At 38.8% G+C, this 72,089-nt stretch overlaps 5 protein-coding genes across 5 annotated transcripts; all 5 read left to right on the top strand.

The window, feature by feature from the left end:
• The first annotated feature begins 4,788 nt into the window (after positions 1 to 4,788).
• On the top strand, positions 4,789 to 6,034 carry LOC135700870 (pupal cuticle protein 20-like). Its single transcript, XM_065221528.1, has 3 exons — positions 4,789 to 4,806; positions 5,334 to 5,484; positions 5,545 to 6,034. Exons 1-3 carry the CDS (start codon positions 4,789 to 4,791, stop codon positions 6,015 to 6,017), a joined length of 642 nt encoding a protein of 213 aa, XP_065077600.1. The 3' UTR covers positions 6,018 to 6,034.
• Positions 6,035 to 26,713: 20,679 nt separating this feature from the next.
• LOC135700869 (pupal cuticle protein 36-like) lies at positions 26,714 to 28,159 on the top strand. The gene is made up of 4 exons (XM_065221527.1): positions 26,714 to 26,831; positions 27,008 to 27,186; positions 27,254 to 27,450; positions 27,604 to 28,159. The coding sequence occupies exons 1-4, from the start codon at positions 26,814 to 26,816 to the stop codon at positions 28,050 to 28,052; spliced, it is 843 nt and encodes a 280-aa protein (XP_065077599.1). The 5' UTR covers positions 26,714 to 26,813; the 3' UTR covers positions 28,053 to 28,159.
• An 11,968-nt stretch (positions 28,160 to 40,127) lies between these two features.
• Positions 40,128 to 41,111, top strand: LOC135700914 (pupal cuticle protein 36-like). The gene is made up of 3 exons (XM_065221586.1): positions 40,128 to 40,160; positions 40,318 to 40,495; positions 40,556 to 41,111. The coding sequence occupies exons 1-3, from the start codon at positions 40,143 to 40,145 to the stop codon at positions 41,053 to 41,055; spliced, it is 696 nt and encodes a 231-aa protein (XP_065077658.1). The 5' UTR covers positions 40,128 to 40,142; the 3' UTR covers positions 41,056 to 41,111.
• A 19,554-nt stretch (positions 41,112 to 60,665) lies between these two features.
• Positions 60,666 to 61,692, top strand: LOC135700916 (pupal cuticle protein 36-like). Its single transcript, XM_065221587.1, has 3 exons — positions 60,666 to 60,748; positions 60,816 to 60,960; positions 61,081 to 61,692. Exons 1-3 carry the CDS (start codon positions 60,731 to 60,733, stop codon positions 61,569 to 61,571), a joined length of 654 nt encoding a protein of 217 aa, XP_065077659.1. The 5' UTR covers positions 60,666 to 60,730; the 3' UTR covers positions 61,572 to 61,692.
• A 7,105-nt stretch (positions 61,693 to 68,797) lies between these two features.
• Positions 68,798 to 69,698, top strand: LOC135700926 (pupal cuticle protein 36a-like). Its single transcript, XM_065221596.1, has 3 exons — positions 68,798 to 68,815; positions 68,883 to 69,057; positions 69,121 to 69,698. The coding sequence occupies exons 1-3, from the start codon at positions 68,798 to 68,800 to the stop codon at positions 69,609 to 69,611; spliced, it is 684 nt and encodes a 227-aa protein (XP_065077668.1). The 3' UTR covers positions 69,612 to 69,698.
• The last annotated feature ends 2,391 nt before the right edge of the window (positions 69,699 to 72,089 follow it).

Here is a 72,089-nt window from a genome sequence, read left to right as displayed (position 1 = left end):
TCGCCAGTAAAATTCAGAATTTTTTGGTGTGCATCTCTCTGTAAGAATTCTAAATGATCTATGACCTTTTGTCGCAACCTCAATGGTACCCCATAGGCTTTTCGGAAAATTGGTGTTTCCTCTTTCAATACTAGATCTCCTACAAACCCAACTATTGGAGTTGAAAAATCCCCATCAAACACTGTTGAAAACTTACGCTTCATCTTTTCAATAACATTTTCTTCTCCAAGCTTGTGAATGATCATTGGTGCTCAGCACTGAAAACAAGATCGACGGAAATCAAATCAAAGAAAGAAAAAAAAAAAGAGAGAGAAACTTCCATAAACGGCCATTTAGCAGCAGTAGCTTGTAACCATTCAAACAAATCTAGAATGGGTTTGACAGCTTCAATGTGGTAGCTTTAATGATCAGTTTGGAGCATTTTTCGAAGTATGTATATTTAGTACCGGGGTAGTTGCCCCGTAACGTGGGTAGATCACCTTTTCGTGGTACGTTACGGGATGTAAGATCTACCACCGATTCCTAGTCCTGACTACTTCAAACTAAGGGAACAAGATTTTTCAGTAATCCAAGGAACACATCTGATTCCTTGTTACTTTTTATGCCTTGTTGATAGTGACAAGACTCGGCTTTGTCTACCGAGGATGATCTTGAAACAAGGAAAAAAATGAGTTAGTTGTCTTCATCTATATGATTCCTAATCTTCTAATCGTTGTTCCCTAGTTTGAAGTGGTTAAGACTACGGTTCTGATGCATGGTCATTATCGGTGTCATTCCTTAATTTTGTTGCTAAGGAATCCAATTTTGACTGACAAAGGGGCGCGCCTTTGGAGGGTGTTTCAACACTCCGAAGGGTATAAATAGCGGGACCTTTCAATTAGAGTCGGATCCTTGCGATAAATGCAAGAGTGGCAACTGTAAAAAAATCGAATACTTCATCATTTCCCAATAGTGATGGAGTAATTCGACATGCACTTAACTTAATGAGTGATATATTAATAGGTCATTGGTGTTCCAATGATGGCTAATGGGACATCCATTGGCCTTAATTAGAATACACCATAATAGCAACGTATTGCCAAAAATGGTACATCTACCCTATTTAGTTTCGTTCGATGCGCATTACTAATAAAAACTGAACCATTCAGGAGGTCAAGTTGGCAAGGCATTCTTATAGCGGACGAGCTACACTAATCGTTAGAGCGAAATTTGCATTTTCAAATCGATATTTCGTCGATCGGGTAGTGAAATAGGATATCTTTCTTTCAACCGAACCGAATGTATAGATAATAAAAGCTCTATGAATGCGCGATAGATTAAGAATGTAAATTAATGTCGTGCATCATATAAGCAAAACGGAAAGGATTTTTATTTCTGATACAATCGATACATTCTTTGCAAAACCGTAATTAGGACTGTCCCGATGGCTGTTGAATGCTCTCTTATGTCACGATCCGGAAGCAAAAAGCCATAATTTTTAGCAATAAATATTTAACATTTTTTGCAGATATTTGAAGTTTTATTCGCGAATGTTCGATGGTCCCTACACCCCACCGAAAAATGTAAGATTCTATTACAGATTTATAGATTACAGTAATTTTTAAGTTAGCTTTATTTTTCGTACAAGGTTTGTTTCTTGAACGTTTTATTCAAAAATATTCATTCTTGAAAAATTTACTAGTATGCTTCAGTCCATTGCAATAGCTGTCAAAACATTTATTTTATGAAACGGATGCAGAGGATGTCATAAATCCAATTAGATGTAAGAGAAGTTAATTTTGCGTGTATCAAACACCAATGTATGTCCCTCCCATATGAAGCACTATGTTAAAATATTCATCATTTGTATATTGCTTTGTATTGCCAATCGATAAAAATGGCAGCAGCTATTAAATTAGCAATCGTAGTCCTTGGGACATTGTCATTCCGACTGACAGCAGTAGAATGATAATCCAACGAAAGAAGCTTTTAACTGACAGTGGAACAGTTATGAATCATAATCAGGCCACACCTCAATCAATACAATTCCAACATGACAGCAGGCACGATCCAGCATCATAAGCCGAGACGATCGAGTTGTTTTGCTTGAGAAATTATAAACCTTTCAGAATACCATGCCAATCTTAACCGTTTTCCATCAGTGATGGTTCAGGTAGCATCGAACAAATAGGAAATTAATGCAAATCCACAAATTATCTACCAATTTGGACTGGGCTGCCGTGTGCCGAAAAAATGACGTATTCGCCACTATGTCCCATTTTCACTTTTTTGCCGTTTCATATTCAGCCTCTGTTGACGCCAAACAACTTGAATTTGGACCATTATTCATCATAGGAAATTTTGTTCAACAATCGTCACTTTTGTAAACAATGTCGATTTTAAATCTCGTTTATCCAGCAAAGTAACGTTCGTAGAACAACATTTCTAAATATTAAATTAGATTTTTCCTGAGAATGTCGAATAGGATAATAGGAAATCAAACATAGATGGAAATGAATATTTCTTTTTATAATGCTTGACCAGAAAATAGCTTCTCCCGAACAATTTTGATTTTGGCACTTACGTCACATTGCTGTCACCCGGCAGTGCGGACCAAATTGCAAGCAGCGCTTGCTGACTGATCACCATCACTAAATGACAGCACTCATCAACCGAATCCTCTTGGCGACACTTGATCGATTGGTCACTTTGCATAAAACGTCCACGCCTACTAGATGACACTTGGACGAAACGATTATCGCGGTCGTGTATTATTGATTTTTCACTCGCTCGAAGATTAGACCGAAATTGACAGCTTTTAATGCGTGTTTGTTTTATTGATTTTCGCGATCGCTGATGGCTATGAGCTATGCAGGTGCATGGCTGGAGTCGGACTCGAAACATGGGTTCTGGCTGGGGCCATATTGGTGTCTGATGAATTGTTTCTGATTATTATCTAGGCGATTTTGGGCAAAATTATAGCGTAGATAGAATTGAAAAAAAAAACTTTATTGATTTAGCTTGGGATTGACCGACAAGGCAACGAGTGTTGAAAATCGAATCAATAACATTAGAATAACATCAGAGATTGTCGTTCGATGGTCGTTATCGCTATAACCTGGGGCTAGGACAGACTTCATCCTTTAATTTTCTGTATTCTTTTTTTGCAAATCTATAATAGAATCTCACCTTTCCCAGTTGGGTGTAGCTGATTGGTATCTGATGACATCAACGATGAACCTCAGCATTTGAGATATAGTTGTGAGGCCACCAAGAAATCGGTTAATGAAGCCCTGCAGCTTTTTAGTGATCTCTCGAAACGAACCACATTTCACTGATATTAAAAGTATACGCCGCCAACACACGTTTTGTCGATGCACCGATAAACAAAACAATTTTATCTTCAAAATGTATCCACGACTCGCGTTTTTAGCAATAAAACTCATTAACACTCCGAAAACGATGCCTCCGGTAAAATGTGTAACGGCAAATAGACAAATTCATTTCTCAGCAGTTTATTGATAAATTTCTAATCTTTAAAGTCTTAACTTTCAAATTGCGCCAATAGATTTAAAATTCGTTAATCAATGTCTGAACTATTATTTTTCAAACATTGCAAGTTCGCCGTTACACATTTTACCGGAGGCATCGTGTTCGGAGTCCTAATCAATAATTTACATTGAAACTTGATTGGTTTGAAAGTGTATCTAGAAGCATGTGACGTGATTGTTTTGAGTGTGGTTCCGAATAGTGAAAGCTAGTGAAAACAGATATTGGAAATTCATGCCTTGAGCAGCACAACATCAACTGATCGAACTTTTTTTTTTTTTTAATTTTTAACGATCGTGGAATGAATTGGCAAAAATTTGAAGGAAAAGTGTTACAATATGTATCCAGTTCTTATTCATACAATTCTGACCTTTATTTTATGGTATGCAATCAGAAATTTACTATTTTTGTCGAGGATGTCTTTCGTACACCTACCACATCACATTTAGTTAATGATTGTGAGGACAGCCATTGTTGCAAGACGTACCGTTTCACCTTAACCATCTTTTGTTCTTGAATCTGATAAAAATTGTACATCAATGTGTAATGTAAGCATGATTCTAAACCATTGTCTACACACCAAAAAATTCTGAATTTTACTGGCGATGTAAACATCCATGCATGCAAACATTCATACATGTAAACTTCATTTTCACGTAAACTAGCAGCTTGCAAGAAATGTTGCAAACAAAAGTGGACAGTTGCATACAATATATGGAATATTGCATGACATGTCTTATAAATTTACATGCTCTACAATCTAAACTTGTATGATATATGACGCTCCATTTATGTGCATCATAGTAACGGAAATTTACACTACTTTTTTTTAGCTGTGTACCAAATAAGCAGCTTTAAAGTGTGAAGCTCTAAGTTGATGCTAGCACCATTAGCTTGCAATAAATTCTGGAATTAAACCGATCATCTCAACAGCAACTCTGCACTGTGGGATCACAACTCAAAACTGTGACCAATCCACCTACACAGAATGAAAACATTTCGTTTGCTTAGCACATCAATATTCCACCTCTCACCTCTGCGAGTGAAGATTCCAGATTATTATTTTGGAAATGTCTCCCGTCCCGTCTGCGATCGGTCATCGGCCATTCGGTAATCACTCCAAATAAAGTAGATTAAACGATTTAACGTTTGAAATCATCTTCAACATTTTGCACCTATATAAACTGGACCACTGTCGGATTGCAGCACATCATTTCATCGATGTCGATCAGAGAAGATAGTGCTCAAGTGATTTTAAAAATGAAGTGTTTGATTGTGGTAAGGATCGATTTTATGTGGTACAAATTCAGTGCGCAAGACAGTCAGGTTCGATGAGTCATGAACAGCCATCCACCTCATCATTCACTGCCTTGTGAGAGTCTGAATGATTGGAAAGTAAACGAGTCACTGACAGCAGAGCACTCAGTCAGTAGTTCGGTCAGCACGTTTAGTCTTCCGTGAATCCGTTTTCAATGACTAAGCGTTCATTTTCTAGGGAAAAATGGCTCAATTACATGTTGTGTGAACAAAGGCAAGTGGTGTGATTCGCCTGTTCGTGAGTGACTGAATGTTTTTGTTGGCTCTTTCATTGCCTCGTCCTTAACCGTTTGAATAGAGCAATAAATCGAATAGTGCAGTGCTTTCACACTCAGCCTAAGCAGTCAATAATTTTACGCTCTGAGTACAATATGTGAGAAAAATCGTGAATAATAGTGATTATTTTCATGGACTGATAATCGACTGGTGTTGAAAATAGCTTTGAACTTAAACAATGTGATAATGAGTGCGTGATTGCTTACTTACAGTTCTCGCTGTTAACGGTGGGTTGTGTTCTGGCCCAGAACTACAACGATGGACGTTACTACCCAGAGCTGTACGCTTCCAAGTTCGACGATGGAAAGTGGCATCCGGACAAAACTGGATCCTATAGCCGTGGTGACCGTACTAAAGGAACTGGTATAAAACATCGCAAGGGCTGCTGAAGAATTCAATTAAACAATTTGTGATACATTCTAGGCAATCCATCAATCCGCTTCGGAAGTGCTTCCGGTATTGGAAGCGGAGCTTCTGTGGTTGGTCCTTTCGGTGATTCATTCGGCAGTTCAACGGGTGGTTTCAATGCTGCAACAGCTACTGGTTCCTTCACTGGTGCCAAAATGACTAATACTAATTTTGGAGATTCTTCGGCAAAAATCAAGGAAGATACCCGCCAGCTGAACGAAGATGGTTCGTACTTCTACCGGGTACTGAACGACAACAATATTGAAATTTCCGAAACTGGACGAGTGGACAATGCTGGCACGGATGACCAAGTTATGCGTGCTAAGGGTTACTATGAGTACATTGGTGATGATGGTGTCCTGTATCGAGTGGACTACGTAGCCGATGAGAATGGGTTCCAAGCTTCAGGTGCTCATCTGCCAACTCCACCACCGATTCCGGAAGCGATTTTGAGATCGTTGAAACTGCGAGGATTGGCCCGGAAATAAATATACGAGTAGGAATGTATTAAAAAAATGGTATGTACGTAATCAGACAAAAAAGCAACTTATCTTAATTAAAAACATTTCCATGGTATAGTAAGAAATGTAAATAAAACGAATTCGCTTGTTCGAAAAATACAAGACAATCAATTCCTGAGAAATGCCATAAAATGCACTTATGCGAGCAGAAAGCTTTTTGGTAACATAAGTTCCTATCGCTGGAAGAGCATGCTGTTCGCAGACTTCGCTTCTTGAACATGAACATAATTCACAGGATAAAGCAGTAGTATAAGTTAAGCCTTCGCTCTTCTGTCCTTCTTCGCATCTATCTCCGGCAACGCTCCATCGTCTTCACGACGTCTCATGGCTCTTTCAGCTTCAATAACGACTGTACTGCGAATTTCCAGGTGCGTCCTACAAACACTGTATCGCAGGCAGACTTGATATGCTGTAGCTAGGAGGACTCGCCCAAGCTCCGTTTTCTGAACATCCACTGCTACCAGAACTTTCGGGGCTGCTATTTTTTTAGTTGCTTCAATTCTTCTTCTTAGCTCCTATAATTCTCCATTCTGGGCCCATCACCTATTGGAAATTACCTAAGTAAACGTAAAGACGTGTGAACTGATCAGTGTTCGGAAGATCATTCTCAAATCTCATTCATTGAACCTTCATGAGAGAGTAAACTCACGTGCGAATGTTGCAAACACATATTACGCCTGAGACTATCTTTCATTTTCACTCACAACGCCAAAAAATTGTTCCAGCTTAAAACTCATAAAAACCGCTCAAATGTCAATTGCGTTAGTTTTCAATTCACAAATGACAAAAACAGTAACAACAATGAATAACGCCAAAATATAATGAAATGAATTTTTGAAACTGAAAACTCACCGGTGATTTTTGCGCAGTTGAATTTTGCATGGCAAAACTCATAGACGAATAAACTCATGCCTGAGATTTGAGTTTATCCACACACTGGTTTACTACTGAAACATGATAAATGAAATCTTATTTGGCAGTTCCAGTTCATAGCCTCCTGGATTACCTACCAGTAGATCGGTCTACTCCAACAGAATTTGCTCCATATAGTTCTTTGCAAGTCTGTAAATTGAGTTCGCTGTATAACCTAAGAATTTCACCAAGAAGTCTCCTGAAATAAACTCTCCCCACTCAAGTAACATTGCAAGTTTTATATAGGTTTAAAAGCATTCTATAAGTCTCAATCATGATCTACAGAACCCCCATAAAACCCCAATTTTTTCTTGGGCAGTATTCACGAAGTATTCTCCTGAAATTCTCATGAAATTATCACTGGAGCTCCCTCTAAATTCCTCCCAGAATTCTCTTGAAGTAGTGCCGTAAATTCCTTGAAATGCTCCTCATAATTTCCTAGCAGCTAAGCATTGAGTTCTCTAAAATTAAAACAGGAATAACCTTCAAACTCTCTTAAGGATTCCTAAGAAATTTACCTTGAACCTTTCGAATATTTCATAGAATTGTTTTGGAAGCATCTTCCAAACTTTCATTGAATTCTTTTGGATTCTTCATCTTCTCTTAGAATTCTACTCACAAGTACCTCTGAGAACTCATTACAAATCCCTTGGAATTCTCCTCAAAATTACCTTACAATTTTAGTCAAAACTCTCTTGGGATTGTTTTTGGAATAACCATGGAATTGTCCTCTGAATCCTGAACATTTTCTATGGATCCTTCTCAGGATTCCCTTGGGATTCTACTCAGAACTATTTTGGAATTATCCTTACTTTTCACTTGGAAATTGCAGTTCAACAGAGCTAACTTGAAAGGAATCCACAGATTTCACTACAAGATTTCTAACGATGCTTTTCACTGATCTTTAAACCTCCTAAATTGGAAGAACAATCAGAGCTTATTCAGGGAAAATATGCTTCTTCAGCTAAAAAATGGCTTATTCAGCCTTTAATAAACACAAATTGTTTATTGGGATACGCTGACATCCATATTAAACAGGAATCTCACGAACAGCACGATGGATTCAACTTCCAAACGATGGCTTCCGCTGTTCCTGAGGACCTGGATGAACCAGCCAGGCATGGAAAATCATTTGCATTCATTTCATACATTAATTTACATTCATTTGCCTCTAACTTTTTTCATCAACAGCATCCGCAAAATGATGTATAGAACTTTTGAAGGTTTTGTTATTAACTACAAGTTTTGTTCATAACTCAAATATGTATCTCTTATGCATCACGAACTAGAGCGGGCAGAACTTGTTACTGTTTTTCAGTGAATGTAAAATACATTCACTGAAAAACAGCAGTGGCTTCTGTTTGCTCTGTTTCGTCACGCATAAGAGATACGGATTCGACTTGTTTACAAAAGTAGTAGCTAATAACAAAACCTACAAAAGCTCTATATATCATTTTGCGGAATGCTGTTGAAGAATAAAGTTAGAGGCAAATGAATGTAAATGAATGCAAATGATTTTCCATGCCTGGAACCAGCTGTCACTGTTACTGAAGATGCTCTTCATTAACAGGCTGTCTCCCCTGGCGAAAACTTGGCAGGTGTTTTTTCATCAGGAGCGTGTTGATTCGTGGTTGATAGGAAAGGGGGACATGAGATGCTGGGAAGTAACCATATTTCTTCCCTCGACGAGTTTTTGTCTGGTCATTTAACTGCGGATGGTCGGGAGCAATCGTCAGGAGGCAGATTCCATTTTCTTAAAATGTGCAGCTGACAAATAGTTTGTGGTTTGTGGATTTCCATACCTTGCAAATGTTTCTTGCAGAATATCCAGTGTTGCTGTTGTTGTTATATAGCAGGTGCGGAAAACATCGGGCCATTTGGAGTAAGCATTGACGATAGTAGTAACCATCTATACTCCCTATAATTGCATATCAGTCCCATATATGGGAAAAGTAAGCATTGAGAAAATGGCTGTCGAAGTTACAAAGTGCAGTTCCCATGCAAATATTTGAAAACTCATTGAAAATTTATTGATAATTTTATCAAGTTAAAATCAGTTGCAATGAAGCTTGAACATGTTATATCAGTGAAAAATATGACAATTCGAAAAGCAGGAACTGCACTATCGAAAACAGCTATCTACGTCGTTGTCTATGTTTGGCCAGTAAACGAAGCTTCTAGCTTCATACGATCCACACCAGAATGTTCTCGATGCAGTTGACGGATGACGACCCTGTCGCTAAACATTATGCAACCTTGGACGATCTGGAGGCTGTCTCGCTCGGCATAGAAAAATTGGTGAACGGCTGGATCCTGCAGTTTATTCGCAGTATGATCAATTACCTCTTGCAGGACTGGATCATGAATTGTCTCCTTGACTATCATTTCAGATGTGACGGACAAAACAGAGATGGAGTCATCAAAGATCGCTTTCACATCCGATTCGATTTACACAGCAGCGATACAATATTTTTCGTCCGGTCTACTGTTGGAACTAATCAAGCGTGACAACAGATTAGCATGACCGAAACTTGCATTCGGCATGAACTGGATGTCGAAAGCGTAATGCCCAGTGTTGGTTTGCGGTGTAAATTGGAATACCCTTCTTGCCTCTAAATATCTTCAGCAATGGCTTGTCCCATAATTTTGTTGAACTGCCATCACCGACCTTTAAGCATGTGCGATGGCCTTCACTGTACCGTTCGGAAACCGATGCATGGTTACTACTCCCTGGCCGTTTTTTGAAGCGTCGCCAGCAACGATAATTTCATTCAGTAAAAAATATTAAAAGAATATTTTTGAATTGTGTGAAGAACGTCTGGCATTAAGCGGTTCAATCTCAGTGGGCATCCTCAGCTGTTCTTGTAAATGAAGCTAATCCAATTGAAAATTTCTAGGATGCATAATTAGCTAGTAGCCGAATCCAATCTACTGATCAACCTGAACGTCCATTCCGGAATTGTAGGCTTCCATATTGGCTGATACTCTACGATCTCTTGAAAGGGGGGGGGGGATGTAACAGATAATAAAGACCGCTTTGACTAGTTCTCTTTTAAAATGAACTACTGAACTAAAACCAAAATTACTTACTGTCAAAAATGATGCCATCACCAGGACTTCTTCCCCAAAATGTCAACTTGGTAAATCAAATTCTACGATATAAGTTAGCCTGAAAATTCTTTACAAGCATACAGTGACATAGGTTGTTGAATAACGATTAGCAAATTGCCTCGCTTCTACCCAAACTATCCAGGATTTTTTTAGGTGGCAAACTCTAATAGCGGTAAGCTCCAACTCGTACTAAAATTTAATTCCTTCTCTGTTTTGATGATCTGCAAAATATTTGCTTAGAGTCTATTAATTGTTTAGATTAGTTAAATCTGATGTCGACATCATAGAAGCCGGACATTCATGATCAGGCCAGGAAGTCTGGATCGGGGGGAAATCGAAAACCGGAAGCCGCTGAGACGACAAAGAGAGTTGCCGGTAGTTTCAAGCGAAACCCTAACCTCTCTCTCCGAGATGCCGCAAATAAGCTGGGTTTATCGTCTACAACCGTGCATCGAGCCAAAAAACGAGCCGGACTATCGACTTACAAGAAGGTAGTGACTCCAAATCGCGATGATAAACAAAATACGACGGCCAAAGCGCGATCCCGGAGGCTGTACACGACGATGCTGACGAAGTTTGACTGCGTGGTAATGGACGACGAAACCTACGTCAAAGCCGACTCCAAGCAGCTTCCGGGACAGGAGTTTTGTACGGCAAAAGGAAGGGGAAAGGTAGCAGATGTTTTCAAGCACATGAAACTGTCAAAGTTCGCAAAGAAATATCTGGTTTGGCAAGCCATCTGTGCCTGTGGCTTGAAAAGCAGCATTTTCATAGCTTCCGGGACTGTCAACCAAGAAATTTACGTGAAAGAGTGTTTGAATAAACGTCTGCTGCCTTTCCTGAAGAAACACGGTTGTTCCGTACTGTTTTGGCCGGATTTGGCATCTTGCCATTACGGTAAAAAGGCCATGGAGTGGTACGCCGCCAACAACGTGCAGGTGGTTCCCAAGGACAAGAACCCTCCCAACACGCCAGAGCTCCGCCCAATTGAGAAATACTGGGCTATTGTCAAGCGGAACCTAAAGAAGACCAAAAAACTGCTAAGGGCGAGCAGCAGTTCAAGGCAAACTGGCTTTCTGCGGCAAAGAAGGTGGACAAGGTGGCTGTACAAAATCTGATGGCAGGGGTCAAGCGTAAGGCCCGGCAATTCGGATTTGGAAAAGCGGAAGCCTAACTGAATATTTTTCCTGAATTTAATACTAATTGAACTTGAAAAAGAAATTTAATTTGATTTTTCAAATAAACGATTTCACCGATTTACACGCGTTTTCCCTTGACCAAATTTTGACCGTATCACCCTTTATACAAGTTTACTCTGACATAAAGCGGGAGCTATTCTATGCAGGGATGCTAGGTGCATTTAGATAAAATCTGCAACGATATCGATGAGATGTCTTCACATGTCACCGCCGCTACTTTTGAAATGTTCAGGGTGGAGAGGTCTTCATGTTCAATATATCAGATTTATAAAACAAAGACTCCCAAAAATTCAGGGACCTGCTAGGAAGGCAAAATCAATTCGTAAAAGTTAAATGAATATGATTTTATTTCTGAGAATTTCTTGAAAGTAAAAGGAACGATGTGTAAGTTCAAGGAACTTGATAGATATACATGAAACTTCGTAGACATTCATTGAACTATGTAGAAGGTCAGAAAACTTTTTAGAAGCGAAACAAATGTTAATCAAATTCAGTTAAATTTATAAAAGCTCAGTGAATTTTATAGAACTACAGAGAATTGTCAAAAGTAAGCAAATTTAAGAGGTATTGAGTCAATTTCGCAGAAATTCGGAAATTTCATTGACGTAAAGGGCTATTCTGTAGATTTTTTAAGTTTAAGGGACTTTTTACATATTCAGAGGACGTCAAAAAAATCAGAAATTTCAATATAAATTAACAAGCGGCGCCAGTTGTGTAGAGGAAAACGTGATTATCTTTCTCTCCAGCAGGCCTGGGTTCAATCCCAGTCAGCGCCGCCGGGATGTTCTGAGGCATAACATCTGATCTGAGGGAAGTGAAGCCGTTGGTCCCAGGTTCATGAGTTGATGGGTCGATAGGTAGGGTCCATGTGTTGGTAGCATTGGTGCTCAGCACGGAAAACAAGATAGACGGAAAACAAGTCAAAGAAAACAAGATCCTCTGGAGTGTCCTGATGCGAAAAGGAGAACTTTTAGGAAGTAGCGTAAAATAAGCACAAGTTGTAAAGTAATGAAATTGGGTTGATAGATTTAAATAAAGCAGTAAAGAAAGGTTATCTTCCATTAAATTCCATTTAATTATTTTGGTTTTTCATGACAGATTCATATTTTGACTACAATGTGCAGTATTCATCAGTGTCACTCCCAGTTTACTTAAATCTTTGGTCTTTTTAGTTAGGTAGGTTCCGATTCTACTTATTGTAGTTTCATTTTAGTACCGCTGATCTTGAAATTTGTATCTAGGTAGTACTAAGGGGGTTAGATTTTGATAAGTTCTTTAGTGGGAATGACTGCAGTTAATGCTGGGTAATGCGCAATACAGATCCCATTGAGATCACTAGCCTCTTCCCAGCAACTCCTATCCCTACCTCTCCGTGGTACCGGCCGCAACCTTAGGGAAGATCGGGTAACCTACCCCGATGGGAACTTTGGTCATAGGCTGACAGGGAAGTGGGGGGTTTGCTTCGGCAAGCCTGAGCGTCTGTTCTCCAGGAGGAGCGGCTCAGAGATGATCAGAGATGACATTCCTCAGAACATCCCGACGGCGGGATTGAACCCAGGCCTGCTGGAGTGAGAGGTAATCACGCTTACCACTACACCCGCGGTGCCGCTAGAGTATCCAGTTGATGGCTAAAAAAGAAGCTTTAGGGCACATCTTAAGGGGAGGTTTACTAAAGGATTTTACGATCTGAAACATATTTAGCAAGTTATGGCGCTTTGAGTGAACTTTTGTCATGCGCGCTGAGGGACGCTACAAAAACTTTAAACGCGTTTTTCTCGAAACCATATTTTTTATAACAACTTAGAGCATAGGGCTTGAACAAATGATCCGATTTACAATCGGAAAATTGCGCTTTGAAGGATACTATTTTTTGTATGGCTTATACCTAAAATGAAAAAAAATTGTTAGTTACTATTTTTTACGCAAGGTCAAAGTGAGAAAAAATGGGTAAAAAAAGCACTAAATTTTCAAATGTCCATAATTTGGTCATTTTTTGTCGGATTTCGTTCTTGTTAGGTATAAGCCATAGGGAATATTATCAACTTTAACCACAATAAAAAAAAATCATTTCAGTTCACCACCAGAGGGTGTGCACTCGAAGTTCTGCAGAAAAACCTGACTGACACTCCTCCACGCGAGCCGCCATTTTGAGCCGCCATTTTGTTTTTTTACCTTCAAAAAATTTCCAAGTATTCAGGAATAGTGGAAAAATATAATTATCGAAACCGGAAGTTCGTATGTCTTTTCATTGTCCTGAAAAAAAAATTCCAAAGTTCAACTGTTTTTCAGCCAAATCCAAGTAAACCTCCCCTTAAGGCATCTTAGTTTCTTAAGACTTACAATAAATATGTTGATTCCGTTGAAATTCTCGAAACTTTGTTTACCTGCAGAGAACTTCGCAGAAAATGTACGAAATTCTAAGAAGTTTGAAGACCTTGTAAGAGTGCAGAAAACTTCGTAGCATATATTCACACAAAACAGCAATTCCAAGAACTTCGTAAAACTTCATAGAAGTGATGGGATTTTTATTTAAATTCAATGAACTTTGTAGAAGTTTAGCCAAAAACTGAACTTCCTAGAAGTTCAGGAAATTTTGCACAAGCTCGGGAGTATTGTAGCAATAATGTATATTTTTTAGAACTTCAGCCTACGGCTGAAAGACTCTTTAATAAAGAAATCTAATCTAATATATCCTGATGTATGCAGAAAGTCATGGATGTTCTGAGATCTTGGTCGCATTGAAATCACTTGGAAAAAATATTATGGAACTTGGAAGAAGTAGATGAACTTCGTAGAAGATGAGAAAATTTTTCAAATAGTAACAATAAGGAAATTTAGTAGATGTTCAAGAAACAATAGAAGAATTTTTTAACCCTTCAGTATTTTTTGGTGGCAAATGCCTCCTTCGCCACATGATGACTACGGTGCTGCTTCTACCTAAATAACATTCTAATTATACTGATTGGTGATATCATTGACTAACTGGATTTAATTTTGACCATAATTTAGAAATAAAAAAATAACCGACCTTGACTAAAAGTCAATCAAAAGTATGTAGTTTATCCACAACTAGTTACATAGATAAACCAAATCCATGAACCGCAGAACTTCATAAACATCCATGAAAAGCTACCTTTCACAAGAAGCTGGAAGGCTCAGGTTCAGCTCATGAAGGTTGTAATGTCAAACAAAGCAAATTGATTTACATATTACTGCAGTCAACGCCAAGCATCTGAAGGGTGCAGTTAATTCTTTAGCCAACCTGTGCGACGACCTCTAAACGGGCCAAACCCATCCATACATGCATTATGATAATACTATCCAAAGCCACCGCATAGTGAGAGGTTGCACTGCGGATCATCCATCCAATTTGCCAAACAACGACACTTTTAGCGCCAAGTGTCGACGATTTTACGATCAGCTTCCTAAACATAACAAAAGAGTTAGTTTGCTGATTCAGTCAGCTATAAACTAAACATTCATGGACTGGAAATTCAGCATCCCGAACTATGGGAGAACCTTCACTGAAACCAGTTTTTTTTTTCATAATCTTCCGGGATTCGTTCGAACCCACAATGAAAGTGAATCTCAAGCGAATTCAAAGTTTAACAGTCCAAAAATATTGCTAATTCGTTGATGATACTCTGATTTAAATATTTTCGCGTCTAGAGCATTGAACGATCATCTCTCCCGAGACAACGTCGTCATCATCGGTTCGATGGCGTCGGCATATTCATAACTTACTTAAAAGCGAGTCAAGAATCACGTTCTATAAATCCAACCGACTCGTGCCGGTCTGTAGAGGTGTGGAAGCTTTTCTCCATTTATTTTATTTATTTATTTTTGGCTAGCATTCTGCAGGTTTTCGAAATGAAAATGCTAAAACTAGTTTTGCGCTTTTTGATAATATTTTTAATTTGAATGATAAATTATTCATTCCGAGCAGCCTACATGCCTCTGTGTTTTGGACAGACGAGATCAGAACAACATCCTAGTGAAAAATATAGAAGAGACTGCTTTTACTGCTGTTTGGTATTGGAACTATGTATTCGGTATGCTCCCCGCAGGAATTCGCATTAAATCACTTGAGCGGAGAATTTTACATAACTTTGCTTTCAGGTTTGGTGACAATCCAGGAGCTTGACTGAACCATAGCATCTTCTTTTATGACGAAAACAAAAAAAAAAACGAGATCAAGTTTAAGTTTATCATACGAACTGGTTCTGTGGCATCGCATACGACCTTCCGTGGGTTGCACGCATTGGTGGACCCTGACAACACTTTACGACTTTTCCATGATGGGTGAAACAAAGAACAACCTATGTATGCAAAGCTTTTCGAAGCAGGTTGCCGTTCATTAAATTAACGGATTGATTGAGAGTTGCACCCTGATGTAGAAGAGAGGGCTGTGTTTTGGAAATGTCCGGTTTGGCAATGATACAAATGTGGGGAATTACCACCAACACTAAAAAAAACTACCTTTCGCAATTGTAGGAGAAACATGAGTAGATTTCAGAAGGTAAATTATTAAGGAACCTACCTATCCCAAGGGATTTACCCGTATATGTATGTAAATGTAAAATAGGATGTAAATAAAATAGATTTAAGGTGATCATCATATAGCACACCCCATAGAAGCCAGAGCAATGAGAACATTTCTCCTGAATTACAAAACGGTTTCGTTACTGGTCACAGTGGTTTTATGTCCTGAACAGAGGAAAAAAATACACAAAACTGCTTCATACTGCAATTAAAGAGCCATTGAACACTAGAAATGATACAGTTGGGTTTCTATTTATTATGCACGGGAAAAACATAAGCTTATCCTGAGACATAACTCTATACAGGATTTAACAAGTTTTTAGGCTGTTTGTCAACTCAATCAAAATCATCATAACCTTCACGACATATTCGATAAGTTTGCCATAATCTTGGTGACGTTCTTAACTGATGCTCTTAGCCTATGGTCAATGTATGTATGCATGTATTTACAATCCAACCATCACTGTCTGGAAGTGGCATTATGGATAAGCATATCTTATGAGAAGCTTAAATCCGGGAGTTTGAAGGTGACAGCTCTACCGTAGATCCAATATCCCATTTAAAGAACGCAAGCATTACGAAGCTATTGTCAAACACGACAAGCCCCACCCCAACACATTATCGATGCTAAAAAACCACTGATAATGTATTGAAACTTTCAATCAAGCAAATGGAACATTCTTGATTCACGCGTATGTTAGGAGCAGCAGATTGTTATTTTTTTTTCTTTAATATAACTTAGCTGTGCGTCAGTGCCGGCTGGAACTAACTGCTCTCTTCCGAAATTCTCTAATATTCGCCAGCAACTGAGAGCAATGGAACTCCATTTGGTCACCGTCACACAATTCACTTAAAATTCCACTAAACAAAGTTAACAATTCTGCTTCACATTATTAATTATTTCAAATTTGAATTTAATTTTTCTTAAAAAAAAATCACGCAGGAAAACAAAAATACGTCAATTTAGCAGTGCTGCCTACTTCGATCTCTCCTGCTCTTAGTCTGTGGTCAATGGTGTCAAATGGGACTATAGGTCTGTTCCTGTACTTACTTGCTTATGCTGTAAGTTGCTGCAGCTTTCTGTAAGTTGCTGTAAGTAAATCATATGTACATACAGGAACATACTTTTGCTTTATGCTGTACAGAATCTTATAGAAAAGCAAGTACCTCATAACTTCCCGTGCCGATACGTTTTCAATTGTTATCAACTGTAATAAAAATTTCAAACATACCACACATTCATTTTTCTCAGGAATGTCATGAGTAACTTCCTCGAAAACAATTATCATTGCTTTGATGTTACTTTACAAAATTAATAAATTATGCTATATTTTCCCATTCATTATCGCAAATAATGTTTGATAAGTAGCTTCAAAAATCTCTGTAGGCCGGAAATTTGATCTATCATCAGAAACAACTTCAGTCACGACGCTAGTTCAATCAATTTTGAAAAGTCTCGCTTCATTACAATAAAACCATTTGACGTACTCACAATTAAGAATGATTTCAGACATGTTTTGACAAATGAGTAACAATTCAGAATCAGTGATCGGATAAACTCAAAAATTCAAATATATGAGCTGCGCATACATCAAGTGTCTTTCGATTAAAAAATGTATTCTTTTATATTTAGACGTTATTCATTGTTCTTAGTGTTATTTTCGCATTATATGTTGGAAAAATAACAAAACACTCATATGCATGCCACCAATTGACGTATGAACGGATTTTATGATTTTTGAAATGGAATGATTTTTTGGCGATGCGAGAGATTGTTTGAGTTAAAAAAAATTAAATGATGTAATTGAATCATTGATTGGAAATTTATAAAATAGAATATAAATATATACCGTGAATTCTTTTTTACGAGATTAACATGTTTTTGATTGAATCCTAATTTGGAATAAGTACTGGAATATCAACACTACCGTATTTTCCTTTGATTTTTTGGAACCAGTTGCACTAAACGGGTTTGTAATTTGAGATCACACGATCAAAAATACGATGATCTCGTAAAAACCGAATGGAGTGTATAATGAGAAATTCTTCATCCCAGATGATTTTTTGTTCGTACAGTCAAGATTCAAATAGCGTGGATTCGATAATGCTGAATTCCTATAACACAAGTACCATAAGATTTCTTTAGCATGGTTGAACCCGGTCCAACCATACTTACCTTACCAATCAGGCTAAGGCCTTGTTGTCCTCTGCTGTCCGAAGAAGTCGTCTCCTATCTACTCGATCCATATCCACACGTCACCAGCCTCGTAGTCTGCGAAGAGTCCGCAGGTCGCCTACTACTCATAGATTAACCTATCGCAACCCGGGGAGCCGAACGATTTGCAGTTCCATGTTCCGAGTTTCTAATCGTAATCCCAATTTTGTCGCGTAGGTCTGTGCCGATTGTTCCGCTCCGTATTTCTTTCTTCGGTATTTGCAACTTTATATTTTTTCCAGGGCGGCTTGTTGGGCACTAGGTGATCAACCGCTCCTAACAGGGGGAACAGACTCCGTTTTGAGCCACACCTCCATGGTGAACAGACGCTCGGGTTTGGAGAAGCATTTTCTCTATCATCGTACTATGGTTACAGCGCCAGTGTTCGCGTCATACCACTCCATTTTGCTATTGCCGGACTGGCAACATTACCCAGGCTACGCCATCCAGCTGTATCCATGTTTCAGCTAGTAGTCTTTTGTTATCATAAGACTCGGGGTGGCGTGTGGTAGGTGTGGGTATTATAAGTATGACCGATTAAATATTCAAAATATAAGTTAGATTAAATAATTATCAATGATGTATGCAAAACAATAATAATAATAATTTTAGATGTCCACTTTGTGCCAGTGTATGAACTCAATAAACTTGGAACGGTTTTTATGAAAATGATGATGCTTGTAAATCGGGTGTGAGAGAGATTTTGATAGATTTTGAAATACATTCTCTTGATCTCTCGTGTCTTCAGAGGTACGAGATATTAGGAGAAACCAAACGTTTAAAAAAAGAAGAAGAACAGAAGCTGGAGAGTTGCAACTGGATAAGAATTGAGTTTTTAGATAGACGTTGTGAAGAACAGTTCATTCGTTACACACTTAGAAATTATCGCCGACTTCGGTAATTTTTACCGAAATCTGAACAGCTGAACTTTTCGGTAAAATTTATGCAATTCAATTCAATTGTTTTTCAGCTAACACTTTGAAACTAAATCTCCACTAAAATGACAAGATTTGATCATTTAAACAAGATTGAACATGTTTTGATATTATTTTCAAATTCAATAGCCTTTAAAATGAAAGTCAAAGTTTTACCGAACGTTCAGCTGTTCTGGTTTCGGTAAAATTTATCGAACACCGAAACAAAATCTTAGTGTGTAGTGCAGTAGGGGTTGGCAAGATGGAACCATCCGACTGTAGGAACTTGTGAGGACCAGAGCTAGGTATTGCGCTCCTTACAGGCTGTCAACAAATACACGTAGCATATGGGATTTGGGCTGATTGGGGCCCTTCTCTGAATTTGGAGTACAATCAATTCTGATTTACGCAATTTTTGGCAACTTGTTCTTACATTTTTAACTCATGAATTGAGTTGCATTTTGAAATTGCAGCAAATAATAATACATCTTAAAGTTGTAACTCAGTTTCCAGTTGAGTTAAAAAAGTAAGCTTTTCTGCGTTACTTTTTTATGCCGCTGATGTATTGCCTTCGGAAATACTTGGAGGCTTTATTCAAGGTCCTATTTGCATGGAGCGATTTAACCTCACTTTGTTGAAAGTTCAGAGAGCTTGTTTACAAGGTGATAGAATTAGAGTTTCCAACTATCTTTGTAATTGGGAGATGAATAACTTTTATCATGAGAAAGTATTATTTTTATTTTAGTTTTATTTTTGAAAAATTATGTAAAAATTACAAAAAATGCGATACTTACTTTTTTTTTTATTAAAGAGACTTTTAGCCTTGGGTTGGTTCGTCTCTCGATGCGTTGCTTACATTTTGTTATCAATCCGTTAGAAAAACGATTTTAATCAACAAATAAAACTATGGCTGTTGGGGGCAATGTGCGATCGGCTTTGTTGCAACAACGTGCGGATAGGGAGAAGACTCTTCCTGCATTACTTTGCTTATGTCGCTGAAGTATTGGCTTTGAAGAATTCTCGGATAGTAGATTCAGGTTGCAGTAGTACGTTCAATATTATAACTGGTACTAGGTGATATGGTGACCAGCACGGTACTCAGCAGTTGGCGAGGATGGCATTTCTCACCCAAAAAATCCTGTTTGGCGGAGAATTGCTCAATTGTTTCACAAACATCTACAAAGTTCCCTAATCTTTACTTCTTGAAAATTTTCTCAACTTTTTCGAATACTCATTTAGTTCCGTTATATTGTTTCCAAGTTCAGTCAATTCAACCAAGATCTCAGAAAATTCATGCACTTCTCCATGCATCAGGATGGACCTTGAAACTTTTGTATGAATTTTCCGAAGCATCTGGGAGAAACTTATTTTCCAAATTTAAAAATTAATTTCTGAAGGTCTAAGAAGTATGCTGAATTTTTAAAATACTTACCGGAACTGATACGAAGTTCACTGAGCTTCTTAAACTTCGGCTGAACTTCTACAAAACTTTGTTTGAATTGAAATAAAAATACCAGCATTTCTATGAAATTTTTGAATATTCCTCGAATTGCTACGTAGTTCATTTGACTTCTACTCAGTTCTCAGATTTCCTATGAAGTTTACTGTCAATTTTCAGCGCAGATCCCTGACGTTAAACAAAGTTTTTTGAATTTCTACGGAATTAAGTGATTACCCAAGTAACATTGCAAGCTTTATAGAGGTTTTATAGCGTTCTACAAGTCTAAATCATGGTCTACAGAACCCTCATAAAACCAAAATTGTTACTTGGGTAATGTTTCTCTAAAGTTCGCTTATTTTTAGCAATGTTTTAAGAAATTATACAAAGTTCTCTAAACTTATACAAAAATGCTGATGTTCAACAAAGTTATCAGACGTTCTATGAAGTTAACTGGGTTTCTATAAAGTATGCCAAGCTTTTACAAAGTAAGCTGAATTTCTGTAGAATTTGTTAAGCTTCTAGAAAGTCTTCTGACCATGTGATCAGTTCAATAAATGTCTACGAAATTTTCGAAAGATCCACGATGTTTCTTGAAGATCTATGAAGTTCTTTGTAACGGGTGATAACTGAAAAATGAGAATAATTTCAACTGTCTTATACCAAACTACAAATGTCCGCAAAAAAAGAGACAACTCATGGAAATCAGAGCATTGATCTCCAGAAAACTATAAAAAAAAATTATTTTGATTTTACATGCTCATTTGAGTTCAAAACTGCATCAAAACAAAAAACACATCGTGAGTACATTGTACAGTTCTTCAACTCACACGAAATCGTGGGAAAAAGTTCACAGTGGACCATTTCAAATCAGAGCATGTACCAAATTCGACTGTTTATCGTATTCTGGCATCTTTGACAACAGTGCGGAAGAGGAGTAGTGGGAAATCAGCCAAAATAATGAACAAGAAAGGACTTTGATCGCTACACAATACGTTCAACAACAAAGATTCGATAAGTCAAGTGCACGCAACCCCACATCTGTAAAACGTTGAAAAGGATAGGAATAGTTTGTCGAAAGAAATCAAGAGCTCCAGAATTCACCGATCAACAAATTTCGAACGTGAAAACCCAATGTCGTTTGATGACAAGAAATTACTCAGAAAATGTTTCGTTTTGGATGATGAAAGCTACTTTCCTCTCTCAAAATCTCACATTTCTGGAAATGATCGATATTATTCAGATAATTGTTGTACAACTTCCCAAATATACGATTCCAGTTCAAACACAAGTTTGAACAGAAAGTGATGCTGTAACTATATATATGATGCTGTAACTATATGCCATCTCGGAAAGGGGAATTTCTAAGCCATGGTTCAAGCTTAGCGTTTAGGCTATCAACCACGAAGTGTACCAAAATCAATTTCTTCAAAAATATCACGCAGACGGAAACTACGTATTTTGACCGGATAGAGCATCATCGCATTATGTTATGAAAACACTAACCTTCTCGGTAAATCAAAATATCATCGTATGTACCAAAACACCGCAATCCAACAAACTTACCCTATCTCAGTATCGCCCAATTGAAGATTTTTTTTTTTTTAGAAATATGAGTTCGTTGGTATACAAAAAAAAATGGAGGGCCGACAACTGTAATCAGCTGATATGCGAATCAAAAATTGCATTTGTAAAATCGATTTAAATGCTGTACAACGCTCATGTTCTCACATAATGACAAAACCACGTCAAACAGCTGATAATGGACTTTATTCTAATGTTCATTTTTTTTTTTGGTAGAAACGTGTCGTAGCTTCATTTGAAATAAATCACTTTTCTTCTCAATCACGTGTTTGTTCATGGACCCAAATGAAAATTCTCTTTTTTAGTTATCACCCTTTAATTCAACAACGTTCCATTTACTTTCAAGAAGTTCTCCGAGCTTCTCCGAAATTCCAAGTAATAAAATAATGTTATTCTAAGTTTTACGAATTGCTTTTGACTTTTATGAAGGCTCCTGAACTTCTGGTAAGACTCTGTTTTGTAAATCTGAAATATTGAACATGAACACCATCCTCCGCCCGAAAATTTAAAATGTAGCGGTCTAAATGTCTAAATACACCTGGCATCCCTATGTTGAATAACTCCCGCTTTATGTTGAAGCAAACATGAATAATAGCGAGAATTAGTTGTGCTATCTCTTTCTCTTTAAGACTATCCTCATGGAATGTGATGAGGACCGAAAGAACCAGGAGGAGAGACACACAACTGAGAGTTTACCACCTAAACAAACATCCTGAGTTCGGATCTGCAACGGCCCTGTACAGAGCATTATCAAATGTTCAACTGACATCATGAGCACTTGAACAGTTGCACGTCAGATATAGAAAAAAATATTATATAGATTTTTTCCTTTACATCACTTCGATCTTTGGTTATTAGTTAGGTAGGTTCTACACATTGTAGTTTCATTTTTATACCTGTGATATTGACATTTTTACCAAGGGCATGAGTACTTAAAGCGGTTAGATTTTAATAAGTCTTTAGTGGGTATGACCCAATTTTGATAACCCCTCCTTAAATCCAAATCATTCTCATGCATCTTCAAGATCGGTGTTTAAGGTATAACTTGGCCCAATAAGACCACTGAAAAATCGCATGGGTTTCTTAGAAAATTAAAAAGATTTTCAAAAAAAGGGGCTGGCAAAATCGGGTCATTACTGCATATGTCTCCAGTAGGACGCCTTGGTCCCCTTATCATTATCAAGAGCTGACATACACTAAATTGACCAGAAAAAGAACTGGCATCACTGATTAGTTTGAAATAAATTGGCTTAACTGTAAATTTGGTGAGATTCTGTTGTGTAGATTTCAAAATGGAACCAAAACAGCTAAGCAACCGTGCAACGTCTTTGCTCGCACACCGTGAAAATCCAATATTATCCTGGGCAGAAATCTTTTTTTTTTTTTTTCCTTTGGTTTGTTTTTTCCGTCGATCTTGTTTTCCGTGCTGAGCACCAATGCTACCGACGTGCCAGGAAGGCAGCTCCCACACCTGGACCCTACCTATCGACCCATCAACTCATGAACCGGGGACCAACGGCTTTACTTCCCATCCGAAGGAAGGCGTGATCAGAGATGTTATGCCTCAGAACATCCCGGCGGCGCCGACTGGGATTGAACCCAGGCCTGCTGGGGAGAGAGGTAATCACGCTTACCACTACACCACCGGCGCCGTTGTGGGCAGAAATCTGTATTTGCTGAAACGAAGTGAGATTTTCGTCACAACCGGAACTGTGAATCAAGAAATGAATCTAAATGACTGTCTTCAAAAACGTCTACTTCCAGTTTCGAAGCAACACGATGGTTTTAGCCAGATTAAGCCTCGTGACACTATGCAAAATCGGTATTGAAATGGTATCCGATGAACAACGTCAATTTTGTGTGGTAAATAAATGAGACCCCGCAATCTGATGCTATCATAATTTTCGGCAATGTCAGGAGTGCTCACGAACCCCCAACATTTGCCAGAAAACTTACTACTAACTGAAGGTATCTTCCAAATATGCTTCAAAATTGTATTTTTTTTTATCAAATATTTAATTCAGTCCTCTATATCCGTAATATGCGCGGGAGGCTCAAACCTTTGTAGACTACTTTTTTTGTTAAATAAATATATTATTAAATCAAATATTAAAATTCCATCATCACCATCGTGGCGAACAGAAATAGTTTTTGCAGTGCTACAATAATTATTAAAAAGTCGTTATGAGAGCTATCCATATAAAATAATCCGTTAGAGAAAACTTCGTCAAGATACATAAATTGTCAATTCATAAAAAAAAAATCACTGGATAACTGTTCAAAAGACAGTTTAAACGAGTGAAATACAGTGTCGTTTAAATTCTGTAAGTGTTGCTAAGCGATTGATATGTCTAGGCATCGAATTGAAAACATTTATTCCTTTGTAATATAATGAATTTTGTGAAGCACAAGTCAAGAAATGTGGTGTTCTTATTTCAGCCGCGTTTCTAGTATTATATCTATGAAAGTCACCTCCTCTTTCAATTCGATCACACACAAATATTGAGGCAGCAAACCGTTAACTACTTTAAAAATGAACACCATAGTCAAATATACAATCAAAGTTGAGGAAGTGAATTTATTGCATCTCAAAATCAAACGCATTATTTTATTCTGCAAGCGCTGTAATATTCGATATTTGTGTTGCATTGGCCAAAAATAAAATTTAAGGGCAAAAGTCAAGATGAAGAGAGACGATTGATTTGTATAGCTGTATTTTACTGGCAATAGTTAAATCGTTTTTCAGTAGGCATAGAATTCCATACTTCTTGGCAATTTTCTTGACGACATTGTCAATGTTTGAGTTGAACTTAAGTGTGTCATCAATAATCACGCCAAGATATTTAATCTCCCGAACGCGATCAATAGTCTCATCATCAATTACAACAGAGACGTTCTCATTTACTCGATTCCGCAAAATTACCATAAATTTAGTTTTACTTGTATTCAATTTCAACTGCTTATACTTCAACCATCCACTTAGAGAATGCAAATGTTCATTCAAGTGTAAAACGGCATCATCTAAGTCCTTAGCTGCAATGAATAACACAGTATCATCTGCAAAAAGATTAATGTTGAAAAATCGTAAAACACGCCGAAAGTCATATACATAATAAATAACAGGGGCCCTAATACACTTCCCTGGGGCACTCCAAGGTTATTCCCCACGAGACTGGAAACAGAATCATTAAAAAAAAAGTTCGTTGAGTTCTGTCAGACAAATAGCTTTCAAACCATTTATATGCAGTACTCGTAATTCCAAAGCGCTTGATTGATCTTAACAATAAGGGTCTAGAAATTGTTTCAAAAGCGCGTTTTAGATCCAAAAACAGCAACAATCGTATCTTTACACTCCAAGTTATTTTTCCACTTCGCTAATACCAAATTCAACGCGGTTTCACAAGAATGACCTTCCCGATACCTCGATTGTTCTGGTATCAACAAACTATTACTATTTAAATACTCCAACAGCTGGCCTGTAACAACCAGTTCTAAAATTTTCTCTAATGTGTGCAACAATGTTAATGGGACGAAACTCTTCGGCTTTAATCGTTCCAGCAACTTTTTAAATAGGGACCACTAAGGATTCCTTCCAAATTTGTGGCACTTGTCCAGTTTGTAATGATTCATTAATAAGGTCCAGCAAAATGTGGTCAATGACATGAAAGCAATCTTGAATAACTCTAGGATTAACATTATGTACTCCAGCCGATTTTCCTAATGAAAAACAAATAACTCTAAGTTCATCTAATGTAACTATCTGCTCAAGAACTTTAAATTAACTCAGTCGCCAATCAGTGTAGACCGGTTAACATTTAAATATCCCCAAAATGAGAGTTGAGTCCCAAATAGCTCAATTACCATATACCGTTCTGATTTCTATAGCACGGTCCCAATTAATCGAGTTATCGGAATCTTGACTGTATTTTTATCCGGATTCCTGGACGCCGTAGGATCGCTTATAAGTGTACCATATGCGGTCAGCATTCCTACTGTCGATGTTCAAGAATTTAGGAAAACCAGATAAAGGAAAACGAACAGAAAAAACCATCCGGGAATAAGGATTCCCCACTGTAATCATAAAGTATCGAGTTACTAATTTGGCCTTCCGCAATATAAGGTTTCAAATATATACCCCCGCTCCAAACCAGTACCCATAGTGTAAATCTGGTTGGATGCAGTTATGTTTGGTGTCCCCACATCCATGGTTCCTAACTAATACCATTTCACCCTTAAAAAAAAACTTTTTGATCCCGGAACTTGGTTTCATCTGCCATCGATGAACTGGATTCAAAACTGTATAAGTTAGAAAAAAAAGAAGCTCTTGCTTCACCACAGCCATAATCGCTTCTTGTAAACATCCAGACTGGTATACGGGGAGGGGATCAATATCCAGTTTAGGATGCCCCACAGGAGCCAAGCCCCATTCTGGATCAGAACGATGACGATGGCGACCCCACCGCCACCGGCTGCCCCTTAATATATTGAAATGGATAATATATGTAGATCGAAGTATTCCGCGTCGCCGACCGAAACCTGCAGCTCTTTTCTCCGATTTTTTGAAAACCATTCGATTGACTATACTGACCCGAAACTTGTACCTACATATACTACATAGTGCAACGTGATCGCAGGTCGTGAATGATGAGCGCGCGGAAAACAGTCGCTCAGGATCGGAACATAATCGGAGGTTAGTTCATATTTATATCGTACTATATAAGCTGCTTCGGGTCGAGGATGTTATTGCATTAGTTCCTCTGCTTTGGTAGAGTTTAGATCTTAGCTTTTTTATTCGGCTCGTCGCTCGCAGGCGAGTGCATTTAGGCAACCTAAGTTCATAAGGTCAAAATGAAGTGTTTGATTTTGGTAAGTTCTAATCGGATTGGACGGCTGATTTAGACTGATTCTACAAATGTGACAGATGTGTGTCAAAAGTTGAGCCGCAGAAATTCGGCAATGAAACGAGTTTTCGGTGGAATGCTGCGATACTTAGCACCTCTAAGTGTGAAAAGTTCAATAATAGCACGATTCATTATTTGCAGCTGGCAATCGTGGGCTATGCCGTTGCTCAACAGGTCAGGGATGCCCGTTATAATGACGGACGTTATTATCCGGAGCTTTACCAAGGAAAGTACAACGATGGAAAGTACCGCCCGGATCAAAGTGGAGCGTACAGATCAGATGATGGGGGTCGGTACACTGGTAAATACGTTCCGTACAAGTGAGTTTTGCATTTGCTCTCTATAATGTAAGCAACATGTTATATATAAGTTGCTTTTGTTATTCAGGGATGGTAAATATGGTGTAGGTGGACAGGGAGGATCAGGCGGTGCCGGTGGCGCTGGATCTGGATTCGGAGGAAAGGGTGGAGCAGGTGGCGCTGGATCCGGGGGTGGATTCGGATCTGGATCAGAATTTGGATCTGGTTCAGGAGCTGGTTTCAACGCTGGAGTTGGTTCCAAGGCAGGAGCTGGTTCGAAGGCTGGTGTTGGTTCCGCGGCAGGAGCTGTTTCGAAGGCTGGTGCTGGTTCGAAGGCTGGTGCTGGTTCGAAGACTGGATCTGGTTCTGCAGCTGGTAAAACTTACAAATTTCAACTGAAAAGTGGATAGTAACAATTTGGTATTTAATCCTATAAAGGTTCAAAAACGGGATCCGCCGTAGGAAGCCGCTTTAATGGAGCCGGTTCAGTCCAAGTGACCGCTCCAGCTTTACCACCAAGGGTCTCGGCTCAGAAGCCAAAGACCCCATCGTTCTCGTCGACCTCGTCAGGAAGTGGTACCGGATTCGATCGCATCAAGGAACAGGTTAAGCAGTACAACAACGACGGATACTACTACCGCTACCTGACCGAACAGGATGCCCAGGTTGCCGAAACGGGACGGCTTGAGGACCGTGACACCGATAGCGAAACTCTTCGTGCCAAGGGCTTCTATGAATACGTAGGAGATGATGGTGTTCGGTACCGTGTCGATTATAATGCCGATGAGAATGGATTTGTGCCCCGTGGTGATCATCTGCCAACTCCACCCCCGATCCCGGAGGCCATTCTGCGGGCTCTCGAATACGTACGCAACCTACAGCAGTAAATCCGGTGTGTTTACCGTGTCAGGTACAATGTGACCCAACATCCAACCCAGTCAGACTCATATGAGTTCAAATTACTTGTGTTCTTTGAAATTAAGTTTAATTCGTTTAGAATAAAAAAGAAAATAAATATTATAAAAAAATATATTTTATATTCATTCTATATGCGTTTGTCCACGCCTTCTCTTATTTAGATTAATCGTTCTGGAGCCTTAGAGATTTTTCTCCAGGGTTGTTGATACCACGTTTATTTTTAGAAAACATATAGATTGATAGAGACAAATCAAATCCGGGAAAGGCGTTAGAAAACCGGTTTTGAAAAAATTAATAGATACTGAACAAACAACATGATACATTTGAAAATGGAATAAAAAAATCGATTATTACAGCTATTAAGGGAATAGCCTACTTTTGGCATCATCGTGTTTGCAATAATACTACTTTTGTTACGCAAATCTTTCGTGTTCCAGTTATTTTATAAGAGAATAACATGATGCTAATATGGTCTGTTTTTAAGCTTACGAAAGATCTGGAATACCATACACTGAAGTCTTTTTTTACACGGTTTTTTTTACACGGTTTTCCACGATTTACACGGTACGTTTTTAACGATTTCTCGACAACTATACAACCTATTGACTTGATTCCAATCACATTATCCGTTTCAAGCTATTTGTAATCGAATGGCATACTTAAAAAAAATCACAGTTTTTGGTGTAAATACAGAAATTTTTAAAATATGTCAATATGGACCATATCATCCTTTAATTACAAATGGCATCAAAATCCGATTTTTTAAAAACATTTAAGCATGCGAAAAATCAAAATCTCGTAGGTTTTTTTTTACACGGTACGTATCCCCCGTGTAAAAAAAGACCTGAGTGTACTGAAAAATGTACTCAGAAACAATAAAGATGGCAGAAAATTTCAAATCAAACATTAGACTGGAACTGCCTACCGTCAACTGCGGTGAAGTGTCATGAGAACCATTTGGGCCAACCCAACCGCCTTGAACCACGATTTGGCTAACACGTTCGGTGCCATCCGTAGCATCGTGTGGCGGATTAGTAAGAGCTTCCAATCGTATCCAGCCCAGCGGATCCAAACACATAAAGCAACCAACGATAAAGACAAAACGTTTGCTACTACTTTTGCGTTCCGCTGCGTTTGTAACGGAGTAATTTGTAGGTTGCATACTGGCAACTGTCATGTATCTCCTTTAACTTTCTTCTACGATCTTCTACTCAGTAAGCAAAAGCGGTAGCGGTCAAGCTAACCGAGCTCTTCAATTTTAATTCCAATCCTTTTTAAAATAAAATATAAACAAACAAAAACGAAGGGTCTCACTCGAATGATCGAATTTACTCCTATATATGGCTGAATTATCTATTATTTACTATAATTACAGGAAATATAAAATAAAATATTGACTGCAGACAAAACGTGACTAAACCCAAGTAACATTTCAAGTTTTATGGAGGGTTTAAAGTATTCTACACGCCTTAATCATGGTCTCAATAAGATTTTATCACAAATGTATTTTACGCAGCTGATTCACAGCAGATTCGCAAATCGTTTCAAATCGATGTTTTAAGAAATACTTGTTATTTTACACAGTTGTTTGTTATTGTAGAACATGCCATTTGACATAATTGGTGCCCTAGTTTTGTACACGATTAACACTTGAAAAGGGCTTGTGTAAAAATGATACACATTAATAGAAAAACATAAACATCAACATAAAAAAACGAACGATTTGTTTGATCGAGATGGTGTCTTCGGCGGAGTTGCGGACAAGTTTTGTGACTTCCAACAAATCTCCATCCCATCTCGATCAAACAAATCGTACGTGAGATATATGTTTTTCTATTGATGTGTATCATTTTTGCATATGCCCTTTTCAAGTGTTAATCGTGTACAAAGTTAGGGAACCAAATATGTAAAATGGCATGATGGACAACAACAAACAGCTGTGCAAAGTTTCAACATAATCGTAGAAGGTCGATCGAGATATTCTTCAGTATACCCTTTTTTCTGCCTATCTATCCATTAGACCTATGAACATGCGTTAGCTTCGAAACTTCTAACCAAGCTGGGAAGTTTAACAAATCACACAAAAAACAAATCAAAAAATTTAAAACGTTTAAAAATCAACTAAAAGCTAATAAATGAAAGAATATAAAATATTATATTACGCCAAAACTGCTTTGTAGCAATATACACGGTCGAGTTCGAATCGAGCCAACTGCTACCTGGTATTCGGAAAACAGTGGTTTGGAATTCCCAGGAATCGGAAAATATGTACCAAAATACTAGATAAGATTAATTTTTGATAATGTTTCATCAGAAAATTCGTCTTTCATTTTTTTTATCGATTAAAGACCATTTGAAAGATTCCATGTACTAAATATTAATGTTTATACATTAATTGGTGAAATTTGTTCATTAACAAGATAATCCTTGTTTACTAATAAACTGGCTGGAATAATTTTTTTTTTAAATTATACATTTAGAATTGTTATTGGAGCATTTCATATTTTTTAGGAAACATTTCATCATTTTTAGGTATCATTTCATATTTTTCTTGATGCATAGATTAACCACTGACAAACAGACATAAAACATCGAATATTTCGCTATTAAACATCGACGCTTAAACACTACCGCCATCTGTATACTGTGATGGGCCGCACTCTGAACAGATGGTGGTAGTGTGCAAAAGTCGAACGCAAGGGAATAGACTATGTGCGCTACAGGTGGCGGTATTGGCAACTAAAAATAAACATAAAATTGACTGTCAAATGTGTATTCGATGGATAACTTGTGAGTAATATATCTGTTTGTTTGTGGATTTACAGTCGCGTTTTTTTTTTTTAAGAGAAGCGGGCGACGGCCAAACGCTCAAAAACAGGTTCTTAAAGATTAAATACTCCCTAAAAATTTTAAATGGGCCAATGAAAAAGTTCAATGTGCCTGTCAAAAAGAAAAAAAATGTTCCATAAAAATCATTCTAATTTTAGCAGATTTTTTTTTTTTTTTTTGCACATGCAATATTTTATAATCAATATATTTTCGATTTTCGATTGGAGCATTGCATATTTTTCAGGAAATATATCATATTTTGTTTTGGGATATTTCTTCTTTGTTAGGGAATATTTAAGTTTTTTTTTCTGGTGCATAGGTTTACTGTTTTGCCCGTGGTTCTCCCCAAAAGAAGCTTTTAAAACTGAAATGTCCCATAAAGCGAATAAATGTTCCCTAAAAAAAGTGAAATGTTAAAAACAAAATGTAAAATGAGCCAATATATGATATAATGTTCCATAGAAATCACCGAAGTTTATGGATAATTTCATATTTATATTGGAACGTTTTTAAATTTTCATGATAACATTGTTTTATTAATATTATTATTTATTATTAAATATCTCGAAATGATAAAATGACAAGCGATCAACGAGCCGAATGATAACGCTATGTCAGAAATGGAACACAATAATGATATAATCTGTTTCCCTTTTTTCATGACAAACTGCCTTTGCAACAAAGCTCGCTCGGGCCGGTAGAAGGAAACGACCATATTGTAGGCAAGCTGCTTCACGAAGTTGCGCCAAAGATGATACACGTGTGTTAATGAGAATTGTTTTGTATTTTTTTTCTCGATTCCGATATAAGCAAGAGGAATTTACGTATTCTCGTCAATGTTAGCAGCATCTGCACTTCTATTAGGCATATCTCAACGTCACGCACACATATGATGTGTTTGTTTGTTTACATTTTTCTATTGTTGAAGTTGAAGTTCGCCAGATTGTTATTTTAACTGTTTAGAAACAATACATTTATTTTTTTGTTCATTAATTAATTTGATAAGGCTCAACCGAATTAGGTTTATAGAGCCGAGGATTCTATACAATACATCTTAAAACTATAGTCAACAGGTACAACACACTAAACCCTTTATCTTCCGCTATCCAAAAAGACTCCTCCATCAGAACTGGAGCCGCTTCCAGTGGTTTCATTGTATGGAAGTTACGCCATCGTGGGGCAAAGCGTTTATATTGCAGCAATGGACGCAAAACGTGGTCAGCACTCACACACTAATCAAGAAAAGGTTGCTTTCCAAATTCGACGACGCATTTACTGTAGTCAGTCCCAGCGGCGCCGGTGGTAAAGTGGTAAGCGTGATTACCTCACACCCCAGCAGGCTTGGCTTCAATCCAAGTCGGCGCCGTCGGGATCTTCTGAGGCATAACATCTCTGATCACACCTTCCTTTGGGTGGGAAGTAAAGCTGTTGGTCCCCGGTTCATGAGTTGATGGATCGATAGGTATGGTTCAGGTGTGGGAGCTGTCTCCCTATCGTCGATAGCTTTGGTGCTCAGCACGGAAAACAAGATCGACGGAAAACAAATCAAGGAAAAAATTGGAAGTCAGTGAATAATAACGTTGAAAAATCAGCAGAAATGGTAAAATCACAATTTTGCTTTGAATTTCATGCTTTCCCTTCATAATCGCCCAGAATTTTTTTATCGGGTGAAGTTCTGGTGAGATTTGCCTCCTTCGGCAGAAAAACAACATCGTTGGCTTCGTACCAATCCATCACCGATTTCGCGTAATGACACGATGCCAGATCTGACCAAAACAGAGTGTCACCTTCGTGGGACCGGAGGAAGGACAGCAGGTACATCTGGAGACATTTGGCCGTTGATGGTGCCGGTCGTTATGTACGGCTTGCTGCATTTGCCGCACGAACAGATCGCCTGCCACACTAAGTACTTCTTGGAAAATTCGACCTTCTTCTTCCGAAACTTTTCCGTAACATCCAGGTAGGACTTCCCAACAAAAAAAAACTCCAGGCCATGGTTCTGCTTGGCGTCTGCTTTAATGTACGTCTCGTTGTTCATTACGATGCATTTCGGCTACACCAACAACTCGTGGTACAGCATCCTGACGCGGAATTTGGCCACGGTATTCTGTTTATCAGTTCAGTTAGGCGCCTTCCTTGCCTTATTCATGCCTTTAAGGCAAGGAAGGCAGCCTGCTTCATTGACTGCTGGACGAACCAGACGGAAGAATTGACCTTCTTGGTCACGTCCCGAATCGAAAGGTTCGGATTGCGCTTGAAGTAATCCCTCACCTTCCTTGCGTTCACAAGGTCTGGATTGTCTGGGTCTCGTTGAACGATTTTACCACACGGGACACGGTCGAATTGTCGATCCCAAACTATTTCCCAAACACGGAGCGGTCGTGGAAAATCCTGACCAGTCCCACTGCTGGATCACCTGTGAGACTGGTTATGATTTTCCACGACCGCTCCCATATTTTTTGCCGAAGTACTTCTGGCTTGGAAGCCATCTCGATAACCTCTTGACAGATTGTGACGAGATTTTTCCCATGTTAACATTACACTCTAAAATATTTTTACTCAATTTTTTTAATAAATTTTTACCCATGCAATAAAAAGTTATACACAAAAGAAATTTTGCGTTTTTTTTTTTTCGATTACAATCTTTACTCCATCACTATTGAGAAATGAGGGGGTATTCGATATTTTTTACAGTTGTCATTCTTCCATTTATTGTAAGGATCCAACTTTAATTGAAAGGTCCCGCTTAGAAGTGTTGAAACACCCTCCAAAGGCGCGCCCCTTTGTCAGTCAAAATTGGATTCCTTAGCAACAAAATTAAGGAATGACACCGATAATTACCATGCATCAGAACCCTAGTCTTAATTACTTTAAACTAGGGAACAACGAATAGAAGATAAGGAATCACATAGACTAACTCATTGTTCCCTTGCTTGAAGATCATCCTCGGTGACAAAGCCGAGTCTTTTCACTATCAATAAGGCATAAAAAGTAAAAAAAAAACTAAAATGTGTTCCTTTGATTACTGAAAAATCTTGTTCCCCTAGTTTGAAGTAGTTAGGACTAGGAATCGGTGGTAGATCTTACATCTCGTAGCGTACCATGAAAAGGTGATCTACCCACGCTTCGGAGCTAGGACATATTACAGTGGACGATTTTTCTCAATGACATAATCAATGAGTGTTACATTGGACGTTTTGTTCTACATGATTCTAGATTCCCTTTCACAGAATTCAGAATAGAGTACCTAATCTTAGATTGGTTTTCTATGCCCGGCTTTTGACAATGAGCACCAATCATGTTAGGCAGTCCGAATGTCCTAAGCAACAATCACGTACCCATAATTTCAAACTGTACTTTGGATAATTTTAAACCAAATTTTTTACACAAATGTAATGTCGCGCTTACAAAATAAAAAAAAAAGCGTTTGATTTTGAGATGTAATAGATTCACTTCCTCAACTTTGATGCTAGACGCCTTACAATGGTTGTCGGTGAAACAAAGAATTGTATATTTGGTGTTCATTTTAAAAGTAGTTAATGGTTTGCTGCCTCGATATTTGTGTGATCGAATTGAAAGAGGAAGTGACTTTCATAGATATAATACTAGAATCGCGGTCGAAATAAGATCACTACATTTTTTGGCTTGTGCTTACCCATATTCATTATATTTTAAAGGAATGAATGATTTCAATTTGATGCCTAGACACTTAAAATGTTCAACACAGAATTTAAAAAACACTGCATTTCACACGCTAAAGCTGTTTTTTTGAACAGTTCCAAGCATGATTTTTTTTTTACGAATTGACAAATTACGTATCTCGACGAAGTTATCTCTAATGGATTATTTTGTATGGATAGCTATCATAATGACTATTCAATGATTTTTGTAGAACTGCGCATCATTTTTTAATATTTGATTTAGTAGTATGTAGTAGATTTAAAAAAAAAACAGCCTACAAAAGTTTGAGCCTTGCGTGCGTATAACGGATATAGAGGACTGAATTTAAAATTTGTTAAATAAAATGCAATTTGAAGGTTATTTGGAAGATACCTTGAGTTAGAAGTATGTTTTTTTTTTGCAAATGTCGGGGGTTCATGCGCATTCCTGACATTGCTGAAAATTATGATAGCATGTATTTCTTATGAATATTTTAGGTGGACAAAAAGGCGAACTAATAGGTGGACGCCTGAGCTTTTCCACATCTATATCGCTGTGAAGCACCTGTAATACTCTAGAGGGAATTTATATCTGTAACTGTAACCAGTTCGATTTTGTTTGCTAACCTGGTTAAAATATCATATTTAATTATCTTAAAAATAAATCGTCCAGCTCAAACCTTTTAAGGGGTAAAAGATGGTGATTGTGATTTTTCATTGAAGTTCAGAGGGTTTTGTACCATAAACACATTCCAAACCATTCCTTCATTGACCTGGCCGGTACTGGTATGACTTATTTTCAAATTTGAGATCACAAGTTTTTTACACATTGAGGATGTATGCTAGTTCCAAGCATCATCTGTTGGTTCTCTGTGTAGTTGCAGGTGATCTGACAATATTTAATAGAGTTGTAACCACGAACAGTCAATCATGCCCATACTTCTGCTCTGACAAAGGCTACAGAGCGTTTTGCCTCACGTAAGGGTATATTGTAGTCTCGATTGAGTTACGAAATGAACTAGCCAAATCTCACTAATAAAGTCTTTAAAAACCCGTCTCAGTGAAATGCAGTCCAAGCCAGTGAAATGCATAATAGTTTATTAAGTGAAATATAACTGTTAATTGTTTAAACGTATGATAAAGTCTTGTTTTTGTACCGTTATTGTTAATTTACATGTTACCCAATATATTTTGTGCACCAAAAAAATTCACTCATACAGATGTTGTCCGATCCGACTCATCGAGCTGAGTCGATTGTCATATACCACTTGGTTTTCCAGGGCATTGGATCGAATGCTGGTTTTCTGGATGTGATCCTGTTAGAATCTCAGTCAGACTAACTGCACTGGCATCATCCTCCAAAAAATCCACAATTGTTGGTTTTATTCTTTTTTTCCGTCGGCAGCAATCCGAATATTTCATCAATTGATTGCTTCTAAGCAAGGTCATACATTTGTTTGATGAATGTGGGATCTATAATCTGTCATATTGGGTGTCATCTGACGTGTAGTTCCAGGTGCCCCGGAGAATACGTAAAAAATGGATTGTCATATTGGAGAGCATAGCATCAATTTTTTTTTTTGCCGTGTTGGGTATATTCATCACTGCGACCATTACTTTGATCTATTGTGATATTCCCCGTTTTTATATTGCTTTATCAGTTATGTCGTATCATTATTTTGTGAAGCGACCGACATAGACTGACCAAAAGCATTTTCCCAGCCAGGTATTACATTTCGAATGAAATGTACTACTTTACTGGGACCTGCATTCCAAATATCAAAGGGTTCTGCCAGCACCTTATCCACAAAAATACACCTTTTATTGAAGATTGCTGCACAAGAGCATAGAAGGTGTTCAGAGTCTTCCTTTTCTATGCCACAGAATCTACACATATCCTCTTGAAGTTTTCCTATAAGCTTCAAATGATATTTACATGGACAATGTCCTGTTATCAAACCAGTATAGACACTGAGATCTTTCGGAAATATGAACAGTTTCGACTGCATAGCAATGGAAGTGTTGTTCCAATCGGTCTCCACTTTCATTTTTTTTCCATTTCTTGATCTCCATTTTAAGAGAACAAGTATAAACTCCACAGAATGGTTCTGGTCCTATGAATTGCTGAGATGATCCTAGCCTGGCTAACGTATCGGCTTTTTCATTCCTTTCAATTCCACAGTGGCCAGGAACCCAATATAAGTTTACTTGGTTTTGACAGACCAATTTCTGACGTGACATTGAACATTCCCATACGAGTTTGGAATTGCATGTTGCTGATTTTAAAGCATTTAATGCTGCTTGACTATCAGACATAATGCAGATATTCGAATGTTTATAATTCCTGCGCAAGCATATTACAGAGCATTCAAGAATTGCTTGAATTTCTGCTTGTAACACGGTTGGCCAGTAACCCATGGATATTGAGATATCAATCCCTGCACCAGTTACCCCTGCTCCCACACGGTTGTTCAATCTTGAACCGTCTGTATAAAAAACAGTTGAACCTGGACGGATGTTTGGTCCCCCACTTTCCCAAACATTACGATCAAATTCTGCTGCATTGTATAAACGATCGAAATTATATTTTTTCTCCATCCAGTCTTTATTTTTTAATACAAGAGAATCAATATCAAACATTTTTTAAATGCTAAGGTGTCCTGTAAGATCACCTTCAAGGAAGTACTTTGTTCGTTGAATCCTTAAAGCGCTCCTTTCAGCTTCTAATTGGATAAATTGATGCAACGGAATCAGATAAAGTAGAGCATCTAGTGAAATACTCGGTGTGCTATTCATTGCACCAGTTATTGAGAGAGTAGCTAGTCTTTGCAGTCTCCCCAGCTTCTTCTGAGCCGATTTTTCATTAGTTTTCGGCCACCAAACTAATGATGCGTAGGATATTCTGGGTCTTACAATCGTCAAATAAATCCAGTGGATCATTTTTGGTTTTAGGCCCCATTTCCTACCAAATGTTTTTTTATTTATCCAAAGAGCATTTATTGCCTTATTAACAACCTGATCTATATGTGAATTCCAGTTAAGTTTACTGTCAAGAATAACTCCCAGATTCGTGAAAGTTCTAAAGAGGTTTCTTTCAATTTTAAGTTATTTATAGAAAATTTACTTTTCCGTGTGAACGGTAAAATAGTAGTCTTAGAAGGGTTTATATTCAACCCTTCTTTAGCGCACCACGACGAAACATCATTTAACACAGTTTGCATTCTATTTGAAATTATATTATCAAATTTTCCTCGTACTATTATGACTATGTCATCAGCAATCCCCATTATCTTGAAGCCCTTTGCTTCTAAGTTTTTGAGAAGTTCGTCAACAATTAAAGACCATAAAAGAGGTGAAAGCACACCTCCTTGAGGACACCCTTTTACAGCTCTAACTGTTATGGATGAGCTTGCAAGATTTGCTGAGATTTCTCTTTTAGAAAGCATCTCATTAATCCACTTAACGATGCTTTTGTCGAATCCACGCTTCAACATATTGTTTTTCATGGAGTTATAAGATGTATTATCAAATGCTCCTTCAATATCAATGAATGCTGCTAGTGACATTTCTTTTAATTCAAAACCTTTTTCTAGTTTTGTAACAAGCGTGTGAAGAGCTGTTACTGTTGATTTACCAGCTTGATATGCAAACTGAATTGTTGATATACGTTGATTTTATATGCTGATCTATTATTTTCTCTATTATTTTTAGCATAATGGATGATAAACTGATCGGCCCGAAGGATTTAGAAGAAGTTTTATCCTTTTTATTAGCCTTCGAAATAAATATAACCTTTACTTGACGCCAAGTAATCGGAATATAACTTAATCTTAAGCTTGCTATAAACAAGCCTGTTAGAATAGGTGTCAAAGATTTTTTTTTCCTTTCTGAAGTAGTACTGGAAAAATTCCGTCCCTACCTGGTGATTTGAAAGAAGCAAAAGAATCAATCGCCCATTCGACTCGTTTTTCTGTAAAAATTCTATTGGCCAGATTACGAGCGTCTTTCCTGGCAATCTCTAACCCAGTCGATTCATTCATTGGTGTCTGAACTTCCGTCCTGATTTTTTCAGAGCCAGTTTGCGCTGCACGTGTATTTTGGTCTTCATTTATGTTGGTAATTGAACATGGAAAGTATGTTCTCATCATTGTTTCTAATGTTTTTTCCACATACTTAGTAAAAATACCGTCTTCATTCAGTATCACATTTACCATACTGATATATTCCGAGCTCTAGGAAGTGGCTAGAATCTGATATGAAGCAAATCATTCACAATAATCTAGACCTCCACTGATTGCTTATTTTTGAACTACTTTAAAAAAATATAACATGTATTCCCAACTTGTACGCTCAGATGGCTTCATTTAAAAATTATTAGTAATTTATCTATTTTATTGATTTTTAACGTTCAACGATTTTGAAATTCAACCGACTTTTTCAAGTGTTCAAAAAACTGGTAACATTCTGCCGAATCGTGGGAGAGTTATTTCCTCTTCCAGAGGCCGGACAACTCTTAAGATTTTAGAATTCACCCGCTAAACGTCTTGTTATCACCTTCTACAGTGTATTTCCAAAGTGTGTGCTCCTCGCAGTATTTCTTCATTCAATCAACCTCTTATCTGTCAACTGACACTGACCACCCGGTTGATGGAGCCTTAATGTTTTGACAACTATATTCTATAAAACGCAAATCAGTCTAATAAAGTAGAAAATTTACAACCTATATCAATGAAACATCACCAACCTAAAGGGCATCGATCAAAATTCCATCCTCTGAACAAATGAAACCATCAATCAAAACGCCACTCCATTTAATTTCAACCTAGTAGCAGATCAGCCCTTAACAAAAAAAAACCTTTTTCAAAATCCCTCGCGAGGACCTTCCTGTCCGCCCAGTCCATAAAGCTTACCGTTTTATGAATTGATAATACAAACAATATAATTCACCCCACCTGTCGAAAACTGGTTCGAGCGAATCCGAATCCGATCTTCAACGTTTTGGGATGCTACACGATCGTCACCGAAATCGACCTTGATACTGAAAAAGGTGTCCGTCGGGTGGCCGATCAAGAAAGCAGTACCCCGTTCACCGTTTCATCATCCGTCCGTGTGGTGTTTCATCATAGGCTATCAACTCGGGCCTGGTAAAAATAGACAGAAAATCGGAAAATCACAACTCTAGCAGCTGCGTGAGATCGTATATTTAATTAGGGCCGGGTTAATATGCATGGATGGCACCATATCTAGATCACTGGTTTTGGCGGCCGTTTGTCTTGGCGAAATGTTTGGCGAGCCTTTTCCGAAATGTCTCTTGTCCGGCCAGTATTGACCGAGGATGCCTTGGAGTAAAAAAAAAAACTGCTATCGCTAATCCCAAAGTGGTGAGAGAAGCTTGGCATTGTGGAAGTTAAATTTTTACTCGATTAAAGGATATATAAACTAGAGTAAACTCCGGATGCATCACATCAATTCACCGTCTTCGATCGTGAATGGTTCTTTGCGAGGAACAAAGAGTGTACTCCAGTGTTGTTTGAAAATCGAATTTGAGAGGCCTATCGTGAAGTGTTCAGAATGAAGTGCTTAATTGTGGTAAGGATCGATTGGGAGAAGTGATCAGGATAAGTTTCGGAAAGGACTTCTGAAAATAAAATGGACTGAATGGTGGCAAAAGAAGCCTACCCCATTCAAGTGTTGTGTGCAAACAAGTGATACTGATCGAGAACCAATTTATGTTGAATCTTTGCAGTTTTCGCTCCTAACTTTGGGCTGTGCCTTGGCTCAGAATTTCAACGATGGACGCTACTATCCAGAGCTCCTGAAGAGCAAGTTCGACGACGGACAGTACCGACCGGGTAATGCTAATGGTAATGGAAGAGTTGGTAGCCAAGGATCGTTCGGTGGTTCCGGTAGCCTTGGTTCAAGCGGTACGTGCTAGTGTGAGTTTTCCATAAAAGCAATACCAAATCAATCTCTCTCGTTGCTAGGATTCGGTTCGGGCAGCTCTGGAAGCCGTTTTGGATCGTCCGGAGGTGGAAATCGTTTCGCTGGTGCTGCTCCAGCTAAGGTTGCATTCGTTCCAGCACCGGCTCCAGTGTTCGCTTCATCTTCTTCAGGATTTGGGGCCAGCAACAAGAACAAGGGCTTCGGAAGTTCTAGCAGATTCGGAGGATCCAGCAGCAGTGGCAGCCAGGATGGCATCAAGGAAGACACCCGTGAGCTGAACGAAGATGGGTACTTCTATCGGTTCTTGAACGAGAACCAAATTGAAGTGGCCGAGACGGGACGCATCGATAACCGTGGTAGCGAGAATGAAGTACTTCGTGCCAAGGGATACTACGAATTTGTTGGCGATGACGGTGTCCGCTACCGAGTGGACTACATTGCCGATGAGAATGGATTCCAGCCAACGGGTGATCATTTGCCGACCCCACCACCAATTCCAGAAGAAATTGTCCGTTCTCTGCAGCTGTTGAGTCAGGGTTAAATCAAAAACTGGATGAGTGATATTTAGGATGTAAGATTTTGCTGAGTGCCATGTATACTGTAATGTGAATAAATAGGAGTAATCGTATTTTTCAAATATTATGGCCTTCAGTTTCAGGTACAGAAAGAAACAAATTCCATCGGTAAGATTAGGAAACCTGGGAATCCTCGACTTGCATTTGTGGTATATTGCTATGCATGACATCATATTCACGATCAAATGCTTATCATTGCATTCCTTAATGAAAAATATCCATTAAAAGTGCTTAACGACGTATTCGAGGTTTCATCCAAACCTGTTGTGGAATATTTCTACCATATGGGATATCGAACATTTGTGGTATTTGTTTATTAGGTTTTGTTTCAGGAACACTTCTCTGATTGAAATTACTACGGAAATGTGATGTAAATTATTCCAATACTTAATTTTGTATCGGTGCATTCATGTTTGCTATCCAGAAACGTTTAAGCATTGGTTTATGTTTGTAGTTATGCCTTTCAAAGAATTGGTTCACCATTTACATGGCAGGCAAAAATAAAATATACACTTCAATCAAACTTACCATCTTGTTCTTAAGTTTGGACGATCCATCTATTATGTCACGCTAAATTGAGGATAAATTAACCCCCCCCCCCCCCTTCACCCTTTTCGTGACGTTTTACCTAATATATTGCTTGTCACAAAATCATAAGCCCCCGCTCCCCCCTTAGAGCGTGACATAATATGTACATCACCCCCTAGTTCAAATTTTCAAATAGGGTATAAGTATGGGCTCAGAAATTTATGGTATTAAGGTACATTTCTTTAAGGGTGCAACAATAATCATGAGCAGATTTTACGAACGGTAATCATTATCTTATGTTCATCGCTTTTTAGCTGGCTAAAAATATACAAACAGAAAGTTACCTAAAAGTTACCAAATATAAGGAACAAATGACATTTTAGCAAAGCATCCCCAAACTATAATGTTACCACCCCCGTGCTTCACTGTTTTCTGGACATCCTTTTCCAAAAGCTCCTCGCCCTTTTTTATCCAGACTCTAGATCGCTGACCTTTTTTCCAAAAGGAAATAAGTTTGTCGACATGTTTTTTAAGAAAATTCGAGACGCTTCAGTTTGTTCGGTTTCTTGATAAGTGGACGACGAGATGCGAACTTGTTCTTCAACCCTAGTTGCTGCAGCTGGTGTTGAGTACTTGGCACTGATGAAGTCTACAAGTAGTATTCGAAATACGCGTATCTGTCAAAAGATAAGCAATTAACGGGTGTTCAATAAAAAATGAGAATTTTTTCAGTCATATAGCTAGTGAAAAAGAAATTTCAACGAATTCATTATTTTTTATTAAAAACATAATGTTTATTCTTCAAAAAACGTCAATGAATATTGGAGAAGGGGCCCTGGTCAGCCGTGCGACGCAACTTAGTCGCAATGCTCCCACTAGAGCGCTGGACGGCACTGAAATCATTCTCATTTTTTATTGAACACCCGTTATAACGGAATTGAAAGGAAATAAATAAAATCACTCAAAAAGCTCTTCATTTAAACATTGTGCACTAAACATTGGCCAGCTATCGAATAAGTGGGGAGGGAGGGGGGGTGGGGTGGTTATGGGGTTCAAAAAAAATGCAGAATTAGCTTTGACGCCGATTAGCTGGACACTATTATACCGAACGCTATTATACCGTACACAGTTAAAAAAATAGTGTAAATTTGCGTTAATATGGTGCACATCAAAGGAGCGTCATACATCACACAAGTTTACATTACAGATCGTGTAAATTTATGCATGCATGGATGATTACATCACCAGTAAAATTCTGAATTTTTAACTGTGTATGGATTACTAGGTCGATCGTCGTTTAACTGAATTTTGAATTTTCAGCCATACTTTGGCATATGTCATCGGTATTTTCTTAATTGGTATAAAAATACAAAATTTTTATAAATAATTTATCCAGGGTGCCAGAAACTTTCCAAACTCTAGGGATTGTATTCAAGTTTCAAGTTTTTTTTCTAGTCGTATTAAAATTAGGTTAATTTTAAGTCTTACAATCCTCTGATTTTCCACTCCTGGATCTTTTTAATTTCCTAAGAAACCCCTCACTACATATTTTTTTTTAATTCCCATGCTTTTTATTAGTAACAAGTTTCAAGTTATCTCATTTAAATATTTGATAAAGATGACGGGAATCATGTTCAATAACATTAGGAAGAAACCCAGAATTAATAATTAACCAGGGTGGGATAGTGAAAAAATGGTTTGCGAATGATTTAAGGAATCTAAAGCTTGCGAGAAATTAAGATCCAAAGAATAAAACAAACTCATGTTTTGCTCGATATCTGAATTTTATTTTTACCAGATAGTGACAGATTTTTAAAATTCGGAGTCTTGTATAATTTTAAATTTCTCCTGCTTCGGTAACTGTTGAGCGCTTCGAACAAATTTTTTTTAAACCAACACTTATAAAAGGATCATAACCTTTTAATAATAGTCCTTTTTTATTGTTGTCCATAAAATCAACTTTAAAGATTAGCATTAAGAAAATTTTACAATATTTTTGTGAGTCCGACAATTGAGCAAAGCAAAATTATAAAACATCTTCAGCATCCCTAATTTATTAAAATTTTCAATAAACGAATAGTTATAGAGATGTTGCACGTTTTTTTTTTGTATGAAAAGGATTTTAATATCTTACAATTCGGCAAATGTTCAATACTTAAGGATTTCTTATTTTTATCGAAGACATTCCCAATTCCTCATAAAATCTCATCTATTAATCTTTACCATTGCAAAATTATGTTTGAAGACGTAGTCTTATTAGAGACCTACCATCCAATTTTTTCAATAATCATCAGTATAATTAACTTGAACATTTTTTAGAAACATTTGATTTTAGATTTATCTTAAAGTATGGGTAAGGATTAGATAAAAAAAGGCACTTATGATTATTTTAAGGACATCCAACCCAATTATGATGATTTTGAAATATATATTCACAAGCGAAATTTCTAACACACTCGAAACAGTTTGGATGCTAATTGGAATTCCCTACAAACTTTCACCAGCTACTGATTTTTTTTTTAAATTCACTCTGCAAATTTACTATATGTTTAGTATTACTTCTGCGTAAAGTCAACGATTTACATAGTTGAAGATGCTAATTTCAAATAACAGGCTGAAGTGGTAATTTTTTTTTTCGTTTAAAATCGTATAAAAATTACCACTACCAGTCTGTTATTTGAAATTAGCATCTTCAACTACGTCACTCTACAGTATTGTTGGTTTTCTCATGAAACCTCGCACTTCAGTTTCTTCTATGTATAAAATACTCTTGTTATAATCATAACAATTCCATTGGTAATTTCTTCAGATGTACTTATAAGCATTTTTCAAAAACCTTTGGAAATTTACCTCTGACCTGCTATTGAAGTTTGCTAATATTTTTTTTTTTTTTTTTTAAACTTTCCTCAGAACTTTGATAAAAATTCTTATATTACCTTATTTTCCCGTCCTTATGAAGGATTTTTTTTTTAACGTAAAACATAAGCACTTCATGCATGGTTTTAGAATAGTAGGTCTTTTAACAACAGTTCATGAGTTATTAGAGGAATATGGGATACACTAAATATGGGAGTATGGAGTTAAAAGTAGAACCTCACTAAATTTATTTTAATTCATAAACATTTTGAACGATGAAATTTTTTTTAACGACCCCAAAAGCTGCCTGCAATAAAACAGATTTTTATTTTTCGAAATTTTAAGGCTAATTGGGTTTAAATTAGCTTTAAGTTGATTGCTATCTTTTTTAAAACAGTTCTCTTTTTTGCCTATATATTTAATGACCTTGAAGGGAAGTTCACAGCTCAAAAAAAAAATTATAACGTTTTGATTTTTCTAAAAATATTGGAAAAAGATATCAAAAAACCAAAAAAAAAAACATTTTTCTAAATACGTTCTTTATAAGTCATCATGCACTTCCGATTTTGCTAAAAAAATGTCATGATGAGACAAAAAAAAAATATTTTTACATGTAAATTGATGTTATTGTATTTTTGATAATGTTTCCCTAAATTTTTAGAAAAAATTAAAACTTCCAGGAAAAGATTATTGGGACGGTACACTTCCCCTTAAATTCACATTTCAATGTCAGAACAATATTGATACAACATTGCTAATTGAGCCCAATTTTATATATACAAGGAAGTTTTGAGCATGCTTGGCATACACAGTTTTGGTCACGAACTGCTAATTTACTAATGACTTTGAACACAGTTTACTAAACATAGTTCTCTTTGAAGTTTAAGTGTATTCTAGTGTATTAGCTTGTTATAGATATGTAAAAAAACGTTAATTTTAATTCAAGTAATAAACTATATTTTTTTTGCGATGTGAAATGCTCGCTACACTTCTCGGATTTTAAGTGTAAAAATTCATTGGTTGATTCCAATGTTAATATAGACCTACTCTTTGCATATCTATTGTAAACAATGATCCTAATCTAGCAATAATTTAAAAGAAAAACAAATTTCAACAACTGAGTGAAAAATTATTAACAAATAAACGGTTGGTGTGTAGAACTGTGCATGCCAAGCATGGTTTTGGAGTCAAGGGTGGAATTTGGAGTGCAATCTATGGCAGTTTTTAAAATGATAAATGGTGTAATTTTCTGAGTAAACAAGTAGAATGACGCATATAAAAACAAAGACTTTTAAGATTAAGGTATATTGAGGAAAATGGGCCTTATTTTCAATAAAATGTTCAAATGGATTTACTTCTTCCATCTTGCAAGCATTTTTAATTTGTTTATGTCTATATGCATGAAGCTGCAGCCTACTTAAACAATAAAATAAATGGAAAATCTTTCTCATTGAACCCATGTTTATAAAATAGAGAATATCAAGTTGGAAATATTAGAGAATCTGGTTTGAAATATGTCATGGACTTTTTTAATTTATTACAATGCCAAATGAATAAATTTATTGAGTCATCAAATAGATTGCTCACAGAAAAGAAGAAACCATTTTTGAATAATCATAGTATATTCGGAAGAATGTGCTTTGTCTTGAACTTAATCTTTTACGCAAATGAGTGCCTATATTTTTCGGATGTACATTTTTAAATAATCAATATTTTTACTTTTGTAAATGTTTTAATAAATAGAATTTTTGAATAACAGGGAGCTTTTTAAGGCGATTGTAAAGTTGAAAAGTGTTAAACTCATGGAAATAGAGAAATTGTAAATTTCAATCAGTCGGCAGGCACGATCTGTATCACAATAGAGATCATGGGACCATCGAGTTTTTATGAAAGATCAGCCTCGTTTCACTTCCGTAGGAACTAGGGTGTAGACTCAATTTGTAGCCTACTAAACACAATCCGCTCTTTACCCCTCTTTTTCAAGCAGGATTTCACACAAAATAGAATGTTTCTACAACAACTGGCTTCTTAATGTATTTACCTTTCAATATGTACCATTGGATTTAATAAAGAGTCATACATTGTTGAAGATGCTAATTTCAAATAACAGACTAGAGTGGTAATTTTTATACGATATATGAGGAATTGAAAGTATAGATTTGATAGTTCCGTTAGAGTACGGCAGTGTGAAAATTGTATATAGAGAGTAGAAAGCGAGCAAGGACAACTTTTATGAAGGTACAAATCGGTTTGATCATCTCTCTTTACCAAACTCCCTCGTTGGAGAGGGATGATGAGGGGTTTCCCCCTCTCCCGTCACAACTGGCAAAAAGAGATGATCACCGACTTGCTCATGTACCGACGCACGGAGGGGTATTTGTTCTACGCTAGCTGGCCAAAAGTCGATTTCTCTAAATAAGCCTAAACAGATTCTGAATGCATGCATTGTATACTTCAGAGAAAGGGTAACATTGCCCTGTACTCATTATTTCTTTTTCTAAACTGACCGCGTTGTGGCATCAGTTCAAACTTGCCTGTTGTTGAATCGTGTTGGTTTGTTAGAAAAAATCGTTCCGCAGTGCCATTGTTTTCGTGTCTCTTCTTGTTGTTGGGATAATCACATTAATTTGCAAAAATGGATAGTGATCAAGCAGGTATTGAAATATGTATTCCACATGACACCAGCTGATTTCACTTAGTTTTGACAACGTAGAAGCAGTTTATGAAAATCTTGTCTTCAAGTACTATTTAAACTATAAAATAAATGTATCGTGATAAAAAAAAGTTGACTTATCCTGTAATATCCTGTAAAACCGTATATGAGGCATTATATGTACATGTGTATAGAAGATTATAGCAAAAAATCAGCTGCGATTATTTGCGATCTTTCGAGAAATTGTAAAATGAAGATGGCGTGTCCATATAGGTGAATTTATTAAAAAAAAGTACATAAATGCAGTTATTGACATTTTCATTCATTATATGACGGTCAAGGCGGCAACTTAGGCGGTCAAGGCCTTGTTTTGGGAGGGGAAAGGGGGGGGGGGGTTGCCTTTCAGGTATATTTTTCTTGTTTCATAATTCCATCAGGTGCATGTGGATATGGATTCTGATACGAGTGTGTTCCACAGTTGCGAATAGTTTGTGGATCCAATGCAAACATAGTTTGACAAAACTCAACTCCATCTTCACCTCGCTACTGTCGCCTAATCCACATTAGGTTTATCAAGGAATCCTCTGAGGTAATTAATGAAGAGATCAGTTGCATGAAATGGCAAGCAATTCACTATTAGACATACTTTTATGCTCACTTTGGTTGGTGGGAAAGTGTGTAATGCTGCAGCTGAAATGAAATCAACGATGAAATGTTATATATGTGGCGCAAGTTCAAAGAAATTCAATAATCTTAGCGTTTTAATGGAAATCAACACAGATTCTTGAAGGTCACGTTAATAAAGAAACCTAAACTGAACGAAACACAGATTCTCTTAAGTTCGGATTTTCGATTTTTCAAGCCAGGATTCGTATTTTCGAGACAAAGTTGCCGATCAAAAAATGGCGGTTAACTGGCAATGAAAAGCAAATCGTCAAAGAAAGAAAAGAACACATTCAAGAAAACTTCAGAAAAAAAATGGGACACCTTGTGGATTTTACAAAATCAGGCTTTGGAAATTCGGATGGCAACACTAGTCTAAGATTCTTTGCTGATCCGGAAACCGCTGCTCAAATAACAGGTTTGATTTTAATTTGATCTACCGTCTTAAAGTTACATTGGAGACACTAGCAAGTGGTTTTGAAATTGATACGGAAAAGTTTGAAACATTTACTCAAGTAACAGCGGAGACATACATAAAATTTTAATCCACAGTTATAGAATATGCGCTGCTACCGTTAGGGCAGTTGTCAGGAGAAACTATACAACATGAATTTACTGAATAGACTGCTGCTTAGTTCTGATCCTGAAATCACAGTTAAACAACGTAATTATTATCATACGTGAAAGTAAATAAATATTCTTTTAGGATTAGTAAAAATCCCACAAAAAAAGTCAAGGGTTTTGACGACAGAAACATTGCAAATGTTACTCTCAGAGGACTTCATGCAAGAAAGCAAAGATAGGCTGGAAAAAATTAGAGATGAAAGAAACATATGACAGAGACGTTTCTAATGAACAAGAAAATGTCTTCTCAAATTCGGAATGAGGTTTTTTCGTTTAATTTCCTTTGTTTTCTTAGTTGCTGTTTTGTTTTTGAATTGTTAAATATGTTGTTCTGTGTAATATTCGGGGTAGTATAATTACTGTCTTAAGGTGAAAGTTGATGGAATTCACAAATGGCCGCTTTTTTGTTTATTTTGCCTTACCACTTCGAATTTTTGGCGCCTCGAGTCTCAGAAACTACAAAGTTTCAGTGCATGAAATTGGAATGACATGTATGCTGCAGTTCAGCAAAAGAGTGATTATAGTTTCTGAGATATGTGCCGCCAAAAATTCTAAGTGGCAAGGCAAAATAAATAAAATAGCGGCCATTTGTGGATTCCATCGACTTTCACCTTAAATCTTAAATCTAAATATAAATATCTTGTTCTATTTTAGCTGAACTTATTTTACAATGACTGGCGGATTTTCATGTAAATTAGCCAACTTTTATGTAATTTTGTTTTGTTATATTCCATTAAGCTAATATTGTTATGCAGAACCAAACTATGGTGAATTTTGAGTGTACAAAAAATACTTTAATATAAGGATCTTGACATATTTTGAATATCAAAAACGCTATTAAATATTTTAAACATTTATAACCATATTGCCAATGTCTCCAGGAGTTTCAAAAAGTTTGGCCTTTTGTTCACGGAAAATTCAGCATATTTGTGGTTCTGTGTCAAAATTTCAGCTCAATTGATCATAACAGAACAAAGTTACAATATGTCAAATTCGGCAAGTTTGTAAACAAAGTTCGGCCTTTCGTGCTTTTTTATTGACCGCAGGTTTAAGTGTATTTTATATTTTTTATTTGAAGTATTATTAGTTCCCAACATTTCATCCTTCGTTGGTAACTAAATCCGAAGAATACTTAACGACTTACAAGTTTTTAAAAGAAGCAACATTATAACATGACCCTCCCCCTCCAAAACATGACTCCACCCTTTTTTGACCAAACAATTCTATTATCCTTGAATAATAAGATGTATGTGACAAGTTAGAGTGGTTAAATATTTTTGGCCAGCTAGAATTAATAAATACCCCACTGTGCGACGATGTGTTTGAAACAGTTCTATCGATTTTACCGCACTCAAGTTGTTATCTGAAGGAAGGCATCCAGTCGTAGGCTTGGAAATTGCAGCTATTATTACCTCTACCACGGTATGTGATCCTGTCTTCGTCGACTTGACGATTTCGAGGGGACACGGGTAGAGTAGGTACTGCTACTGTACATACTGTTCGACCAATTACAGTAAAATTACAGAGTTATGTACTTTAACTATTTGTTTTATATTACTTCTGCGTAAAGTCAACGATTTACATAGTTGAAGATGCTAATTTCAAATAACAGACTAGAATGGTAATTTATATACGGTAGATGAGGAGATGAAAGTCCTTGCTCGCTTTCTACTTTCTGTATACATTTTTTACACTGCCGTACTATAACGGAACTATCAACTGTATACAACAGTTTTTGCAAACAATGACTTCTCTCGATAATTTTTAGGAATTCAAGGCAGGCCCACGCAAACCAAAATTACCGTCGGATAGGTGAAGTCTTACCTTACCTCATGGTGATGTTGATTTGTATGGGTGAGTCTTGCCTTTTAAGACATCATCGAAAGAAGTGATTGTTTACAAAAGCTGTTACGACCTAATCCCAGCTGTATCTTGATATGGAAACTGACATACGATTTTTGACCTTAACAAATGTCCAAAAATACTCTTCTACAAATTTATGGTGGCCCTGAATAGGACTATTTTGTCGTAATGCTGAGCTAATACGGTGTTAAACACAGCTAAGACTGGTGCGCTGTAGGTTGCTGTATGTATGAGGGTGACGAGCTTGGCATAGATGGCCCACAACGATTCACGAAGTACTGATTCCGATCAATAGCGGTGTGGCTTCTTAATCTTTCTATGGATGCTCAAGTGGGCTGCAGCTCGTTGCTTGCAGGCAGCTTTTCGTTGTGTACTGGAGAACAATGTTCAACGCCACGTGCCGAAATCACTGCTGCTGCTGCTGGTGTCCGCCTACACACGGTGATTGGAACTGAATCCGATCAGCGATTGAGGGCAGCTTTGAAAGCTAGTTGCTTGCGGGGAGCCTTTCGTTGTGTACTGGAGAACACCACCATTCACCACTTGGTGATTGAATAAACACCGTTTGGTGAGACCAGATGGAATTCAACTTTGAAATCTGTGTTAGGGAAATCGCTTTTTGCAGGCAATCGGTGATCATTTTAACTATCATAGCAACAGTTGCACATTCGTGCAATTTTTAACAGTGACATTTAAAAACAATGATTAAACCTTTTATTTAGCAGATGCATAGAAATATTTCTCATCGATTGGTGATAAAATTATTGAAATTGATCCAGTGGCAGCTGAGCTATTAACGTTCAAAGTCTTTCATTATTTTGTTAAATGTTCCATTGTCGGTTTTCACAAAGTGTACCCCCATATAGAAATCATACGTCAAAAAAACAATAAACCAGAAACCAAATCCTGGCTACGGGCCTGCCTAACCCCTTAAATTATAAGGAACAACTATGCTGAAGACAGCATCACGATTCAAGTTATAATTTTGCAGATATTAATTAATTATGTGCATTCTGTTCGTATATTGCAACAAAATACAGGTAGCGTATCACTAAAAATATAAGTTCATATTTCCAAAGACCAACTTCCAGGCCCGTGTCTTTGTCTTTTGGTGTTTCTGAATGTTTCAGCACTTTTTGACGTTACACGGGTTGGCGCTTTTGGTTTAATGTTCATATAGGAGATTTGGTTGAAATTTTCATATACAAAATGCTCATATACATTTAAAAGCGAACATCTCATCAAAACTTACTGGATTCATGATGCACTCTTCAGCAAAATTATTACTCCTTAACTGAGCTACAAGTTTTGAAAGTCTGAATCAAATCGAGAAAAAAAAAGAAACTTTTTTATGATGGGTAGAGTGTAGTGGTGACATATTTTCATGCATTTTATCCAAATTCCCCATACAAAATTCAAACTAAAAGCGCCAGCTCATCCTAGAACCAAATGAGCTTTGAAACTTTCGGATAATGGTTTTCTCATCCAAAGGAACAAATCTGGGGCTTGGCCCGTGGAAAATTAGAACTTTTTTATTTTGTGGGCCGGTCTAGTGTCGATAGGTGTCGGTGGTAGTGATAGTCAGTCAGAAAAGGATAAAAAAAAGTAGAAGGGTCTGTGCCTAGGGGCACGAACGGAAGCTTGACGTAGGACCGCTAGTGGACGGAATAAATGTGAAGAGCATTAAGTTCTTTTAATTGATCAAATCAGGCATAACATTTGATAACGGCACAAAAGCATTTGTAAACAAACATTCTAAGGCCCTTTACACGCAAATTATGTTGTTGGTTTGCGTGGGCGTACTTTGGTTCGCGTGTAAAGGGCCTTAAAAGGTTTGTTTACAAATGCTTTTGTGCCGTTATCAAATGTTATGCCTGAAATATCTATTATCTCAACTCTTTCCGTTTTTGAATTGTAGGCAATCCAAATTTGTAGTAATCTTTTTCAAAAAGAAAGTTGATTACGAGAATCAATCCAAATCAATTGCACCCATGCTTCCAAGTTTGTGTGGTCGTTGGGGGCTTGTGGTTCTGAATATGGACAAACAAGCACAGATAAATTCTATTCCAACTCTTTACTGATGTAAGCTTGATGGTCGTTTTATTGAAGAGGACATCCATGGCCACTAACGCTTGGCGTGTTTAGAGTAGGTGACAGCATCACGGACCTCATTTTCCACGAACACCTTCAACACACCTCGTAGATCAGACCGGAGATACGTCAGACACTGCCACGGCGAGCCAGACGACGGATGGTGGTTAACTCTAAGAATTTGCGATGACGATTGGCACCTCCTTTGCCACGACCTACTGCTGCTATTGCTGACCACGCCGTCCGAAGCGAAAATGAGCTGATACCAGTTTTGTTTAAATGATCTTTATTTTAGTTTAACTTGGACGATTACCATATAAATTTTTACTAAGTGATTTAATTGCTTTCTTCATCTTTAGGTATGGGCAAAATTCAAAATTTGTTTTACAGAATTAGTCCTAGACTTAGTACACGGTCGACCACCTTGGTGGGATTGGTTTGTTTTGTTTTTAGAATTTGAAGAGAAACTACTTAATACTACTATTTACAGCTTAAAACTAACCTACTCTACTATATACACTTAACCTACTATGTACAAATTGCTTATTAAAGCATGTTCAGAAAGATTGCATTTTTGAATAAATTTAGTTGTCATATCATCAATTTTGGAATCTACTTTGGGAATTTCTGCCTCTTGATGGAGGTCTGCTATTCTTGTGTCGAATGGACGATCTAGGATCATCCTCAACACTCTATTCTGTGCAACCTGGATTTTGTTCCTGTGGGTCTGAGCGCACGATTCCCACACCGGGGCGGCATATAAGATCGCGGGGGCTATGATCTGTTTGTAAACAGCCAGTTTGTTTTGCCTTGAGAGGCGGGATCTGCGGCAAATGAGCGGATACAAACACCTAACCAAGGCGGAGCACTTAACTAGGGTTTTCTCTATGTGCGAGCGGAACAGGAGCTTCTCATCGAACAACATCCCGAGATAAGTAACATCAGTGGACCACTCGACCCTTGTACCATCCATTATTACGGTACAGGAGGGAGACGGTTTAAGTTTTGGTGATTGTCTGTGAAGGAACATGATCGCTTGGGTTTTCGAGGCGTTGATTTTGATTTTCCACGAGGTGGCATAATCAGTAAAGGTGTCAAGGCATCGTTGCAGCTTGTTCGTAATTTCACGAGGCATCCTACCCTTGACGGCTATCGCGGTGTCATCTGCGAACAGAAAGAACACGCAACCGTCTCCTAGAGGAGGGATGTCCGACGTGTAGATGCTGTAAAGCAGTGGTCCCAGCAGACTCCCTTGCGGAACACCTGCTGGGATCGGAAATTGTCCCGAAAGGGAACTATTCAACGACACCCTGAACGACCTTTGCTGGAGATAGTTACGGGTGATTTTCACAAGGTATGGTGGAAAGTTGGAGTTACAAAGCTTGTATATAAGTCCGTCGTGCCAGACATTGTCAAACGCCTTTTCGACGTCTAACAAGGCCATGGCTGTGGACTTGGATACAGCTTTGTTACTTCGGATTTTATTCATCACCCGCACTAGCTGATGATTGGTGGAATGCCCCTTGCGGAACCCGAACTGTTCCGGAAGTAGAATGTCATGTTCCTCCACAAACTTGTTTAGTCGGCTGAGGATCAATTTTTCGAACAGCTTGCTCAGCGCTGAGAGCAGGCTAATCGGTCTGTAGCTTGACGGTAGTGAAGGGTCTTTCCCAGGTTTGCGGATCGGGATGATTTTTGCCACCTTCCAGATGCTTGGAAAGTAGTGCAGCTCCAAGCATCTGTTGAGGATGGCAGCCAGCAGCGAGTGGACCCTCGGGCTGAGATTTTTCAACGCTAGGTTGAATATTCCGTCAAACCCGGGAGCCTTCATGTTTTTACTATATTTCAGCGCTGAGCAAATTTGTTCCTCTGTAATCCGTTCTTCTGGAGGGACGGCACAAGGGGAGGTATCTAACGTCTGGACGCACTGCACAACCTGGTTCTCGAGTGGACTTGGGATTGTAGAGCCAAGCAAATGCGATTGGGCAATGTGCTCCCCAATTGCATTGGCCTTCTCTTCGTTGGTGATAAGCCGTTCGTCATTGACTCTAAGTGGTGGAATGGGCTTGGGGTGAGACTTCAGCACCTTGGCAACCTTCCAGAATGGTCTGGAACGGTCGTCCAGGTTCTGAACGAGCCGCCCGAAACTCTCGTTCCGGATTGAGACCATTCTGGAAGCGATCTGCCGATTCAGATCGACCATTTCGTATTTACGCTGCAGATCCCCAGTCCGCTGAAACTGGCGTCTACGAACATTTCTGAGCCGAATCAAGAGTTTGGTGTGGGAATCAATTGCTTGGAACTTACCCCTCACAGGAACTCGTCGAACGCACTCTTCGTCAGCCACGGATATGGCTTGATGGAGACCCTCCAGAGCCCGGTCGATGTCCTCCACTGTGTCGAGTGGTGGGTTGTCGTCGATGTGGCGGTCGACCACGCGTCGAAACTGGACCCAGTTGACTCGATGGTAGTCCTTCCGCTGGCACGGTGCAGGGGCCACGTTGTAGCCCAGCACGGTCAGCACCGGTTGGTGGTCCGAACTCAGGTCGTTGACGGCAACCGGCTTGGCTAATCTGGTGTTTGCCAAGAACAGGTCCAGCGTCGATGGGTTGCCCGCCGGTGATGTGAAGGTTGGTTCGTCCGGAAACCAGACGGAATAGAGACCATGCTGGGAATGGTCGAATAGCAGGCGGCCGTTTTGGTTCTGCTGGTAGTTCCGCCAGGCCTCGTGCCGGGCGTTCAGGTCCCCTCCGATTACGAAGCGGGCATTGGTGCGGGTTATGATGGCAAGGTCGTTCTTGAACTGCTGTGCTGTACCATTGCTAACGGTACATTGCCGGGGGCAGTAGACAACGATGAACCGGACGTTTCCGGTCGATGTTTCCACCTCAACGCCGACGGCCTCGATGATGGAAGTGCGGTAGTGGGGTAGGGTGCAGTACTTGATGCCTTTCTTGATGATGACCGCGACACCGCCCCCCCTGGAGCTGGTGCGATCAAGCCGGACAATGCTGTGGTCGGGCAGCCAGAAGCTGTCACCGGTCTTGAGGTGGGTCTCGGTGAGAAGGCCCACGTCGATGTCGTGCTTGCGGAGGAAGTCTGCAAGCTCAATGTTTTTCGCCCCTACGGAGCGAGCGTTCCAGTTGGCGATCTTTATGGGTTCACGGTCCATAATTAGCGACGAAGGAGATGATAGCTTGGAGCTGTTGTGTTCTTGTTGCGCAGGTGCGCTTGATGATGATGGCCTGGGCCAACAGTGTGACGATCTCATCCGTTGACAGCGGAGAATCGTCTGTAGCTTCACCGGTTGTACCGGCCAATCCCGGAGCAGGGGGATCCGTCGATGGGCCGGAGGCTTGACTGGGTACTGCAGTGGCAGCCGACTGGGCAGCAGCCAACTGTTGGTTGAGCGGGAGCGGCGCCAACACTGGAATTGGCCGTGGTTGGACCGGTGATAACGGAGGAAAGTTCTGCGCGTTGTTTTCCGGGACCTTCTTGCGACCGGGCTGGTTGTTGGACGAGACCTTCTTCCGGATCTCGGCGTATTCGGCCCGCTTCGGACAGGCCTTACTCGTGGCCTTGTGGGCAGCACCGCAGTTGGCGCATGTGGGAGCGGCTTCCTCGATGCTGTCGCAGTCGTCGATCTTGTGGTTTTTGCCGCATTTGATGCAGCGGCTGGCCATGCGGCAGTTCCTGGTGCCGTGCCCGAACAATAGGCAGTTCGAGCACTGAGTGACGCCACGGTGGGTTGGCTTATACCTCTCCCACTTCACTACGATGTGGAACAGTGTGCGTGTCGTATGGAGATCCTTCACGGTTGTGGAGTTCTTCTGCAGATGGACCAAGTAGAGCTGGTCACGATACTTGATGGCCTTGCTGCGGGTCATCTTGTGGATTTCGACCGGCTTGAGGCCGTTCGCCTTAATCTCGTCCATTAAGGTGGTGGTGTCCATGTCGTGGAGCCCGCGCAGCACCACTTTCAGCGACTTGGTGGCCTCGACGTCGTGGGAGAAGTACTCCAGCTTCATCCTGTCCAAGAGGGCCTGGACTGCGTTGTAGTGATTTTCGGCCGAGACCATCAGTTTGTAGCCTTCCGTGCACCGTTGAATGGTGCAGCGAAGGCCCTGCTTAATGTAGAAATCCAGCTGCTCCCATAGCCCGGGAGGGAAGCCCTTCACATAGAAGGGTGGCAACTTAACTTTTTTAGGCACCGTCTCAGGGTCCGACTGCGGCTGGGCTCCGTTCTGCAGGGCGGAGAACGGATTGTTGCTCAGCAGCTTTTTTGCTGCCGATGCGGTGGCGCTGATGTCTTCAGGTCTGGGTCGTTTAGTTCCGGGAGGCCCCGGCTGCGGGTCCGCAACGCCTGTCGGGACGGGCAATGGGGTTTTCTTCTGCTTCTTCTGAGCTGGCTCGGTGGTCGCGCCGTCTCCTGGGAGAGTCTGTTTTCCCGGTAAGCCGGCACTCGCGTTACCGCGCGATTTCTTACCCATGGCTGGGTCAGCGAGAGCGTCACTATACAACGCGGAGCTAATTCGACTTGCGAACGAACGAACGAAACTAGAGAGAATTCAAATCGACTGAACTGCTCAACAGTCTGGCAGCGAATGAGCTCGAGCTGATACCAGACAGCAGCGCTGCTTTATATTTTTTTAGGTTAAAGCAGAATAATGTGCAACCAAGTGGTATAAAAGCTACAAAGACTCCTCCCATTATGAGTAGTTTGCTATCAAGTAGCGACACTGGCTATTTTCTTTTTGCGTACACGGCGAATGAGAACGACCCAAATTTGAGTTTAGTTCACTCATAATCGCCAAAAGTGTAGGAACTCAGCGATGAGTAAATTTGTCTCATGATTTCGTGTGGAAAACCTAAAAAATCTACCAGAAAATGAGGAAATTGACGAAAATTTTATTCAGTCTCGGAGTAGTACAAATAGACTGAGTGAATCCAATCTTTACTTTTCTCAAATTCGGGAATTTTTCCCTGGAAAATCCTGGAAAAACCTGGGAAAAAATAAGGCAAACTTACTCATCGCTGAGTTCCTGCACTTTATTTCTTATTTCTGAGATAACTAAACTCAAATTTGGGTCGTTCTCATTCGCCGTGATAGATATCGGCGCCTGTGGTTAGCGTGATAACCTCTCTCCCCAGCAGGCCTGGGTCCAATCTCAGTCGGCGCCACCGGCATGTTCTAAGGCATAACATCTCTGGGAGCTGCCTCCCTGGCGTCGGTAGCATTAGAGCTCAGTACGGAAAACAAATCTCGCGTCACTTTTCAATAGGTCCTATCTACATTGATCGATTCTCTTCATCGACACTCTCTTTCGTAAATATTCGGCTTCACAAATGTGGATCAACAATACAAAAGAGCCCATCAGCATTTGTAAACAAACCGTTCCAAAGCCCTTTACTCACAAAGCGAAGGCCACCCACACAAACCAACACCATCATCGGATAGGGGAAACTTCTACCTACAAGATGTTGGTGTTGGTTTGTGTGAGTGGCCTTCGATTTGTGAGGCTTTGGAACGGTTTGTTTACAAATGCTGATGGGCCCTATTCTATTGTTGATCCAGAAATGTGTCCTGCCGTCTTCGTCGAATTAGATGCTAGATTGTTGCTTCTTCCATCGAAAATATCCGGCCGTGGGGATTCAAAGTTGATCAAGGTTGATCAAAATAATTTGTATCCCTGCTTCCAGTTTGATAACATGAGCATTTTGTGTGGTTGGTGGTTCTGAATATGGACAAACAGGCAGATGAATTCTATTTCTACTCTTTTCTGTAATAAGATTGGTGGCCCTGAAAAGAGCCGTTTTGTTTCCAATGTTGGTGATGATTTACCTCCGAAACCAAACAGAGTGCGTCTCTGTCACTTCAAAAACGTAGATGACATCCATGGCCGCTTACGCTTGGCGTGTTTAGTGTAGGTGACAGCATCACGGATCTCATTTTTCAGGAACACCTTCAGCACACCTCGTAAATCAAACCGTAGATACGTCAGACACCGCCACGGCGAGCCAGACGACCGATGGTGGTTATCTCGAAGAACATGGTTCTGAACATGGCTCCCTATTTGCACGCAAGGATCGGAGGCGAATGCCACTTCGACTTGTTTCGTCTACTTACTACTCTCTGACGACTGTGCTGGGGAAGCAGCATATGCATGTAGGTAATTGGGGGATTTGTTAGTTAATTCGACGCTTTTGGACAATGCTGAACATTTACCAGTTTTTCAATAGTTTCTTGTTGAAAATCAACATTCGGAAGCATTTTTATCAATGCGTAGCCATATTACTGATCGATTGGTGATAAAGTTATTGAAATTGGACCAGGGGCAGCTGAGTTATTAACGTTCAAAATCTTTCTTAATTTGTTACATGTTCCATTTTCGGTTTTAACAAAGTGTACCCCCATATAGAAATCAAAGACGTAGTCCTACGTCAAAATACCTCAAGACTTCTACGCAAGTATTACCCTAAGAATAAAAAATAAAATAATAAGATGAACATATCGAATTTAAAATTTTTGGAATTCAGTACATACGTTTTTTTTAAGAATACTTGCTTTCGTGGTTCATTTTGAACGTATGCATTTGATTATCATTTATTAAAGCAATGCAAATATTCGTAATCTATACATATCCTGAAAAAAAAAACAATACGGATACAATGACAAATGAAAAAGTTACAGTCAATTGTTGATGTCCGTTTGGTAACTTGAAAAGTCCTTAGATCAGTAGAATAATCAGTATCCTGAATTTTTATTTTTCATCTGATTTAAGCATACCGAATTTTTTTTAAAGTTCTAAACTGTAACTTCGCAATACAAAATAATATTCCAGAAGTCATGAATCTATTTTTTTATGTTCAAAAATCATAAAGATTTTTCTGAAATTTCTCAAATATGTAATTATGTTGGAATTCTCATTAGACACTTTTAAAAAAATGATTTTGATTGTCCCACCGGACGATTTTATTCCCGAACTGCACTCGGTTACTGAGTAATTAATACTAACTCTCCTGATTAATAGCTAATTCTAACTACCTTGAAGGTGCCTAACTGAAAAGTGCTACCTAAGCGTCGCGAAGGGTCCACGTGCTGGTCGTTGCTACTCGATGACTGCTGACTCATCGGTTTGCTCCTCGTGGTTGGCTGATGCAATTATTCGGGTGAGCTGGGTGCCGGATGTGCTGCGCTGCTTAAGCTGTTTACTTGTTGGTTAATTCTGTCTGTCCGCGTGGATTGGGTTCGGGTTGCTATGGAATGATGGGCGGGTCCGTACATAACTATGTTTCTGAGATCTAAATAATTAATCAAGTATGAAATCACATAAAAAACTATCTAAGTCTTAAATCTCTGAAAATGTCCAAGATCCTGTAAATGTATACAAGTCCCACTGTATGGATTTTTTTAACCTAAGGTTTCGATATTTTGTTTCAGACTGGAGCATGAAGTGTTTCTCTGAGCCTGGGCTCTTGAAAACTGTCGTAAGCAGTAGAATAGCGAAAAGTTCCCCAAGACCCAATAAATTTAAAATCTTTTCATGTTCTGGAATATAAATTTTTTTTTGAAGTATGATGCTTAAATTTGTCTTCGTTATAGCATGCCAAAAATTATTAAAACCGGATGTTGTGATTTTTTATATAATCCCAACAACATTTAAGATAATCTACGTAGTTTCGTAATCTGTTGGGCTATGTAATAGCAGATTTATGAAAATTTTACATGATCCGAGTTAATCCAAACCATCTTTGCCCGAAATCATAACCATTTCTCCAAGTCTGCAATTAAACAATATCAAAATCTTGGATTCGTGAAACATTTTCATGGAAGCCCCAAATCCAAGAAATTTTCTTTAAATCTGGCTTATTGAAAAGATTTTAAAATCACAATCAAGATCTCGAAAATTTGTCCATGTAACAAAATCCTGAAAATTGTTCAAGTCCTCGACTGCATTGATTACATTACAAGCCAGCATTATAAAAAAATCCTAAACCTTCCGATATCTAGAATATTTTCCATGGATCCAACACATATAAATCTTTACACGTAGGTACCAGATTCTGCAACCTGTGAATCTGCAAAACAGGCTAATTTATTATGTTTGCCTTTTTTAAATGTCTCAAGCATAACCGGATCATTGCCCCCACAAGCATAGCACGAAGATTCATTAGAAATTCAAAAAATCAACATATGAAATTCTTCTTTCAGGAGCCTACGATGCTAGCCCAATAGAGAAGCATATATAAACTGGAGCATTTTACCATAGCATCACATCGTTTCAGTTGCTTCGATCAGAGAGTAGACCGTCGTCCAGTGTCCTGTGCCCTGTGTCCAGTGTGTTTAGTGTTGAAGAACAAAAATGAAGTGCCTGATTGTGGTGAGAATCGATAGTGAGATAATCGTGCGCTGACAATTTGAAACTAATTTGATTTGTGACCTTGCAGCTATCGGTGATGGCCGTGGGCTGTGCCCTCGCTCAAAACCTCAACGATGGACGCTACTACCCAGAGGTGTTGCATGCCAAATTCAATGACGGAAAGTGGCGCCCACAAGACAGTGGAAAATACATTGCCTCTGCCGGATCGGGTGGTTCTGGTGCTGGTGCAGGTAGTGGTTTTGGTGCTGGTTTTGGCGCTGGATCTTCTGGTAGGCAGTTAATGAGCGCAAGATATCCGTTGAACAGGAAATATTAAAAGTGCTCTTTTGCAGGATCTGGATCAGGTGTAGGTAGTCGTTTTGGAAGTTCGTCGGGTGGTTTCAATGACGTTTCCGTCAATGCCTTCGTTGCTCCTGTTCAAGCCGCTCCAGCTCCAGCCTTTGTAGCTTCTTCCGGCTTCGGCTCTGCTGGCTCCAAGAAGAGTGGATCCGGAGGATTTGGAAGCTCTTCCAGCAACGGTCAGGTTATTGGAGTCAAGGAAGATACCCGTGAGCTGAACGAAGATGGTTCCTACTTCTACAAAGTTCTGAGCGAAAACGACATCGAGTTCTCCGAGACTGGACGCCTCGAGAACACCGGATCCGAAACCGACACCATGCGCGTCAAGGGATACTACCAATTCGTCGCCGATGATGGTATCACGTATCGCGTCGACTACATTGCCGATGAGAACGGATTCCAGCCAACTGGTGATCATCTGCCAACCCCACCACCGATTCCAGCGGAAATCCTGGAATCTCTGAAATCCCAGGGACTGATCTAAATTTTACAGTTGTTTCGAAAACAGAAAGTGTTCATTAGATTGTAAATTGTGACCTGATTGTGATAACTAATGCTCTGATCAAGGGAGGGTATGGGACGAAATAAAGTTATTCCATAGTAAATATATGTGGTTCAATTATTATCTGAAAAAGAAATCAAATTACAGCAGTCGAACCTTAAGCATAATGTACCCAAGTAACCAACAAGCCCGCTAATCACCCTTTTTGCAATATAAGTCTGATATACGACTGATACAAAGTTCGGAAACCCTATATTTGCCTTATATCTTAAAAAGGGCTATTATCGGGTAGTTAGCGGGCTTGATGGTTACTTGGGTATACTTCCAAATCCAGGATCCTCATTATTATTATATTTTGCATGTTGAGCATCCGGGGCCAGGGGTCTAGACAGAAAAATCATGGTATTACCAAGACTGAGGTGGCCGGTTCGAATCCCGGTCCGGTCAAGGAAATTTTCTCGATTTCCGTTGGCATAGAATATAATTTTGTTTGCCACATAATATATAAGTTCATGCATTGGTTGACATGGAAAGCTTTTGATTAATAACTGTGAAAGTGCATCTAGAACGCTTAGTTGAGAGCCGGCAAAAATAGTCTCTACAAATACGTGAAATGCCTATAAGAAGAACTGGCGCCTGTCTAGCGTAGTGGGAGATGTGGATTCGATTCCCATCTGTATGCAGAGGATTTTTTCACTATTTTGGCAACATATCTCACCACATGTTCTTTCCTTCAAGTATCGTTTCAAAAAGTAGAAAAACAGTTTATTTATTTATTTGTGTTCACATCAACATGCTCTAAGCCCCAATGATGGTCATGTGAATAGCAATCTATCCTAATGATTCCATCTCCAGGAAAAAAGGCAGATGATCTTCGTCGCAGTGACTCATGAGACAGTTGAAAGTTGAACACCGCTGCAACTATGTAGACAAGACTCAACATCAGATTGTTACGCAAAGACCGCGGCTGCCCGGCAGGTTCATTTGGGCAAGTATAATTGGAATGTCAACCCTATTTTGCAACACATCAGCGACAAACAAAGCCCGTAGAGCATCACGGCGTGTCTTTGGAGGTTCCAGGTAAATCAGCAAACAGCGTTCTTCGTAAATGGGTAATGGGTCTCTCTAGGGTAGTCGCTGAAGTGCGCAGCGAATGAATCTTCGTTGAACAGACTCGATCCGCTCTGCTCAGTTTTGATACAAAGTATTCCAAACAGCAGCACCGTACTCCAAGGTGGAGCACACTAAGCAACAGTACAGCATTTTCTCGTAATACACATCGGTAAAATCTTTAGCCACCCTAAAGCTGAAACCCAAGGATCGGGAAGCTTTGTCAACGATAAACGCAATGTTCTGTTAAATGTTAGTTGCGAGTCCAAAATGATACTTAGGTCTTTTACGCAACTTACTCGTTCAATAACAACGAATAGCAGTGTATAACTGAACATCAAGGGCTCTTTCTTCCGAGCAAAAGTGATTACTAATCATTTCTTCGGGTTCACAATCATCCGGTTTAAGTCACACCAGTAGCTAAATCTGTTAATCTTCTTTTTGTAGAAACGAATGTGTTTGAATCTTTAAAAAAAAAATCTTCAGATGGTCAGCGAAGGATCGACGAAGTCCCTCTAGCACAATGGCCCGAGGTGACTTCTCTGGGGTAAGCCCGAGTATGTTGGGAAGGTACACGAATAACACTTGTCTAATGAAACACGAAGCTGACGCTCGGTAAGATATGACTGGATAGTAAAGATCCGTCGATCCCCAGTCGTTCAATTATAGGTATTGCAAGGGCATGGTTGATTCCATCCATCCATGTCTACATCCTTCCTATCACCGTTTTTATAAACTGGATACATTTGTGCATTGCACGTTGGAAAGGCACCTGTTGGCAGAGATAATCCAAAAAGATAGCTTATAGGTTCCAGTAGACAAAGTAAAAGTTGCTTCAGGAAAACGGATGGAATACCATTGTTTGTCGATTTCAATCTGGCTGCTGCCGACGAGATGATCCTTTCGTTGGCCGGAATTTTGTTCAGGACAGAAAATGTATCAGGAACAGGATGAACAGAATATCCTCCTCTTTTATCAGGAGCTGCACATGCTGGAGCTTCAGTTGATTTAACAATTTTGGTTGAATGTGGGAAGCAGCTCGGGAAACTTGTTGAGCTGTGATACTCTTATTAGTAAACACATTAGCGAATTTTGTTGCGAACAGTTGGCAAATTTCGTCTGAGCATGATGCAACATTAGCTCCTAATTTCATTGCAGAAGGAAGGCTGGATTCTTTGTGTTGTTCGTTAAAAAAATTCCAGAAGCTCTTAGGATTGGATTTCAATTTGCGTTGGATATTTCGTTGGTAATACGAAAAACTTTCCTGTGAAGCCTTCTTGAAAGCTAGGTTCAGTCTCACGTAATAATGTCGCAGTGACGTAGTGTATCTTCTAAACGCAGATTTTTTGATAGTGTTTATCCTGCGAAGATTTTGCATTTACCAAGGCTTACTGTCGCGGCGATGGACAGTTTTAGGTACATGTCTTTCAATAACATATGTCAATACGTTGGTGAAAGTCTGTGCAGCAACTTCAACAGCAGTGCTATCAAGAACAGATTCTGGAAATCGTAACTAACAGTAGATGGATTAACTGTGGATTTTACAATACAGCATTGTGCCAAGGTAATCACTGTAGGAGGATGGTGAGCCGTATCCTTCACTAGACAACAGATAATGGAGGGACACAGTCACACTGATAATACAAAGATCCAGCGTGCTATGATTCTCATTCACGACGTAAATGAAATCGTAACTAACAGTAGATGGATTAACTGTCGATTTTACAATACAGCATTGTGCCAGGGTAATCACTATAGGAGGATGGTTAGCCGTATCCTTCACTAGACAACAGATAATGGAGGGGCACAGTCACACTGATAATACAAAGATCCAGCGTGCTATGATTCTCATTCACGGCGTCGTTTATTTGGAGTAACGTTGCTGCACTGTAACTGTCCAGTAGTTCAGTAGCTCCAGTATGCAGAACTGAAAGTTCAATGCCAGTAAGAAGAGGACCACCGTAGAACGGGTGCCATGCAACTCCCGGCATACTGAAATCCCCGACAATCATCACTTCAGCAACTGCTGACGCTTTATTCAATAACAGTCATAATTGACTAAACATGCGACCGAAGGAGCACACAATCGTGGATACGATCAGGGGGGATATACACAAACCTGTTCAATGTAGACCCATAAAACGTTTTCGATAACCCTTGCTCTCAGTTTGGAAATAACGGTGATCAGTACTTATCCACAGTGTGATTTGCGGCTGATTACGGTCGCATCGGAATACCTGCTAATTATCGGGGAAAGCTTGGCTGGATATGGGGCGTCCATTAACCCATTTTTTTTTTATTCTTTATTTGTTCCAAATTCAAAATAAATTACATTTCATTTTAACCTAGGTGCTCCAGTTACTACAGTAACTTACCAGCCTTAATTGTTATGATATACATCTAAGTGTTTTTACATTGTTCATGCCTTGGCAATTCAGTATTTTAAACAGCAACACAATAGTTGGGTAAAGAAGAACTGCATTATAACACACCATCGACTGGAAATGCTCTCGCAACGTAGGGCGTTAGGTAGTGATGAAAACGTCGCTAGAACTATTCCATAGCCGCAGTCAGTTTATTAGCAAAAAGAGGGACGCACATTTTTGCCTGTAGACTTGGAGACATACTTCAAGTCTCCGCGTACATCGTACGGGTTAGGCAAAAATGTGCGTCTATCTTTAAAAAACTGTCGCATTAATGGCCCTTCGCTCATTTTCAACTTCTATTCAATTTTCATACTGCCGTACTCTAACGGAACTATCCACCTACCCTCTTCTAAAGATCATTCTCTAGCTAATAAATCATCACACTAAAGCTTCATGTTAGCATTTCCAACCAACTCTGAAAATCATTTTAAACAGGTTTTTTAAAAACCTGCATGTCAGTATAACAATTGAAATCTTAAGACTAAAAACTAACACTAAATCTTATCTAAGTATAAAGGGAATTAATCGTTGCAATTGAGGATTGCAACGATTTTTGCCTGAAATTATTTATTATTTTGTTGGACATTTGTTCTAAAGTCTGTTGTTATACAATATAGGCCCAAGAGTGCTACCCTGAGCAACTCCTGCTCTAACAGGTAGTCGATAAGATTCGGAATTTTGATAATTTACCTGCAGAGTTCTGTCAGTTAAATAATTTTGAATTAATTTCATAATATAAAGTGGAAAATTAAACTTTTTTCAATTTAGCAATCAAACCTTCATGCCAAACACTGCCGAATGCTTTTTCTATGTCTAGAAGAGCAAGTCCAGTTGAGTGGCCTTCAGATTTGTTTGAACGAATTAAATTGGTAACTCTTAAGAGTTGATGAGTAGTTGAATGGCGAAATCCAAACTGCTCATCTGCAAAAATTGAGTTCGAATTGATGAGAAGCATCATTCTATTTAAAATTATCTTTTCAAAAAGTTTACTTATTGAAGAAAGCAAACTTATTGAACGGTGGCTAGAAGCTTCAGCTGGATTTTTATCCGGCTTCAAAATTGGAACAACTTTTGCATTTTTCCATTTATCAGGGAAGTATGCCAAATGGAAACATCTGTTAAATAATTTTACCAAGAAATACAAAGTACTTTCTGGGAGTTTTTTGATGAGGATATAGAAAATTCCATTCTCACCTGGAGTTTTCATATTATGAAACTTTTTAGATATAGATCTTACTTCGTCCTGGAATCGTCCAACTACCAAGAGAAAATATTCAGATAATCCCGAGCAACCTGATTCTCAACAGAACTAGTAAGACCCAAACTGAAATTATGGGAACTCTCGGATTGCTTAGCAAGTTTCTGAGCTTTTTCCAAATGTGTGATCAAAATTTTACTATCTTCTTTAAGCGCTGTAATAGGCTTTTGAGGTTTTTTTTTTTCAAAATGTTTCTGTGTTTCCAAAAGGGTTTGGAACTCGGGTCTAATTTCGAAACATTATTTTCAAAAGTTTTGATCCTCAGGGCAGATAATCGCTTTTTAATTTGTTTTTTAATCCCGCCAGATAACTTTCACAGCAGGATCACGTGTTCTTTGACATTGTCTCCTGTGGACATTTTTAAGACGGATCAAGAGCTGAAGATCTATTATAATTGAATCGAATTTAACCTCGCATTTTGGTACTGAGGCAGCATAGGTAGCTCCATTAACTCGCTGAACATTGTTAGCAGCGAGGGGAGTAGGTACAGATGAAAAATTTGAAGCAGGGGTGATATTTGTACCTACGGGTACGAATGTAGAATTTGTTCCTCCGTTGTTAACAGCAGATGAATTTGTACCTGGTCGGGAACGTGGAGCCTCCTACCTGTCGGTTAGAACGAGATTGTAGGATCGCTTTGCGAGTCTTACATTCCCAAAAATTGGATTTATGGTTTTCACCACAATTTGAACATTTATATTTCATAGGATCTTCCTGCACAGGACAGTCGTCCTTTGCGTGAGAGGAATCACCACAATTCATGCATTTAGCTGGCATGTAGCAATTTTTAGTTCCGTGACCCCATCCCTGGCATTTACGGCACTGAGTGAGGTTTTGGAAATTTCCTCCAGTCTTCCTGAAGTGTTCCCACTTCACTTGGACATGGAGCATAAGGCTAGCTTTTTCTAAGGCCTTAAGGTTGTTTAGTTCACTAGACTTGAAGTGAACTAAATAAAAATCATTGGAAATCCCGTTGCGCGAATCGCCAGGACGGGATTTCATTTTCATTTTGATTGCTTGGAGTGGCACAACTCCAAGTAATTTTGCCAGTTCATCTTTGATCTGATCCAGAGATTCACCACTGGGCAGTCCTTTCATGACAATCTTGAACACACTTTCAGTTTTGGTGTCGTAAGTAAAAAATTTGTGCTGCTTCTCAGTAAGATACTTGAGAAGACATTTAAATCCGTCCAAGGTTTCAGCCAATACACGGCATTCACCCCGACGTCCAATTTGTAGTGAAAACTTAACTTTCACGAAATTCAAAAGTTCCATGCGAAGAGCATGGAAATCGGAAGTGGTTATCACAATAGGGGGAATCTTTTCCTTCTTGGCATTACGCCGGGAAAGTTTACTAGAATTTTTCTTGGATGATGGATCATTCTCATCATCCGTGTGCAAATAAAATTGATTACTCAAATTAATTTCATCAGAAGGGGGATTCTTTTGCGTTTAGGCGCCATGGCGACAGTAAATTTTTATCCAAATCGACTTCCAAGCAGATTACTATAAGAATCTGAAGGATCGAAGAGGAATTTTCCAAATCGATATCCAAGAAAGATTACCTCGGGTAGGGTCCAAACAAGGATCGAAGAGGAATAAGAGTTGAACAAGGTAGAAAATTTTTACAGGTTGAGCACTGAAAAGTGTTGTTTAAATGTGTTGTAGCTTTAGGTAGTAGTAACACTTCCTTCAGCAAAAAGCAAATGATCCGCACAGCAAGAGAGCACGATGCGGACTATGATCAATTTTTGCCTTAAAAGTAGATAATATTCGACGAACGTAAATGTCTGAATGACAAAAAATCTCAAATATCCATTTCCAAAACTGTTAGTCCTAAATGTTTTCTCAAACCCCTCCATGGCAGTCATGCAGCTTTTCCAGTATGGAGAAAATCGTTGATTCATGGAATTCTCAACAAGTTCACTTTTATCTGCAAAACCAGTAAGATTTACCCCGGGGCAAATTGATTTTTTGAAAATTTCTAATACTAGTTCAATATATTTTCGTGGATTTATCATACAAAATTGCTAGTTCATACATCTTACTGACAATGTTCCTCGACGGAGCTTCGAAAAAGAGGTAAAACAGGTATTTTAAACGCCAACAAGTCATTTTGAACATTTTACCAGTACTGAAATTTGTAAATCTGTAGGCAGATTTTTATCATTTTGCCTTATGCAAATATATCAAGTCCAACCAGATCAATGCCCACACAAGCATAGCGCGAGGACGCATTAGAAATTCAAAAGGTCAACAATTCTTCTTTCAGGAGCCTACGATTCTAGGCCCAATAGAGAAGCATTGTATATAAACTGGATCATTTTCCCATAGCATCACATCATTTCACTAGCTTCGATCGAATAAAGATCGTCGTCTGCAGTGCCAAGTGTATTAAGTGTCGAAGATAAAAAATGAAGTGCCTGATTGTGGTGAGAATCGATAGTGAGATTATCGTGCAGTGACAATTTGAAACTAATTTGATTTGTGACCTTGCAGCTATCGGTGATGGCCTTGGGCTGTGCCCTCGCTCAAAACCTCAACGATGGACGCTACTACCCAGAGGTGTTGCATGCCAAATTCAATGACGGAAAGTGGCGCCCACAAGACAGTGGAAAATACATTGCCTCTGCCGGATCGGGTGGTTCTGGTGCTGGTTCTGGTTTTGGCGTTGGTAGGCAGTTGATGGGCGCACGATATCCGTTGAACAGGAAATATTAAAAGTGCTTTTTTGCAGGATCTGGATCAGGTATAGGAAGTCGTTTCGGAAGTTCGTCGGGTGGTTTCAATGACGTTTCCGTCAATGCCTTCGTTGCTCCTGTTCAAGCCGCTCCAGCTCCAGCCTTTGTAGCTTCTTCTGGTTTCGGCTCTGCTGGCTCCAAGAAGAGTGGATCCGGAGGATTTGGAAGCTCTTCCAGCAACGGTCAGGTTATTGGAGTCAAGGAAGATACCCGTGAGCTGAACGAAGATGGTTCCTACTTCTACAAGGTTCTGAGCGAGAACGACATCGAGTTCTCCGAGACTGGACGCCTCGAGAACACCGGTTCCGAAACCGACACCATGCGCGTCAAGGGATACTACGAATTCGTCGCTGATGATGGTGTCAAGTACCGCGTCGACTACATTGCCGATGAGAACGGATTCCAGCCAACTGGTGATCATCTGCCAACCCCACCACCAATTCCAGCTGAAATCCTGGAATCTCTGAAATCCCAGGGACTGATCTAAATTGTAAAGTTGTTTCGAAAACTGATAGTGTTCATTAGATTGTAAATTGTGACCTGATTGTGATAACGAATGCACTGATTATGATAGGGTGTGAGTCGAAATAAAGGAATGCATTAATAATGAAATGATTAATTTGTTTTTTGCAAAATAATATCACGTCAACGCACTCGCCTAATAGTTTCTGGAATATGATAAAGTTTATTAAATTCAGGATATCGAAAATTGTAAGATTTTTTGCATGTTGTCCATTTTATAACGCTCTCATAACATTGAAAAGGTTACTTCCTAGTTAATACCACCGACGTAGATATATCGTCGGATATTCCTGATTATTTATATTTTGACTCTAAATTTGGCCATGAAGCATTCCATTAGGAAGGTGTGATCTGAAGAATGAGATTAGACACGAGTGGTACGATTTTCAGGACGTCTTGGCTTCACCGATCATGGAACACAACTTTGAGACGATAACGTAAACGTACATCAGACAAACGGCTCAAACCAAACAGATTGGAGTCGGCATCAATGCATCGAAGGCAAAATACCTTAGAGGAAGAGGTTCAAGAGAAGATAGTGCCATTGCAAGTCACATTTGGTCACTTCTTGATGTACCTGACTGGCACTCCTGCCATTTCCATCCCATAACCACTCGATATTTCTCGTTTATATAAAAGGAAACAAAATTGGTACAAAACTCTTACGAATAAATCAAGAAAAAAAAACTTAAAGTGCCATAAATTGAGAACAATTCTAAAGAACTGCTCATGTTAAAAAAAAAATGGAAAAGTGTCCAAATAATTGTGCGTGTATAACCAAGGGGCTAAATTCAAAAGAACAGTTTCCTTTGAAAGAACTGCTTATTTTTAAAAGTATTAAAACTTCGGCCTAATTACCTATTCGACCAAACGTACTTTTGCCATAGATCCCATTCTTCAGTCTTATAACCCATTTAGCCAGTGTTCACTTGGCTGTCGACAAAAGAAGGCCACTCTCGATGTGTGCCACGCGATCGTCTGTTTTCTCGACAGCAACCATTGTGTGGTCCTCCTCATTGTTCTTCATCAGCAGTTCGGTCGATGCGTCGTCGACTTTGGAAAGCAACCGTTTAGTGATGAGTGTGTGAGCGCTGACCGCGTTTTGCGTCCATTGCTGCAATGGAAGCGCTCTGACCCCCGTTGGCGTAACTGCCATGTACTGAAACCACTGGAAGCGGCTGCAGTTCTGATGGAGGAGGCTTTTTGGATAGCGGAAGATAAAGTGTTTATTGTGTTGTACCTTTTGACTATAGTTTTAAGAGGTATTGTATAGTGACCAAGAATCCTCGGCTCTGTAAAGTTAATTCGTTTGAGCCTTATCAAATAAATAAATAAACAACAAACCCATTTGGCCTACTGTAATTTGGTCTATCGTACTTTGGCCCCTCGGTACAACCTTATCAAGTCTTCCTGATGAGCTTCGCTCCAAGTACCGGTGATAGCGAGATGAAAATTGGCATTTTTGCTTCAAAAATGTAAACGGTTTTCTCCAAGTGTATTTGTAATCGAACCAGACACCTTTATATTTAAAAGAGATGCTATGAGTGATTGTTTTACCCATGAGTTGAAACTTTATTTGTGCAGAATAATTCTTCCTAGAAAAAACATCCATCTCAGTTTTCTCCGGAGCGAATTCAATTAACAGCTTTATAGACAAAGTAGACAAAAAAAACCCTAGATTTGTTTCTTTAGAAGATAAAAACAATCTTAAAAAGTATCAGCTCAATTGGGTTAACCGAAGACAACACATCAAGAAGACTGGCAACTCTTTCATTTTCTCATACGGACGCTATGAGACAGGTACAATTGCGTCATCTGCCGCTCAAAGGTTAATGCTTCGAACGAATTTGAAAGCAAAGATTACATCCTCAGAAGAAAGGTTTGTGTATTTGCTCATTTTTCAATGTATGTGATGAACTAGCCTACGGCTAAAAATCACAAAAATAAAGAAAAAAAAAAAAAAAATTTTCAATGCGTTGCTTCCACCTTCACTCAAGCGCAGCACTACTGTATCTGTCGCTTGAATTCTGGCAAAGTTGCCAGTCTTCTTGATATGATGGCGCATTTAGTTTAATGTTTATATGGGGATTTTGGTTGAAAAGTATGGCGAAATAACATTTCTAAACTCTTTCGTGCATTAAACTTGTATGTTAAGGCTCATAATTTCAGTACCTGTATCAAAAACTATGAGGAACAACTTTGCTCAAGACTGCATCACGATCCAAATCAGTTTTAGAAATATTTTAATTTGAATGTACCTATGTAAGCACATTGTTGAATATTGAACGACACGGGAGCAAAGTGCAAGCTGATCACTATAAAAAATGATCCGGTTCATAGCAATGTTCTCGCATAGAACTTGAACGGCGCTCATGAACAGCCTACGTTGTTGGGTAATGCAGATAAACCTTTCGTCTTGGGTTTATTCGAACTGTTACGATCT

The sequence above is a fragment of the Ochlerotatus camptorhynchus genome, unplaced genomic scaffold, assembly GCF_037179485.1.
Source record: "Ochlerotatus camptorhynchus isolate MF236.1 unplaced genomic scaffold, CSIRO-AGI_Acam_v1.1 ptg000144l, whole genome shotgun sequence".
Taxonomy (NCBI): Eukaryota; Metazoa; Arthropoda; class Insecta; order Diptera; family Culicidae; genus Ochlerotatus; species Ochlerotatus camptorhynchus.
The sequence above is the reverse complement of the archived record's forward strand: the minus strand, read 5'-3'. Positions and strand labels throughout refer to the sequence as shown.

What these genes read in the sequence shown, in the direction of transcription:
- LOC135700870 (XM_065221528.1), top strand. An exon ending in TGACCGTACTAAAGGAACTG is followed by an intron (nt 5,485 to 5,544) that starts GTATAAAACATC and finishes GATACATTCTAG; the next exon opens with GCAATCCATCAATCCGCTTC.
- LOC135700869 (XM_065221527.1), top strand. An exon ending in GGTAAATACGTTCCGTACAA is followed by an intron (nt 27,187 to 27,253) that starts GTGAGTTTTGCA and finishes TTTGTTATTCAG; the next exon opens with GGATGGTAAATATGGTGTAG. An exon ending in AGGAGCTGGTTCGAAGGCTG is followed by an intron (nt 27,451 to 27,603) that starts GTGTTGGTTCCG and finishes AATCCTATAAAG; the next exon opens with GTTCAAAAACGGGATCCGCC.
- LOC135700914 (XM_065221586.1), top strand. An exon ending in CGGTAGCCTTGGTTCAAGCG is followed by an intron (nt 40,496 to 40,555) that starts GTACGTGCTAGT and finishes TCTCGTTGCTAG; the next exon opens with GATTCGGTTCGGGCAGCTCT.
- LOC135700916 (XM_065221587.1), top strand. An exon ending in TGCCTCTGCCGGATCGGGTG is followed by an intron (nt 60,961 to 61,080) that starts GTTCTGGTGCTG and finishes GCTCTTTTGCAG; the next exon opens with GATCTGGATCAGGTGTAGGT.
- LOC135700926 (XM_065221596.1), top strand. An exon ending in TGGTTCTGGTTTTGGCGTTG is followed by an intron (nt 69,058 to 69,120) that starts GTAGGCAGTTGA and finishes GCTTTTTTGCAG; the next exon opens with GATCTGGATCAGGTATAGGA.